Source organism: Eurypyga helias, unplaced genomic scaffold (genome assembly GCF_000690775.1).
Source record: "Eurypyga helias isolate BGI_N326 unplaced genomic scaffold, ASM69077v1 scaffold32082, whole genome shotgun sequence".
Taxonomy (NCBI): domain Eukaryota; kingdom Metazoa; phylum Chordata; class Aves; order Eurypygiformes; family Eurypygidae; genus Eurypyga; species Eurypyga helias.
This window is the reverse complement of record NW_010238378.1, coordinates 1-66,466: the sequence shown is the minus strand read 5'-3', so window position 1 is coordinate 66,466 and position 66,466 is coordinate 1. Positions and strand designations below refer to the sequence as shown.

General features: G+C 38.3%; 1 protein-coding gene across 1 annotated transcript; it reads right to left on the bottom strand.

Annotated features, from left to right (window-relative positions):
- Positions 1 to 13,312: 13,312 nt before the first annotated feature.
- Positions 13,313 to 60,091, bottom strand: LOC104506768 (sodium-dependent noradrenaline transporter). Its single transcript, XM_010147827.1, has 13 exons — positions 59,965 to 60,091; positions 55,987 to 56,224; positions 42,697 to 42,835; positions 41,752 to 41,886; positions 38,985 to 39,088; positions 36,380 to 36,504; positions 35,566 to 35,678; positions 32,408 to 32,536; positions 29,627 to 29,726; positions 20,946 to 21,046; positions 18,224 to 18,391; positions 15,691 to 15,762; positions 13,313 to 14,114 (listed from the first exon to the last, which is right to left on the bottom strand). Exons 1-13 carry the CDS (start codon positions 60,050 to 60,052, stop codon positions 14,091 to 14,093), a joined length of 1,536 nt encoding a protein of 511 aa, XP_010146129.1. The 5' UTR covers positions 60,053 to 60,091; the 3' UTR covers positions 13,313 to 14,090.
- Positions 60,092 to 66,466: the final 6,375 nt, after the last annotated feature.

The following is a 66,466-nucleotide window of genomic DNA, read 5'->3' as shown; positions in this document are numbered from 1 at the left end:
AGGAATGGTTGATCATTATTCTTTTTTTCTTTTTCTTTTTAGTTGCTTAATTGTATTTTAGCTTTGTATACAGTGACTTTTCCATGCTGCCTCTTTCTTGATGACAACAGCCTCATGTACTTAAAGGGTAATGTCATTTGGGTCTCAGAAACCATTGAGAAGTCTGGAAAATGTGAACTACTGAACTGGCATATTGCAAGGACAAAAACATCAAATCAGATGAGTAGAAAACAGCTCATTCTGTTCTTAGATAACAAAGAATATTATACATACCTTGGAGGAATATTAATATTTCAGGTCGAATTTTAAAATAAAATAGATTGAAAAGCAAAGAATAAAATAGTTCAAGGGATTCAGGGTCAGTTCAGTAGATGCATTCAATTATTTGCTCCGCAACATGCTTAACAAAAAGCAAAAGAGCAAAATAGTGATTTAAAGCTAAAGTTTGAAATTCCTAGACTTCTTAATTGTTTCAGACTAGAGCAAGGCTGAGGGCTTCTGGCCTTTCTAGGTAGATGCACTGGCACTCAATCATCACCAAGCTTCTCTTGCCCTTCATTTGGATGAGACAACTAGAAATTAAAAAGTAGTTTGTTGTTAAAAAAAAAAGTTCTTATACAGTCAGTTTTCAGCCCAATTTCCTATCCCAATAGGAATGGGACCATTGAAGCCCACTGAAACAAGAAGCCAACTTTAGTATTTACATAATGAATAAAATTAAATCAGCTCTTTTTAACATTCATACTCCATAGTTTTCAAATGCAGATCCTTATCTGTATTTTCTTAGATTATGGAATGTTTTATGAAAAACTAATGCTTCATGCTGTTTCAAAGGTATGACATTTACCTTTCTCTCCTACAAATGCTCTGTTACTAGTCTACACTAAATAAGCTACAAATGGTTTAAATTACATAGATGACGTGAGTCCTTTTGCGTAAAGAGGATTAGGAAACCCGTACATAGGTTGCATAGCTGGCAAACCTGAGGTGACAGGAAAGGCAAGGCAGTACCTGTAGCACAGTGCAGTGTGGCTAGGGGACACTAGCATCAGCTCACAGAGCTGATGTCAGTCAGGGTACCGTGGCCTTACTTCATTAATGATGCATGTTCATTTAGAGGTCTCTCTTCTCACTGCAAAATTCTTGGTGAACTGTGTTTCTCACCACACAGCCCTACAATGCCTTTGTCCCCTTCAGAATTTTCATTACTGATGGTGAAAACTTAGTGACAGCAGAATTAAAAATCAAGTTAAATCAATATACTCTTTACAATCAGGTTTAATTCACTTCAAGGTTTGAAAGCAAAAACTTTAGAGAAGCTGTCTGTGACCTCTTAGCAGAACATGGAAGACTTAATGTTCATGTCTCAGGACCAAAGTTCTAATGAAGACAGTAGGTGGCAGAAAAATCAATCCGTTCTAGGAACTAAAACCAGGACAAGATCCATTATCTTGCAGTCAGTGTCTGTTTCACCTCAGGCTCCAAAATTCTGGTCTGTGGTTCTGTTAATGTTTGTTCTGGAAAGAAGTCAGAAAATGAGATACATGCGTATTTGGTTGCAAGCAAATCACCCATATTTACTTCAAGCCTGGATGCAAGATAAGCTTCCTTTCTTGGGGAGGGAGGAATTAGCCTTATTAATTATATATTGAACAGACTTCTCTCTTTTGTCCCTTATATTGCACTTGGAGAAAGAAAATAAGCTTTCTGTGTAACTGGGACACTTGCACTCAGAATATCCTTTGAGTGAAGTGTTCCTAGAGAGCCACTTTAATTGTCTCTGTTTTGGTGACTCTTGCCCCATAAACAGAGTAGGCTTTATGTAGGGAATTTTTCACATCAGTCTCCCAGGATTGACTCATACATAGTGGTTAGTAGCCTTAATGAAATCTTTGATCTTTTGTTTTAGATTTTTCTGTTTTTTCCCCATATAAATTTAAGAATGAAGCATCACTTTTTTGGTGGTACTATTTACATTTTAAAGTGAATTTTCACTTTTATTTGTCAGTTCATGAAACAATTAATCTCTGAATTGCTGAAATACTTGATAAAGAGCTGTCCTGACTTAACCATTCATGTTTACTTCCAAAAATGCTTCAGGGTTTCAGGATAGGTTAGAAGTTGTTAGCTATAGAGTCAATCCTGCTGTTTGAAAATTTAAGCTATTTGTAGTTATTTCAGTTCTGTGAGAACTTCTCTAGAGTGTCTCTATTCTCTTGAAATCAAAAGAATATGTAACAACTGAGATATTCATAAGAAGGTGTGCTTTTCAAGTATTTCACTCCCATAAATGAGGAGAGGGCAGAGCAGCCTATGCCTGCAGCCTTGTAAAAGCTGGAGCAGTGGTTTTCAAAGTGGCTAGCACTGATCTAAAGTTGTTTGATGCATAGACTTCAAAACTGATTATTTTTGCCTTTCATCTATTTTTAATCTGTCTAAATAAAAGAAAAACTCTTATAGTACTTAAATGCTGAGTAGTTTGGGTTTAGTCTTTTCTGGTTTTTTTGTTTGTTTGTTTCTTTCTTTCACCTTTGGTTGTGATGCAAGGCAATCCAGCTGGAAATTCTGTTTGTTTATTTTATTGTATATTTACGGGTTTGTTTTGAAAAAATGTTTATTTTCCTATAGAAATGTTTGTTTTTAACTCTCCTTTTCTATATTTTCTGCTTTGTCTTCAGGAGTATGAATACACAATTATTTCTATCCAGGATGGAACACTTGCATATTTTAAACCTCAGCTTTTCTTATGTATTCCAAGTGTTTAGAATGGTAATGCATGGATATGAGAATTTCTCTGTATTTTTAAGACATTTAAAACTTAGTACTTAAGTCAGGAAAAAAAAATTCTAGGAAGATTATCCTGCCAAACTAATTCTGAAAATAATATTGCACAATAACTTATTTAGTCATGGCACCAGCTGTGTATATTGCTGTCACATTTCATCATGTTCTGTTTGTACATCTGCCCACAACTGATGTTTTCCAATCTGAAGTAGCAGATATCAACTTTATGCAGCTTTAGAATGTGTCTATTTATTTTGAATGTGCAAGTGAAAGATATGATGACTGTCCACTTCAGCAACTTATTTGTGTGTGTTTATGTAAATGATATTGTTCCTTTAACTGGCTCCAGATTTTAATTTTTGGCTGAGGTGGATAGTTAAAACTAATGAGCTTAATATAGGACCAGACGCTTGGTTTCTTGTCCTCTTACTATGAAATTAGATAGAACTGTGTTTCAGAATGCTGAACATCTTCTGATATCTAGAGTAATTCAGTAGAAAATACTCAATATTTGGGTGTACATGCTGCCTGGGCCTATAAACTTATGGTATATTGTTATTCCTCTGTTCTGAAGGATCTTCATGGACACTGACCTATTCTGCCTTGCCAAAGAATTTCTAATCTGGTGGCAAGAATATAAAGAATATTTTATGGGAAATGGTTAGACAAATTAAAGACCGTATTGATGTAAAAAGAAAACTGTAGTAGTCACTCTAAATGTGACTCTCCAAATTAAATTTCATCTTTTATATTCACAACACTTGAAATGCACAGGTGGATACGTGATCCAATTTTGCATGTCTCTCAACTTGCATCTAGAAGCATGATGAGAAACCACAGAACATAACTTGATGGCTGCAGCAGTACATTAGCTCAAGGGTTGTGAGTGGTCATTCTTTTCCTGGTCTGTTTCACACAGTGATTTTGCAAATCTGTCACGGGCCTTTTGAGAGAAATTCTCTCTTGCATCTTTGTCGAACTATGAGGGCAGGACCCATGAGGGGGATTGGCATCCCAAGGCATATTTCTTCGATTCTTGACTCTCAGACTGGAATCTGCAGCACTGAGTTAGGCAGTAAGCTTCCTGTATATATGCTGAGGGGGAGCACCTTCTTGTAGAGGAAGGTCTCTGAGAGGGGACTGTGAGCCAAGGCATGTTCAAGGGGTATCTTGCAAATCTGGACTTTTGCCTGGGGCTTTTATAAGTTGCATTAATGACAAGCTCTTATGAGAATGTTAGGAAGATGAAGGCACAAAGAGGCTCCTTGGTTGCTTTCAGGAGAGTACCAAAAGTGCCGAAAAATTCATAGGTGACTTTGAAAATAGTTCTGAAGAAAACAGGAGTAAGAGAAGCAAGCATATGGCTAGACTGGAATCAGGCAACAGCAGATAGTTTTGTTGGAAAGGATTGTTGAAGTTGCTTTTAGAACCAAGAAAAATGTAGACCCTTTCAAAGGCAAAGTGCTTTTGCTGCTTGAAAGTTTTAAAATCCTTAACTGAAAATACTGTTTTTCAATGCAGGTGTGAAAAAAAGCTAAGACAAACTTCTTTCCAAAATACAGGAGAGTTTATAGTAGGGTACAACTTAACGGGGGGTTTTGGTGTTTTAGTAAGTTTTACTGAGTGAAGAGTGCTAATATTTAGTTTGTGTATGCCATTGCTTTGCTCTAAGATCTTGTAAAACTTATTGGAGACATGCAGTATTATCACTGTTTTTACAGCTGAGGAAGCAGAGAGCCTTCCTGTTCTCTAGGAATAACTTTTGATTTATTGCTGGAATTACACATGGGTGGATTATGCAAGTGAGTGTTTCTGGTTCTCTCAATTAAAGCAGTAACATTTTTAGTTTTAAAAGAAAAGGCTAAACTGGTTTCTCTTTGAATTTGTTTTACAAAGTGAGTGTTTGTTAGTTGTAGTTAAAACTTTTAAACACATCCCATCTATTTTTCTCTCTCCATTCTCTTTGCTTTACAGGAGTGTAGGGTCTTGAATTTTTGGCAGCATAATTGAGTTTTGTTATAATGAAAGAAGAATCAGATGTATTCTGACTTTTCCATAGCCTTTGATTTTTCTTTTCAAGGATAAAATTTATGTTGTGCTTCTGCATTTTAAATTAATTTAGGTTATAAATATTAGCTAAGGCAAGAGGGCAAATTAAAATTTCAGTTTACTTGTACAAATCTGAGATGCTGAAGAATCTGAGATGCTCAAGCAGTTGTCTTTACTACTAGCAGCATTGGTACCTAATCTGCCTCTTCTCTTTTGGCTGTTGAACAAGGGTGTAACTTAAGGTCCTGCTTTTAGAGTAAATTAGGGGAATATCAGAAGAGAAGATGTAATTATCCAAAATCAGACAGGAAACTTGCTTTCTATAATACTTCCAGGAAGCCAAAATTCCTCCGCTATTTTAAACAAGCCCTGCCTAGTTTTACTTGCAACATAGTATCCTAATGCTGAGTTTAAAAGACTTACCAGTTGACTGAAGCTTGGTGAAAATGGTAAATGGGAGAAGGAAGAGTAGTGAAAAATGAAAATTTTGTAAGCAGGCTTTAAAAAATAGCAAAATAGATTAAAAGAATCTTCTGTGGAAAACAAAGTATTTTGAAATTAATTAACTTTGAATTATTTTAATACTAATTTGTAGTTTTAAGTGTTTTACATTGTTAGAAACTGACATACAAGATTTCATTATTCAGTTTTTCAGATGTATTAATAATTTAAACCATGGTTTTCTTACTTGCTTGAAGGCAGTAGAGCATACAAACAATTGAAGGCTGTATCTTAATACCACTGAGATGTGTTTATAAAAGGACTGAGCGAAGTAGATTGGTCTCTGTATGTGCCAAGTATGAAATTTTTATGTAGATAATTGAGATTGCCTAACAAAATGTACCTTTGGAATGAGTGCTTCACATGATTTTGTGATGTTCCATGTGGAAATATAAAAAAAGGGTTTACATTTTACAAAATGAAAATTAAATCATTGTTATCTATTCCTTTGTGTTGGATGACAGTAGTCTTTTCCTGGCTGATCCATAAATTAAGAATAATGCTCTTACGGCTATTACTACTTATGGCAAAGTTAACGAGACAAAAGGAATTGGTTGCAAAAGGAAAACAATGTAGCCTTGGGGAATTACAGCTTTTGTACTATGCATCTTGATTAATTTTCCTATAAGGTCTTGATTATTTCCTTTCAATCTGTGGTTGTGAAAACTTCATTGCATTACTGTAATGACATTCCTGGAAGGAGTTCAAATGTAGAAATTAATCTGTTCATTGCATCCACTGGACACCAGAGCTGTGAACTGTCTCATGAAGGTGGAGAGCTATAAAGGGTTCCTGATTTGGGGCTTTTGTTTCGAGTTGTCTGCTAGTCTTTAGAGTCAAGACTGGCTTCTAGAAGCCCTTTCAGCACTGCTGTCAGGCAGCTCTACTCCAGAAATGCCTGTCCTAGGAGGCAAGCCTGCCACTGCTGGGGACACCTCTGCAGAGCCAAGGACCAGCTGTGACTGTGAAGCTTTGGCTGGGAATAGTATTGACAACAAGCAAACCTTTCATTTCAGCTTTTAATTGACTGTCATAAGCAAATTCTTGTTACATAAGACTTTTCTTTATACTCTTTTTATGTGCATATTTACCAGATTTTATTTAAATAATTTTATACACAATATTGGAATAATCTGTTACATTAATGCACAGCTTAAAACATTTCTTATTTACACTGATCACAGAAAGACAGAGGAATGAGGACAAATACTTTACATTCACCATCTTTATCAGCATTTTGAGTACAGTTAAATGTCACACATCACACACATCCATATCCATAAGAAATGTAGTTGTTTCTAATTATACACATGGTCATGGAGGTGTCTCCCTCTCTCTCTCTCTCTCAAAAAAAAAAAAAAAAAAGGAAAAAAAATTGAAATGCCATTTCCCCCAGATAACCTTACCAAAAAAGGCAAATGGATCTGCAGATTGCACAATTAATGGAATCAGGCATGGCAATGTGGTGGCTGTGTTTGGACACTTTTGGTCACTGGGGCACTTTGGAGAGTATTTTTACTAGTGGTAAGTTTTGAACTCCAATAAAACTGCAATGTAATCTCTTGCTTTGGAAGTAGACCCACTGGACAATGAGACATTTGGTTTAATGTTAAGTTGTCTGACAACACAAAATTGCAGCCAAAGGATGCTCTGGATTTTTTTTTTTTTTTTTTTAGAATATAAATTAAAAACACATGACTTCTTTTTACGAGATTAAGGCAGCAATGGAGAATATTGTGCTACAATGTGCATTTAACTGTAGTTAATGTTTTTTTCTCCTTTATCACATTTTAACATTTATAATCAAAGGCCAACATATTATTGAACTAGACTGGCTGACTACAAAATCTTATAATGGAGAAATAGGTCTTGTGTGATAACCTTGTTACATCACAGTTGAATTTCTCGCCTTACAATATACACTTATATTCTATGAAAACTAAGAAAACTGGTAAAAATATTAAAATTTCCTATACAGAGGTACCCTTATCTAAGGTAAAGTCTAGTCACTGCTATAAAAAGGCATTAAAAATTAAGTAAAACACTGGTGTAAACCAAGTAAATGCTCACTATAAAGCTTTTATTTGTAAGGCAAATCTTCATCAGACCTATTAGAAGTTATTTTCAAAATGTACTATTTGGAGATTCTCCCTTTCTAACTGATACTACCCGTCGCAAACAAAAGCTGTGTCTTGCAGATAAGCTCACAGAGTGGCACATGAATTACAAATGCAGGTCACTTCAAGTCTGAGGCTTCTTGGTAGTGACCAAGAAACAACATGATGCCTTTAAAAGAGAGCCAGCTTAAGGCTTAGTAATTTTCTTAGTTTGCTGAATTTGTTCTGTTCCCTTATTACAGAAATTAAGCAACTTTTGTTCAGTGGTGGCCCAATGCTGCTGTCAGTGCTTAGACAAAAAAGGCCCACTGTTCTCAACATGGAAACTAACGGCAGTAATGGTTAATGCACATGATGGCTGCACTGCTGGACTGAGACTTCAGCCTCTCAGTTCCTCCCCTTTTTGTCTCCATCCCAACCACTTCCATACAGACACCTACGTGCTCTTCTAAAGAGAACAGTTTCACTGAATACAATCGTGACATCTGTGTCACTTAAAGTCTTCATTTTCTCAGTGTGCTTCTGCTAGATCAGTGATTGCAATTTGTCTAAACATCCTGTTTTACATGGCAAGGGAAAACATCAAACTCGGCACTTAACACAGGTATATTTCACTGTTATGTCTTTATCTGCCCTCTGGTTCTCTATAGTTGTCTGTGATGTAGGTAGATGCATCTATTCAGTCTTGGGCAGTGAACAGTGCTACTGTACAAACTGATCACCAGCTGAGGCTCTCAGTCCTATTTTGATTTAATTTTTATTATGAAAAATGAGCAAAAATCTGAAACTTTTTGACCTAGGAAAAATTTCTCTGCGCATGGCATGTCTTACAAGTCTTTTCATTCCCCAGTTAAGCAGGCAAACCCATGTAACTGTACATCTATTCACAGCTGAAGAACACTTGCGTGCCTGCTTGGTCAGTCAGAGTTGTCCTGGCTGATTGTCAGCAAAGCCGTCCTTTGAGAACATGGGAAGGGGGGGGGGGGGGGGGGGGGCAAATGCTTGATGAAATGTTTCAGTTGAAGTCTGAGTTACAACAGACTGAAATGGCCGATCAAAAATGTATTTTTCACAGCACAGAAACACTCAAACATGGATGTTTGAGATACAACTATTCCCTGTATATGATCCTCTTTGAAGTTCAGTAATGCAAGGCCACAGATGTAATAGGGCTTAACTGAAGGCTTAACTTCTGTAAATTAAGTTCTGAAAAGGTTTCATGACTGTTTTGCAGTATCCTGTAGTGTACCTTTTTCCTAAAGGAAGCCAGGATGTGCCTGGCTTTCTTATGTACCAGCTAATATTGGTTTAGTAAATGAAGATCTGCAATAATTCAAGTGTCTAAGCAGCTCACAGATTCAGTCCTGTATGGTGATTTCTGGCCAGCTCTGCTTTGCATAGTCCATATGCTACTTTCAGCTTTATATAGGCATGAACCTAGTGAGGGCACTTCAAGGTCCCATTTCTGAATTCTGTCATGTATTATAAACAGTTTCGCTTCATATGCTAACAGCACAACTTTCCACTGATTAGCTAGGTCAGCCCACAGTCACCAACAGGAACATGGGTATGAATCAGGGGAAGGTGAAGTGGAAAAGCTTTGTTTTCAGAAGATCTGTCTCCCTATACTATAGCTAAGACTCCAAAGTTGTTCAAGGGTTTAATCTGAAACATCACGTTGGCCTTTAATTTAAAGAGATTGAGTTCTTGCACATGATCTGATCTGTGGGCCATAAATATTCAGAGCACTGAGTAAATGAAGAGAATTAGAACAAACATATCCTATTTTACAGCTCTGAGTGGCTCAGAGCCCACACAATTTCTGCAGTTAGATTATATACTGTCATTTGTTGAGCTGTGGTAACTGCCTTATGTCTGAGTCTTTCAGGCACATTTTAAAATGTTTTAACAGGCCACTGTAAATAAAACATTCTCATCTCTTCAAATTGCTGATCTACGGTTTAAGTTTGGTTCTTAGGAAAGAAATTCCTAAATGTTTGCCAATGCCTAATTAAACTTAGTGAATCAGTCCAGGATATCTCTCCTATGAAGACAGGCTGAGGGATTTGGGGTTGTTCAGCCCAGAGAAGAGAAGGCTCCTGGGAGACTTTACTGTGGCCTTTTAGTACTTAATGAGGGCTTATAAGAAAGACAGGGACAAGATTCTTAGCATGGCCTGTTTACGTAGGACAAGGGGTAATGGTTTTAAACTGTAAGAGGGTAGATTAAGACTAGATTTAAGGGAGAAATGGTTTACAATGAGCGTGGTGAAGCACTGGCACAGGTTGCCCAGAGAGGTGGTAGACTCCCCATCCCTGGAAACATCCAAGGTCAGGTTGGATGGGGCTCTGAGAAACTTGATCTAGTTGAAGATAACCTGCGCATGGTAGGGGAGTTGGATTAGATGACCTTTAAAGGTCCTTCTAACCCAACCTTCTAACCCAAATCATTCTATGATTCTATGAACAAAAGCTATCTACTCCCATAAAGCAAGTATCTGCTAATTAATGCTTTATGAATCAGAAGAACTGCAGAAGAGACTAAAAGCAAGAGAACTTTCTACGTGGCCTCCTACAACCCAACAGTACAAAAGAAACCTAATTCATGTCAAAACAATAGTGTAAGAAGTGTATGTATATACAAAATGTTTGGATTTGACCTTTTTAAATAACAGCATCTAAATGGTATTTTGATGAGAAGAAATGACCAATTAAATGGAATTTCCTCTGGGAAAATTACATACAACATACATTGCACGTGCAGTTAGGGAACATGCACAATAGTTACAGCCAAGTATTTCTCCTACATTCTATATTTAAACTACCATGTTTGATCCTGGATTTCCTGCAAAATCCCTCAATATGGTAAGATGTCTTTCAAGTGTTGCCAGGGTATATGCCTCAGGACATGACAGAACACAAGAAGGGCTGACAAAAAACATAAGGTTCAGACAGGGACCAAACACTAAACAGCACAAGTGCTTTTGGACTGTTGCCCATGAAAGACCCACTGTTTCTACCAGAAATCTAAATCTCTGAAGTTTTAGTAATGTAGAACAGTACCCAGTATACGAAACATTACTCTGCTGAATGACAGCAGGAGGAGTACAAAGAAAACAGGATATCTTTCCTTGATGCTAACTAACTTTCTGTGGTGTGATGGCAAAAATATGGATCACAGGCAGGTGTCTCATTGGCAGGAAGGAAGGTCAGAAAAGAGATGACAATGTATGGCAGCTGCTTCATTTACCAGATTACAAAAGGCTTTTAAGAAAATGTTTTCTAGTACTGTCAAATGAGCTATTTAATTACTGGAACAGGTTGCCCAGAGAAGCAGTGAATGTGTTCAAGGCCAGGCTGGATGAGGCTTGGAGCAACCTGGTCTAGTGGAAGGTGTCCCTGCCCATGGCAGGGGGGTTGGAACTAGATGATCTTTAAGGTCCCTTCCAACTCAAACCATTTTATAATTTATTTAAGTCTTCCCACTGGCTTGTGAGCAAACAGCCAGCATAATCAGTAAGCAGATGATACTGCATTGTGAATAAGCTTGTATTAAAAATTTTCTTCTTTTGGAAGTGGGCTGTGTACTCCATCAGCATACACTTGCCATCCCACAGAGACATCTGGCAGAGCACCAGTCCTTAGAGCAGGTCTTTTCCCACAACATGTATAGCTGAGGGAACGAGTGACCTGCTTGAAAATTCAAGACCGATTTAAAGGAAGACTTGCAGTTAAACCACCTGGGTGATAAGGACCTGACTGGGTGGTTGAACCGAAGGGAGATTAGTAACTTGGTGGCATGTGATATTTTCCATATTGAAAATGTATTAGGCAGCTCAAAGCAGATGCCTAAGAGGAGCTGGGTGCCAGGGCTGTGGCTTCTTACTGGACTGGCTCTACCATATTACTGCATTGAGGAAAAAATATAACCAGGTCTTCACAAAGGTATTTGTCATTTGAATGGATGCTAGGTTGTGTCTAAGGGCATCATTTAGCATCCAAAAGGCATGAGGTAGTTGAGCATCTTATTCTGTGGAAAATTAAAGACATTGCTCTTCATCTCTGGGACAGAAGTCATATTATTTTGAGGGAAACTTCCTTTGGGCAACATCTTGAACTTTAAGCCTAGGTATGCAGTCATGCAATGTGTATTATCTTTCTTTTTCATTTGGGCTATTCCTGGTAATAAGATTCCTGCTTTCTCTGATTTGCCTATTGTGTTCTGTATAGATTGCAAGTTTGTTCTCTATCAAACCTCAGAACAAGATGGCAATAGTGCAATGGAGACCTGAGCTATAAATACTACACTAAATCTAAGAAATTATACAGTAATAGAAATAAAAATAATGTAGTAGGTAATTGCCTTGGGAGTTGGTATTAAAAATACCATCAAACCCTAACATGCTGGGTCAAGCTGATTTCATTGCCATGTTAAGACAGTCTTGATCCTACTTCAGAGCTGAGCGGTGGTGAAATGCAACTTTTCCTGCATGGGTTTTGCTATAGAGATGGTGGTGCTGGAGTGTGTGATAAGTGAACACTGGTGCAGGTTGTTAGCATTTCCATTCATGGGTGAATCAAACAATGTATAACGTGACAAGCTATTAAAGCTCCACATTAAAGAGCCCCCAAAAGTTTCAAATCTTGGTAATTATATCTATGTTAAGAAGCTTTTGAGCCGTGCCAAGCCAGTGACTGAAGCAGCTGTACTACTGAAAAGTAGCTTTATAACAATGAAAAGATTCTCATATCATGTAGCAAACAATAAAAATGGGATTAACTATGCAGTTGGTGGGATGGCTTTTTTGAAGCCCTCAACATATTTTCACTGTTTGGCCTCTTGTGTAATTACAGAACTAGAATGGCAACATTTGAAATTCCTTTATTATTGAAATAGGTTTTTAAGCCCTGTTATTAAATATATCAGCCATCAGCTGGGCTAGAAAATATTACTTTCTTTATAATTAGAAGAAAGTATCCTTTGGGTTTAAAACCCTGTTTAAATAAAAACTACTATTTGTCATAGACACTCTTTAAGAAAAGGATAATACTTGGTATGTTCCGAAGTTCTGATTATGTTGGAGGAGAAGTATAAATAAGGAATTTCCCTTCCATTATTTTAAGCAGAAATCAGTGTTAATTGGAAAAGGCCAAAATTACTTGGGACTTTTAAATTGGGCTATTTTAAAAAAGAAAAAAAAACCCTCAATCAAAATTGTATTATAAATAAAAAAGACCCATCCTTTTAAATGGTCTTTTTAAAAAGAGGAAGCATGACATACATTTAAAAGACAAACTGAATTGAATTTATAAAGGCAAAAAAGTTCAGAGGTAAGGTCCAAAGGTAAACTCTGGGCTGAATTCAGCTGAGAAGCTACTGCCTCTGAAAATTACTATAGATCTAGTGATAAATAAGTATAAGAAATAACTCAAAGCTACCAAATCTAGTGGTCACTGGGAAGATACTACAGTGATAAGTGACCACAGAATAAGAACAGCACCGAAATGCAGTTTGTTCTGTGTCTTCTACCTTGCATAATGCTACCAGACAGAAGAGCTGGAACAGGCTTAGAGAGCTGAGTATGCCTAAAATCTCCTTCTAAATTACTCAACACAATCTTACTATGGTTTGGTAGGTGAACCCAGGTTAGGTCATGATAACAGCATGTTCACAGCAGAACAATAAAGACACAGTTTGGTGTTTTGGTGCCTGTAGGTAGATTATGTAATTCTAAAAATCATTCTCTCTTCCTGTGTATTATACACTCTTTATTTGGAGGAAAATAGAATAAAAAGATGAAAGTCTGTCTATTTGAATGTAACTTTCATACTTAGCTGAAAACGCCTGTGGAGTATGGATCATATTATAAAGCTATTTTAATTGTTGATATAGGGGAATATATTTTTCATTAAGTACAGTGTGATATTAAACTGTATTCTGTACTTAGCTATAACAGGAATTCTGTTCCAGCTGCTCTTCAGCTTGTGTAATTAAACTAGACAGAAAATGGCATGGACATATGCAGACAGCAAAGACAACCTTCTTCAACAAGAGAAGAAACTAATAACAAACCACTGAAAATGAAGCACTGAGTCTTCACTTCAGAAGGATGCAAACTCATATCCCAAAGGATAGTATGGCATGAAAGCTAATGACATAAGTATATAGTTAAAGTTGCTCTTTCCTCATAACTGAGATGTACTCTTCCCTTAGATCTAAGAACATTCAGGTGTTGGTTTAAAATAGGTCGTGGCATGAATATCTGAAGTAAATATTACTGTCAGAAAAGTTTAATTCACTTCTTCACGATAAAAGAACATTTAACGTATGTTGATTGCTTTTTCTCTGCTCCCCTCTCCTCCACTTCTGCTAATAGCAAAACTCACAAGTTTTGGTCATGTAGGGATTTCATGGCACCAAAGGATATAAGAAAAATTAAACAGAGTCTTTAAAGATAGTTTGAAGCCAAGTAATAGAAGGGAGGCATTGAGAACAGAGAGCAGATGTCTTCCCTCAAAGAGTCAGTAGATAAGCTCTGAGCCAGCCTGGTCCAAGCATATTTGAAGGAGCTTTGAACTTGACTTTTCTGTATTCCCAGTTTAGCTTAATATATTGGCTTTTTCCTCAGCCTCTTGGTTGTCATATTGTTAGCCAGTGCTGAAGCTGTAAGGGGAACAGAAGTAGTTGTTTAATAACATTATTGATTCAAGTGATGATAGTGAGAGATGTTTTAAATACAGTATTTGACAAATTTACAGTTGCAGAGGTTTCAAAATAACGGATAGGTAAGTAAATTTCTGTGGACTCCAGTTTGCAGTGAGAAATGTGCTGAATATAAAGGCTATTTAGTCACCTTTCAGTTCAGTTTTAAAATTCACAATGGCTGAACATATATGAGAAGAAATTTTTGTACTTCTTTGGTTATGGTAGTCAGTGTTTTGTTTACCAACTTAAGCATCACAAACAAATCACTAACTGCTTTAGCAATAACAAAGTTATTCCTAGCTGTTCACTGAAGAGAGCAACAAATAAATATGCCCTAGTGTTTGACATAGGTATCATTAAGAATTTACTTCTGAGTACAATCTTTTCTAATTTAAGTAAAATTAATTTTCTTCCTTTTTGCCATTATAAATTTGGGTTTAGAAGACTGGTACTATGTAGGAATGGCTCTTTATAGCCCATTCACACAGGAATATCTGCCTCTGGAAAATTAAGTTATTACTTACAGCTGAACACTAAATCTTCAGACAACTGAGACAGGAATAGGGGGAAGAGAAGGCTGGAAGAGGTGCTGTGCTACTACATATTCTTGGTCACATCAAATAACTTGTGGTCATGAAACAGGAAGCCTTTTCTTCCTGCTTCCATTCTGCATCCATAAATCTACACTTGAATTCTTTCCTTTAAAATTCAAAATTATACTTCAAACAGTATTTTTCAGAGTAAGCAAAAGGCAAGTTTCTTTTTTTCAATACCAACATACAAACCACCTCTATAAAATCTGGGTCATGTTTTGAGGTGATGTGCATAATTCTAGTTGCTTTCAACTTTGAAGACAGAAAGTGGTCTGGCATGAATGCTGATAAGTGTAACAAGCTTCATATTTGCATTCTTTTTATCTTCTACAAAAAGAACTTTATTTCAATCAGCTCATTTTATTTGCTAAAAGGAAAGCAGTGTTTGGAATCCTATAGCATTTTTCCATGGCTGCTTAAGAAGTCTCCAGCAGTGTTTTCAATCAGCTGTAGGCCTGTGGGGAAACCCTAATCCACATAACCTAGCACATTATTTCATCACGGCCATTATGGCACTGGATGTTTGTTTTGCTCTTTACGGTGTGTTGTGGTCCAGAAGCGGAGTTTAGAAAACCTGACTCGATTGCTGTGCATTGTCTGAGGGAGAGGCTATGACCTGTTCAAATGCACTTTATAGTTTGGAAATACCTTCATCTCTTGGTGACATCTCACCAAATTCACATACAACCTAAAATACTGGATTGAAGTGATCTCTCAAATTGTGGGTTCTGCTTAGTCAAGGAAGGAGGGTGGGAAAAGCCTTCCAACTGAGTTCATGCGTATGGTACTTAGCCTCCCACATCTTGTCATGCTGTCAGAAAAAAAGAACCACAGACCTGAAAAGGTATCCACTATGAGTAGACGGTGCAAACCTGTAGCTGTTGCTGAAGACATGAAAGGGCTGGCATCAGAAGAGGAAGCATGGTGAAAAGAGTACAAACCTTAAACTGCCTGACATTTCCTTGGGCCACAAGTTGGTGCTCATTTTCAGGTGTGATGCAGTAAGCTAGTCTCTAAACCAGATGGGAAGAAGAGGAAAAAGTCAGCCAAATTAAGTGGGATTATGTCCGTAATCCCCAATCTATAATGGGGAAGTAGCATGAACTTTATTTAAAACGGTAACTTAAATCTTTAATATTGCTGCATCATGTGCCTTTAACTTAGTCACTGAAAGAACAAGCTTATTATAAGCCTCTTGGTATTAGCCTTTAATATAAGAAGCAACAGTAGAAAGTTTATGCAAATTCTAAATCCAAATATTTAGCAAGTGCATATGGAAAAGAACATCAGAACAGGTTGGTATCACAGGCCTTACATCCCCAAATTCACACTTTTTTGCTAATGCTGTAATGGGGTTGACTAGTCCCAGTAGGAGAGGAAGGAGGGACTATTTTCCAGCTCATCTCCCTTGTCTCCACTGTGCTGTGCCATTTGGGATCACATGTAGATTTTGGTTTATCATGAACTTCAAACCAACATAAGGAGTTCCCATTCCACTAAAAGCATACCTTTCCGCATACTTTTAAAAGCAACAATTTAGGGCATCCTATCTTATGCTAGTTATTTGGCTGTAATATGCTAGTCTTTTGCTGTATTTCTCATGGGGGAGCTGGAAAAGACAAACCGGAACTTGCTAACACTACAAGATGAACGAGCAAATGTGTGTTTGACCAAAGGCTTCTGCATCCCAGTATCAGTAACCTTGTGCAAGCTGGCAAAGCCTGTTGGGCCAGTACAGATTATTCTTTTTCACTTACGTGCTACTAGAAAATGGGTTTGTAAGCACCCAGGAATGGAACGAAGCAGAGGGCTCATAGAATTGGTGGAAACGAGAGCTAGAAATTGTATACAACACAGATTTTAAAGCTAGTGAAAATTGTACAGGTGCAGAGGAATTCCCACTTTGGGGTGCCCTTCTGAGGTGAACATTAAGTGAGGTGACTGAAATGTTTCAGAAACGAGGCATTTATCCCTTTTGGGGCTGGCAGGTCAATGCGAGGGGATTGCCCCCTATCTAGATAAAGGGTGAAATCCTATTTTCTTCTTAATTCTCTGTATGATTTGCCTAAGAGTATCGATACACCATTGTGTAACCCTAGCTGTAGGAAAGGAGACCTACAGAACCAGGGGTAAATCAGAGTCTAGATTAGGTAATAAAATTGACATCTGTGTGCAGGACAAAAATTGATGCTTTATAGTGGTGAGAAGCTTTCTTCTGAGCACCATTAGGGGTTTTAACACTATAGATAATTTACTATGACAGTGATGGTAAAATTAATATGACCAGTGAACCTTAATCCAGTGCCATTTTGAGCTGATAAATAAAGGGGGGGGGAGGGGGCGTGCGTGGGTGGGTGTGTGTGAACTGTAAGGAAATATGGATGCATTTTTTCCCCATAGAAACATATGTTACACAAACATATAAAAAGTTCAAATAACACTGTTAAGGTTGCAATGCTAAACTTCTTGCTGTTGGCCAAATTATTAGAATAAGATAGTCACAAATTGTTTCTCCCTCAGATTCTGCTATATTCAGTGCACAGACCAGGCCTATTATGCATGAAGTGGGTTTATGTAGTGTAAGATGCTGCTGTCTAGTACCCTGTTTCTTTTATTGAAGTAGTTACAAAGCAACGGGCTAGATGAAACCGTAAGTGGTGCCTATATCAGAATTTTCTTGATTTCCAGGTCTATTTCAACACTTTGGTCTATTGTGAATATTAAGTTTCTTAAAACATTTTGATATTAGTGATGAACACAATAGGAAGATCTGCATGAATTCTAGCCTTGGCAGAATGTTGAAATAATTCCAGTAAATATAGGATAAACATACCTATTTGACAGAGAAAACCAAATGTGAAGTGGCTGCTGTTAAAGACAAAATACTGGGCTAAATGGATTTATTGCTGTGAGCCAGTAAGGCATTTCTTCGGTCCTTGCTGGTTGCTCATCAAATGAACAAGGCCATCCTGAACACAGGGCTGCTTTGGGGGCACATCCCACCCTCCCAGCATGTGGATACATTTTAGAGACTCTTACAATGCTAAAGATAGGAGAGGTCTGAATTAACCTTTTACATATAACAGTTTACAACACTCCAGTATCCAGTGAATAAAGCATACCTTGGACTGAATTCTGTGTGAAGACCATACCTCCAAAACTGAATATGAAGATATTATAATTGTATGTTTTTTGTTAATAAGGAAAAATAATCTCATAAATCAGATTAATTACATGCATCAAAACTAATTTTTCAGAATTATAATAGTGCTTTCTGGAAAGCTAATTTCTACCTAGAAATTCAAACAGCATGCAGTAATCCTACCTCAAAACTCCAATCCATCTGACAGTTGGATCCAGAAGGTCACTCATAACTAATAAGTTTTGGGAGTAAGAGAAACGAACTCCCAACTTAGATCCAGCCATATAATTTCATAGCAACATTTAATAACATTTTGTTAGTGTTTTACTTACTTCTTTAAAGGTCCCACGCACATTCATAAATTTATAGATAATATAGGCAGGCACAAGTATCATTGAAGATAATGCTATTCCCCAGCCAATGCGATTTGCCCAGAGAGGGAAGGTGTAGTCATCGTAGGTCAAAGGTTTGAAATTTATTATGCTGACTATCACGACAAACTAGGGAAGAAAGAATAAAATGAACCAGAGTTTTGAGAAGAAGCAGCTTAGGGGAAAAGTAATTTCATGTATCTTATTAGGCAGTCACTCTAAGGCATGTTTCAACCCAGCTTTACCATTTCCCTTCATCCTATTTGTTCCTCTTACTGCTTAAACTGTTGAAATTCTTGATGCATTTACTAGTATTAACAGTTAATGTTAGCTACTCTGGACACACAGTATTTGATATTTTGGTGGAAAGATCAGGTGGTTGTCTACTGCTGCTCATTTAAACTAGTGTTACAGATAGAAAAAGGAGAAAACTCTCTGCAGGATCTGTTGTTTTTCCCTTCTTTGTTTCCCAGAGGCTTCATTTAGAAGTTTGGTACCCATCTTTCAGTGAGGATCACGATGCAGACTCCCCCTTGATACATTTACTGAAGAAAGGTCAAACAGTCATGAGGCCTGGAAAACAGTTGTGGAGTGTTTATTCTTTTTCTCTTTTTTTCCTGCTGGTGTTACCCTGCCCAGTACTAGATGCAAGAAGTGGTGTACCGCTCTATTTCCCTCCTGCTAAATCCAAATGGGTAGTGTAATATGCAGAGTTCCTTGATTTGGTTCTCTGGGCCTATACGTTCTGCTCCATACAGCAATTTCAAATTAGAGTATTTTGAGCCTATGTTTTCAAAGGCTACACAAGGAGAGTAATGGAGTGGGTTAGAGGAAGCTGATAGTGTGACCTCCAGTTAGAAAAATACTAATCCCATTTTGAGATTTTTCTTGGGATGATGTGCATAGCTGAAGACAGTATGGAGAAAAAGCTTCAAGAAGATATTTCCTACTACCAGTTACCTGACCAACCCCGACTTACCTTTATCTTCTAGAGAATTGTATTTAGCCTTAGGAACTGTGTTAATACATTACCAGTCCCAAACAGGCCACTTTGCACTAAGCACATGGGATTGTTAAAGCAAGAGTTGTACTGAATTTTGACAATTTTATAGCCTTTTCCAAATTATCCTAAACCCTAATCCCAACCCTAACTATACATATCAAAGAAACTGTATCTGTGGGGCTTTTATTTGTATTTACTATGCTTATGATCTCAGTCTCTTCTGGTAAGGCAATCTGTATGCTTCATACAGGTGATATAAAAATTCTATTTCTTAGTTCAAATGACCACATTTCTATATTTTGTAGTTTTAAGTTATGTAGACTAATGGTAGACTACTTTTTTTCATGCTAGTGATCGCCTTTATAGTTATCACTTATAAATGGCTAAGTTAAAGTATTTTGGTCAATTAAACATTATTTTTCTTTATTAATATATTGAGTAATGAACCCAAAAGATAGGCTGTAAGAAGGTTAATTATATTTACTTTTTGCCTATAAATCAAGATTATAATGTCCACGTTGTTTAGAAACTGAGAAAACGTACAGCTATAACAAAACTGCCCAGTGTCCCCTACCCAATGCCATATCATTTGCATGGGTTTTAAAGTAAATTGGTACCCAGTAATTAATTTACATTTTCTAAGTTTAGCACTGCCAGCTGGAAAGAAGTTGTGTGTTGTGATGGCAAGAAGACGCATTACCTACAGATTCATTCTGACCCTTTTGTTTATGGGCTTTGGTAGGAAGGTATTTGGGCATTTTCACCAAGAAATCTTAAGCTGCCTGAAGGTTAGACTGATATCACTTCAGCTTTCTCTAGCTAGCTTGCTAGAACTCTGCTCTTTGTAAAATGAAAATTTTCAGCAGTCTCCTAGTGTGCAAAAACTAAGGATGTTTGGTGCAGTATTTTTCTGTTCTACTTGAGTCAGTCAGTTAGAAGTGCTGCAGGATATAATTCCATACAAGATTCTCTATAAAACACTGTTTAAAAGGATAATTAATACATGCTTGGTGGGTATTTAGTGAGGAACTGGGGCCAAAAGCTTTTATATAAAAGAAAATGTGAATGTGAAGGCTGTCATACAAGCTACCCAGTGTAGCTTTGGAACACCAGTACTGCTTTAAGAATGCATGGCTTTGTTGCAACTAATAGTCTCCTAAATTCATAGCAAGGTCAAATTTCCATATTATTCATCCTGACATTTTGATTTACAAATATGCATAGGAAAAAATCCCAATATAAAACTCTAGTTTAGTTCTGAATCTAACCTTTACATAAAGCAACCAAATTCACACTCTGGGATGTTTTCCCCAAATGTAATGAAGCACTTGTATTTCACATCAAACAGCATACAACGTATATTTAATACATCTCTTCAGTGTTTTACATAGGTAAGTACTGGGTGTAGTTGCATATTAGTTATTCTCAGGTGTCATTCCACAGTTCGGGGATCTTGGTATCGTCCAATGAAAACTAAATTCTTGTTAATGCAATCTCTTATCCCAGGTCAGTTTACTTTCCCAACAGAATTATTTATGTTTACTATGTATATATGCTGGGGGTACAAGGAGAACACTGCCTAAGAATAGCAGTGGGTATCTTGCTTATGGTACCTATTGTACATTCTAGGAAGCAACATACTATCACTCTTTCTACAATGAAATAATTATCAACACTTACCAATAAAAAAGCAGGGCTAACAAATTTCCAGCACAATCTCCAGTAGAGGCCTGGCTTGAAGCCCATCATTTGTTGGATATCTTCACTGAATCTGTCTACACCTATAAGGGGTATGACCATCAGGGTGATGTAATGAGATGCTAGCATATCCAAACACATATGTTTTTTCAGAAAAAAGACAATAATGACTTCCAAATCATAAGACATATCAACATTGATCTCTTCAATGGCTATATGTGTCTGTGACATCACTGTATCCAAGACTTAGATGCCTGTGACCACTTCAGGTCTGTTGCAAATAGCATTACCATTGAAATGTGCATTTCACAAATATGTAGAATTTAAGTTGTGAATGGGACACAACAGTTGTGGACTATTGTAACCTAATTACTCAGTATTATTACAAATATACTGAAGGAAGACCCAGACCCTTATTCACACAAGCTGCTTACTGCTAATGAATTAGATTCATATGATTCTTAATTTATCGAAGGAGGCTTATTTATTCCATAGGTTACTTTCAGTGTTTCGCTAAATACCACGGATGTTCATTGTATCTATGACAAATGTCATTTCACCTTTTATCACCTTTCCAAGGAACTGGATGGGTGCTTCTTCTCTTCAGTGTAGTATGAACAAAACTACATGAGCTAGAAACAGGTGGCCTTTTTAGTGTCCTGTGTGTTTTTGAAAATTATAATACCAACTATAATTTTCTAAAACTGTTACCTCTGTATGCATCAAAATACCTAGTAATGTAGCTGCCGATACCTTAGAATATACATGATCTGTTCATGTGAATAAAAAGCAAGAGTAGTCAGAAATTTTACCTGCTGCAGTAATTAAGACAGCAGGGGATAACATGTAAATCATTAAATGAATACATAGATCAAAGATAAGTCCTGCTAACTGTACCAGGGATATAGAATATGGGTTTAGAAACATGGATAGCTTGATTGATTGATTATTATCAAAACCTTGATAGTAACATACAGTAGTTCAGTATAAGACTGTGTGCATTAGCATGCAAGAAGTAATGTACAAGATTTCTGCTCTCAGGAAAGCTACATGACAGTACTTCATTCAAAATCACTCAAACATTAGCTACTTGCAGTGGGACTTTCTGCACTGCAGAGTGGAGAAATAGAGGCAGCAGAAAAAAGTGTTTATTAAGTGACATAACAGCCAGAGGAGAGCTTGGTTCACAGTCTAATATTCCTTGAATCCGTCTAGTCTGAGGTTTTGTATGTCTGTGCTGATACATGTGTATGTCAGTTGAAGTAATAATAGCCATAAACCCAGCATAAATAGTTGCAGTAGAAATCTCTTCCCACGGCCAATGCAGAAAGGAAGATCTTGGACCTTGCTAACTCCCCTTCAGAAACACTATCTAGACAGCAACGTCAAAATCAGAATAGGTCATGCTGCGCAGGTCAAGGTGAAAACAAAAACATCTGTTGTCCTGGGTTTGTCAGGACATACCAAATTCTGTAAGAGTGAATAAGGAAGAAATGGCATTTCAGTCAGTGCTCTTAATTCCTTATGGGTTTTACACAAATAAGTAATTCTGAATTCTGTGTCTGAATACCTAAGGAAGCACTGCACAAGTATAATGGGCTTTCTGTGAGTGACATCAGCTGAGTATGTTGGGTAGTTCACAGGGGTATCAAGCTGTCTTTATGTGAGAAATGTACTTTTTTATACTCTAGTAATATTAATTCATATTAGCTTGCATGCTTTGGACTTTCTGGAAATATTCTAGTCTTTGGTGGGACTTTCCATCTTCATTATTTATTGGAACACTTTCTTTGCATTAAGGAATTTCCTGTAATTTACAATTCAAGGCAAACATGCATTTTACGGTGACTGTAAAATATCCGTTTGACTGGTAGCTTCTTCCCAGTTTTTTTAATTGATTCTATCCTGGTTGGACTTACAAATATGAGGTATCTTGCAAAAGTTTGATCTAAGCCCATTCTATTTTCCACACTGTTTTTTAGAATGGGATGACTATCACTGACATAAAAATGGGAAAAAATGTCCCTCTCTCTTTTTTTGTTTTTTAATAGAAAACAATCTCTGACTTTGTCTTAGAGACTTTGGCTCACAGAGAAGTAGTTCTCTCTAGTGCAATCTGTCGTGTCAGACTACTAGTTTGTAATTTATTATACTCGATGTGTTCAGGAAGTTTACTTCTAATCCTGAACCCTATTAGGTAAACGGCAGAAATGCAGCTTTTTGACATGAATAGAGAGGATGTATAGTTTACCATACTATAGTTTTTCTTCAGGTGGATCACTTCAGTAGGATTTATGTAATGTATTTAATATAAATAATTAGGACAGCTTGAGTTAGCCCTTTGCATGCAGCCAGGATGTAACATAAATACGAAGTCTGGACATTTGAGTGCAAACTTCTCTTTGATTTCCACCTCCACCAATATTATGTGCAAGTGAAGCAAAGTAGCCAAAAGGATCTGCAATGCTCTTTAAATTTAATCTAATTCTATTTACAGTGTCTCTGTGAACTTTAAAGTGACTGAATTTCAACCGCTATGAATACTGAGTGAAATTTATCATTGTGTAGAAGCTCAAAGACAAGGACTAGATATCTCCAAAAATTTTATTCATAGATTTCCAGACAGATGTATCCAGAGCTCAAATAGCGCTTTGTGTTCAATTTCTGCTGAAAATGGGGGATAAGTAGGCCATGCTCTCAAAGTGCTTTTTATACAGCATGATTTCAATACTGTATGTCCTCAAATGACTGTTCTAAGAATCAACCTGTAAAGTAGAATAAGGCTATAGCTACAGATGGTAGTACCTGTAGGGCTTGGGTTTTTTCCAGTTCTTGAAAGCATTTACCCAGTTTTTTTGTGATAAACTGAAATTGTGGGTGACTCGTTTGATTACAGGAAGGCACTGGTGTACCACAAACAAACCTCCAGATTACTTGCTGCAAACCTGGTGCTGAATATGGAAATTATCTCCTTGCATTTCCAGTGAATAACAAGTAACAGTCTTAAAATAAATGATCAGGTCCTGGTTAAATACACTGAACCTGAAGAGAATTTCAGTGTCATTTCTGGACTAATGAACACTGCAGCTCCCTGAAAATGTCTCCACTGGCAAAGAAAATTTAGCCTATTCTCTATGTACATGATATTGTCTTGTCAAGGGAAATAAATCAATATGCAAAAATGATAAGGAAGAAAGTGAAAGGTAGATTTGGCTATAAATGCAAGTCCCTCACACTAGAACAACATTCTTTTGTGTCAGAGTTCAGATAGCATGCAAGTCTACATGTGACCAGTACCTCCTGCACCTGCTGCTTTGTAGACCTACCTAAGTCGTTTTGGACTCGTCGTATAGGCTCAGCCAGTGGCTTCAGACCCACTCACTTACACAGAAGCCCTTGAGCAGGTCCTGGCCCTGAGGTGACACTGCTCAGTGGCTGTAGCTGAAAGATTTTGGGGCCATGATTCCAAAAAGTAGTGTCATAGCGTCATAGCTCTAACAATCATTTGGATCCCTACAAGCAATCTCTACATGTGTTCTTTTCTCCTCCTGTCTTGTTCAAGTATGTGATACAAAATATTCTTTTAAATTCTTGGAATATTTTTTTAATTTGGAAAGTAAAAATCAATAATAATGCCTTTAATGCCATATATATATAATTTAAATGAATCCAAGAAATCAAATTAACTACACTGAAATAATATAGTAGTAAGAAAAAAATGGTTTTTTAACCAATCTTAAAGTTATTTTGCACTTTTTTTTCCTGTGTATGTTACTTCACTGTGTTCTCTCCCATATTGAGTTTTATTTGTGTGGACATGCGTAACAGTGCATGAGCTCACACAGTTTGTATGCAAATGAAGAGTTGTAGTGAAACTGCTTCATTGATATATCCTATATTTTGGCCCTTGGGAATTACAGTAAGTCATAGACCATCAAATTATTCCTGTTGGAGGAGGTCTTGGGAGGTCTCTAGTTCAGCCTCTTGCTCAAATCCAGGTCAGCACAATTCACAACAGCTTTCTCATGACTTTGTTGAGTTGAGTGTTGAAAACCTCCAAGAACAAAGTCAGCAAGCACTATCTGGGCAAACTATTCCAATGAGTAATTATCCTCATACAGAAAATTATTTCTCCTTTCAGTCCGAGCATGGTCTTCTGTTCTCTCATTGTGCACCTCAGTGATACACCTGACTCTTTCTGATGACTTCCTCATAGGTATTGGAAAGTCGCTATCAGGTTCTCCCTTAGCCTCCTCCAGGCTAAATAAGCTCAGTTCTCCCAGTCTTTCTTCACAGACCACGTGCTCCAGCTCTTGAACATCTTGGTGGCCCACCACTGGATTCTCTTCAGTTTAATACCACCTTCTTTTACTGAGAAGGACACAGGATTCCAGGTGCAGTCTAACAAGTGCCAAGTAAAAGACAGCAATCACTTCCCTTAATCTCATGCTTATGCTACTGTTACAGTTCAGTATGGTGTTGGCCTTCACATGTTGGTAGGTCACTCTTGTGACTCGTTCAGCCTGCTGCCCACACCCCCGGGCAGCTCATCTTCAAGTGCAAGCAGCAGGTTTATTTGCCCAGCCAGCACCTATGCTAAGAAGTTGCCCCTGCTACCTTCATCTGTAAAAACCAGGGTCTCACCTGGACACTGCTTCTACTTCCTGACCCTGATGAGATGCTCAGATATTCCCCACAGTGCCACCCTTGCTGGCCTCTGCCCTGACCCACAAGCACTCAGCCAGCTTGCCATTCATTCACTACATTTGACTTGCTTTTCTGCACATAAAGTCGATACCTGCCCCCTGCTTCTGTCCTTAACAAGCATGTATCTATCAAATGAAGAATCCTGGTCATACAAGCCCTTGCCTAGGTGAAGATGAGGAGAGATGATTTTTTTTCACACAGTTCAGCGATCATTTGCATTGCCAAAATGAGAAAGAAGGTATAAAAAGAATATAAAAGCTATTGTGTGGCATTCATTTGCAAATCATACAGGGCACAGAATGACATATCCCTCGATTAGCCAGGCAGTGAAGTAACAACAACCATCCCTTTTTGTTCCTGAGTCTCCTTTCTAACTCTGGAGCAATACTGTTATCTGTTGGTGGTGACCCTCAGCTGGTGGCAGCAAGGGAGTAAGCCATATCAGCATCATTCTCAAAGAAGGGCAGCTGTGCTAGTCTAAAGGCAAGCAGAACAGTAGGGAACATGTCCCCACCATGGCAGTGCAGTAAGCTCTCCAAGTTGGTTTGCCTCACTTTTATTTCCATTCTATGGAAATGTGTGCTTTCATATTTTGTCTCATGCCTGGCACACATCTGTACAAAAGCATCTGTGAGCAAAGATGAGTACCAGCAGTCTGTACTTGGCTTCCCTTTTGCAAAATCAAACAGTCGGCCTTAGCTTTTTTCAACTAAATGCAGCTTTCAGTCTGAAATTTCAGTCTAAGGGAACTTTTTGGAAATGATTAAGGAAATTAAAAAAATGAGATTATAGGTGAAGATGAAGATTATTGCTAGGTCATACTGAGTTTATTCTAGCCATTCAGGGAGATGTTCACATTAAAATCTGGTTGAGTAGAGATTTTCCTGCAAGTGAAACTGAAGAGCAGTTTTGTGTCAGTGGGAGACATGTCTGGCTTTTCTTACAATATTCATCAGAGGGATGATATCAGCGTTGCACAAGAGGAAACATGTTAACAAGCTAGCAGTCATAAATACATCTGCATAGTGAAACAAACTAGCTGTCCCTTCTCTTACACATACAGGTGGCCTTTGCAAGAAGAAAATTCACTGTAAGTGGTCATAGGTATAATTTGAACTACATCTGCACCTTTTTGCTCTGTGCCAAAATGTCAATGCTTGCCTTCAGGCTGGCTTAATATTTGGCTGGGTCATTAAGGCAACTAGGGTGTATCAGAAAAAAAGAGGTAGACAAGACCATGCCAGATTTAATCAGTTTAAATAGCACCTGGGGCTGTAGTAAGTTCTTATAAAGCAACAGGTCATGCTCTGTCACTAAAAACATCTGTCATCTGCTTAAGACGAATAGATATTTCCCCAGTCACAGGGAGGCAGGAGGGAGAAAGGGAAGGATGATGAAGAACAGAAGGTGCAACAAATGTTTTACCAACCCTGGCTTGGTCTGTGAACCACGTACAAAGCTTAGCCATTGTAAAGTGCAGTAAATCCTATATTAATAGCAGCAGATAATAAATTGCCCTTACTAACTTAAGAATATATTTATGCCTGTGCTTTCAAGCTAAACTGTGATCAGTCTTCTGCATTCAGCTATTTTGCAGGGTTTAAAGACAGTTGTCTGTGAAATATAGTGCCTCCACTATTTTGAGATAGAACAGCATATGAGCTGCTACCTCCATGATGATGTTGGGTGACAGAATTAGTAATTTAAAGCTAAACCCTATTTCTTTAGTAGATGGAACAGCTTTACGCATGAATGTCATTCTTTCACCTCATTCACTCAACAATTTTCAGCTGTAAGAGAGTTTGAGCAGAAGAATATGGTGGCGCAGCATGGATAGATAAATAAGTGACTGAGTGGGGTAAGTGGCAGTAAGAATGATAATGTCTGAGAACCTTCTGAATCATACGTTAACTGAAAATACTATCTCTGAATAGAAATGAAGATGACTTTCAGGGGAAGAACAATGCCTGGGAATCAGGGCATCTTTCAATACAGACTTTGATGGAAAGATGATTTGCAGAGTGCTATGACACTGAAATTTGGCAATAACAGAGTGAGTTGTGACAAACCAGAAAGTATGACATGAGAATTAAGAGGAGATCAGGAAGAAAAAGGAGAGCCTAAGAAACTTGATTAATCTAGCAGCAAGCAATTTCAGATATAAGTGATGATTTGGACTGTTGCAGGGAGATGACTTGTATAAGACCTAAGATGCAGAATGCCATTGCTTTAGTTGGAGAAAAGGAGATATTCTTTTTGGAGTCCTTATAATTTTATTAGCCTTGTCTGTGACAAGATAAAGAACTGGTAGCATTTTCCCCAAAAGAAAGGAAAATAGCTTCCAGATTCTTCAGCAAGATATGCCTAATTCAGATTAAATTATGTCTTGTTTTTTTCTGCTTGGTTTGGTGATTTAACAGCATGTTGCTGCACATTGTAACTTTGGCTCTTCCAGAGGCAGCATCTTTTCCACTGAACAAGCTTGAGGCTACGAATTACCCTGTCTTCCTGTGTGATAGGGCAAGTTTTGAACCCTGGGGCAGTGCTAGAACTCCTCTAGGTTGGGATGTAGAGGAAAAGGGAAAAGTTTGAAACACTGACTTCAGATATTCAGATATAAAAAAGTAATCTATTAAATGCTAAGTTAAGGGTGGGGAGAACACCCACAGGCCAGATACTGTGTCATAACTTTATAATCAGCGGTTTAGCATGCTATATATGTAATCAAATATTTGAGTATTTCTACTGTAAGCAATATTCTGTTTAACTTTTTGTTTCACTTCTTCGAGAGTAGTAGTAGACAACTTTGTCACTTAGGGGAGATGTTTGGGGTTTTTTCCCTTGGTGAAATTAGACAACACAGGACTGTAGTTCTGTAGGCTAAGGACTGAGCTCGGGCAGACTCCTGCTTTGTTGCCAAAGTCAATGTTGTGGTGGTAAGCACAACTTCAGTTGGTTGGGTTTTTCTCAGTTAAGGTTATCCAAGTGAATTCATATGGGTTTAGAGCTGTGAATGTGACCATTTGCCATCATTGTGGTCATTTAGACAGTGGGAAAGAAAAAATGTTTTTCTTTCGTATGAAACTTGTGTATCAAGTGTCTTGCTTTTTATTTATGTTAGTTTAGGGAGGAGAAAAATATTAAAGACCAAATAAAACCAGGGAAGTTATTTAATAAGCTGGGCAGATCTTCTGAGCCTTGACTTGGATTGTGAGCCGTATTCTTTTCAGGGTACTGTGTCACATCACCGCAGTCTGGTTGGCACACCTAGTGCCAGAGATCAACTGAATACTCCTAAAGCCTGCCGTACTGGAGATAAAGCAAATTACTGCACCCTTTTTGTGGCATAAATTAGTATGAAATACTAGAAACAGTATTATTTCTGGTGTTTAGGATGTTGGTTATTCCATACCATGCTATGAAATGAGATACATTTTAAACCACTTAGTGTTTTACAGTTAAGTAGAACATTGTCTCAAACAAAAGGGACTAGTGCAGGAATTATTATAATTCTCTAAAGACAAACTACCCTTATTTGTATTGTGTGGAGGGATCTTGAGATTGGCCCTGGGGAAATCATGGAAAAGAGGAACAGTATGTGTCTATCTAGCCTAATCTACTTGCTGTGAAACTACCAGGTATAAACCTGCTACTGCAAGTCACCAGCTATGTTAACAGCTGCAAAATGCTGGCACAAATAGCAACGTTTCCATCCCCCGGCAGGCTGCTTCACAAGGCTGTTTTCTTTGGCTTTGTGCAGGGTTTCAATGCTTGGCCCACTGGACATCTGCATTCCTGTCACTATTCATAAATCAGACAAAAATCACTGTATGAAACCTGCTTGTCATGGTTTCATGTGTACAAGGCTGTGCTGTTCCCTTAAAACAATGTGTAAGCCTGTCATGAGCACTTGGAATTTTAGAAAAGCTTTTGCAGGTGCAAAATGAAGTGCTTACCATAAAACCAGGAAACTCCAATTGCCTCCATTAGAACAGCAAACAGTATAGAAGTCCCAGCTGCAAATGTGTCCAGAAGTGTGAGCACATAAATTCCACCCTAGCATTGGGGAGTTAAATGATGCAACAAAATGAAGTTACAAACAGAATCATCTCAGTAGTTTAGTATCTAGTTAACAGAAATCTGCTTTACTTGAAACATCTGAACCCACATGTTTTAACAGGGAGCTGATGCTGCAGACATGGGTTCGTACAGGCATACAAAATAGTGGAATCTGACTTGCAAATCTGTTAGAGACACTGTTTCACCTACATCCTCACTGAACTGGGAAACAGAAGCCTCAGCTTAGCATGACTAATGAGTACTCTTGGCGCTTTTTTTGCAGTGGAAGCTGAAGGCACTGGCAGTTTGGGGGGATGCTCAGTGGCTTGTAGGAAGGGCCTTTCTACAGCAGTTAATGAAGATCTTCCCAAATTATTGGCAGGAATGGAGTGCTACAAGAGTTTCCACAAGCCATTATCACTCAGTTTGTTCCTAAGGCAAATTATTCTGTAGTCCAGTGAATCTGCAGTCTTAGAGTGATGTCTCTGGTTCCCAGAGTGCCTGCAAGTGTCTCTTCCAATGTTCCTGCAAAGGGAGCAGTTGGGTGTTAAGTCTCTGTTACCAGCCCAGACGGAAGCAGCTCCCCCTGTTCAGTTTCCTTGCTGTGGCATTAGCAGGGCTTCGCTCAGTGGAGAGAGCAAACCAGATCATCCTCCTTCACAGCAACACGTTTCTGTTCTTCAGTCGTTCGTGACTGGAGAACTGTAAATACATTTTTCTAAAGTCTTGTTTCACTGGTATTATTTTTAGCTGCAATTTAACTACTTTTTACCTCATTTTACAATGTGGCATGGATTTGTGTAAATTACTGGTCGTTTTTCTTAGTTCAGGCTAACGAGGAATGGAGGGCCATGGTATGTTTACTTGTTACAAAATGAACCTGAATAAAGTGTTTCAGGACATTCTTTGTCACATGTGAACAGCTGAAATCTTTGCAGTTGTGGTAGATTTTCATTAAAATCTTTTTTTACGACCACACTTAATCTGACTATGCTTGTTGAGAAGAGGAGGAACAAAGGAATTATTTTCCATGTTTCTTTCAATGGTATAAACAGCACTTGTATTATTTGGATCTCTAGGTGAGATCTCTGCAATCAATCAGGTTTTTTCTTATAAAAAGATGGGTTTCTCAAACAGCTGTGCATATTTACAAAAATAGAGGGAACAGTACTTAGGCCTTGTCTAGGTTTTTAATTCTGTGGGGACTTCTCCGGAAACTGAATGAACTTTGGTTATTGTGTTAGAAAGAAAATGTTGCTTATTGAGTGACATTTGAGTCTGACCTCTTGTTTTTGCTCTACACCTGCTCTAAGTGAATGCCTTTTGCTATCAGACTTAGTAAAGTGAATGACAAATGTGGTTTTGTAAGAAACATGTTTTGAATACACGGTCTTAAAATTTCAGAGGACAAAATCAAACATTAATTTAATGTGATGGTATCACAAGGGTTTTTCTCTGTATTTTGTACACATTACAAATGTTCTTCAGTTATGCAAACCAATACATCTGGACAAGTCTGGGCAGTTTTGTGCATTCCAGCTGCTGGAGTGAACTTAAGTCTAAACAGGTGCCATTATTTAAAAGCCACAGCTAGGTTGTTATCTTGAACTGCTTTAGCTCACTTGAAGCAGTGGAATTGCACCCATTGGCACCTGTTCAGGTTTATAACCATCAAGTTTTTTCTGATCTTGTACTTCAGGAAATTTTATTCCAGTTGAAACTGAATAAGGAAGGAGCATGTTTGATTCTTTAGGTAACACTGGAGATAGCATGATATTAAAAGGATACACATTTTAAATGTTGTATGTATTTTTAGTGTCCCAAATATTTTCCAGTTTGAGGAAACCAGTGTAAAAATATTGGGGCATTCTCTTAATGTAAAAACAGCTCTCATTTTTAAAGTTATGCCATTTCAGTAATCTTAATAATGGATCTGGAAACTGTTACTAGGGAAGGAGAGTGGTTCAGCACATGTGCTTTCATGATGGCTACCTCAAGTTTCTGCTGTTTCCTGATACTTTTGGCATCTTTGCTTTGTCAAAAAAAAAGTTCTCTCCAACCTACAGCACTGTGTTTCTCATCCTTTCATTAGTTGTCAAAAGCCTGGGGAGACAAATCAATCAGGATGATGGTAGTGATAAATACAGGTTACTAGATGTTCAGGAGAAGTTACCTGTGGCTTTCTATGGTGTTAAGATTAAGAGATCAGGTCTAGATCCATGAAGGAACATTAAGAAACCCATGGGGGAGAGGAGATCATTATTCTAAACTCCTTCACAAGAAGTGAGTGCTGCTTATTTGCTTCAAGAAGAGAATAGCCAGATGACTAGGGGTCTGGCCACTTGAAATTCTTAGTTCCTCACACAGACATAAACACTCAACATAGTTCCATTTAATGTTATTTAAAAAAAACCTCAAACACACAAAACCAAACCAACAGTAGCACAGACAATTCTTTGGAACGAAGACTTGGGGGTTCAGTTGATAGCTAATGATCTTGTGCAAATAAGCAGAAAAGCTTCATGTAGATAAGACAAAAGTAATATTCTGACCATAATATTGTTTAAGAATTAAAATTTATAACAAAAATAGTCCCCTGAGCTTATTCACATTTCTGTCTGATGAGGTTAACTGCATTTTTAGGGTAGCTTCTTGATGGAGACTTGTGTTGTACTTACATTGGTGATACAAAAAAGGGCAAGTAGGAAAGTGCCAAAAGAAACCCCAAATGTGAAGAGCTTTCTATGCTGCTTCAGAATTTGGAAATCGTCTGCCAAGCCAGTGATGACTGCTTCCATTCCACCCATCTGAGGAAGGGAAGGCAAGAGCTCTGGTTAAACACTAGTGACTGCTACAAATACAAATTGAAGAATGTAAAGAAGCTTTTATAATCCATTCCCAACACTGTCTGATTTCTGACATTTCAGCTGTAAATCACTGGCATTTCTTGTGGTAGATAACTGAGTCAGGGAACTGGACATCACGTGCCATGGTTGTTGGCTCGATAGCCATATCCTCTGTGGGCACTATGCTGACTCACCAGGATAGTAAGTAGACAGTACTTCAGGAAAAATAATATACATTTTAATATACTTTGGGGGAAAAGCTGGTAGCTTGAGTAACCAAACTCCTTGAAAGATTTCTAATATAGACAGATACAAGAAGCACCAAGGAGAAATGTACTGAACAAAGACTCAGTTTAGCCACTGATTAATCAAATCCTGTTTGAAAAAATATCTTTACAGACCTGGAAGAATCACTACATAGGAACCTTGATCAAATTTTTTTTTTTTTTGTTGACAACATGAAAGAATTTTACTTTTATTTCTAGAAGTTAATGCTGAATATAAGCTATTGTTTTGCAGTATAGGTACCTTCTAAGTTTCCATTGAGATTTCTGGGCTTTATAGGTGGTTATAAATTTTAATTTCTTTCCATCAGTTAAAGCATTCTGCTTCCCACACCCCCACCTCCCCCACCCCAACTAGGGAAGTTGTGCAAATGAATTCTAGTCTCTTCTCATAATAAATAAATGTATTTCATATTTTGGGAAGGCTGGATTCCATGCTCTTTCTGATGCTGAAAATCATGGCTAGACTTGGAGTGCTCAGTGCAATACAGTAGTTGGTTAGCAGGTGCTGACATAGCCTGTCCCTTTTCTGTAATTTGGTGAAACCAACATCTCTGGTTGAAATCAGTAACTGAGAATTATCTCTCTAGAATTTGAATAATTCCTGTGGAGCCAAATTACTGGGGGCAGTGGACCTATTTTTTTTTAAAGGTAACTAGTGTTCACCACTGAAATGTCCCAAAACCTTGGGTAGGCTTGTATTTCCTAATGTCTGGACGGGCATCAGTGAGTGTCCTGCAGTTAAGATGGGTTAATACTTGATGTTCCCAGAAGTTGTTACCATGTTGGCACCTAAATGGTCTTGGAGAAGCTGAAAATGGAGAGAGAGAGCTTGGATTATTTTGGCTAAGGACCACTTCTTAATATAACACGATTTATTCCCTTGTTAATTCCTTATGCCTAGATAGGTACCCAGTCCAAAATATGTTTGCAAGCATTTGTTCTGTTTTCTGTCCTTCCCATTGGTGCTTGCTTATACTTGCATGATCAGATATCTATTTGCTTAAATATTTTGACAGTTCCCTTTTTGTACAGATGTCTCTATTTCTGTGCCAGTACAGGCTTATATGCATGAATAAAAGTATTCATATATAATTATTCCTCTTAGCTTTGCGATTATTTGTTTTATGGCATTAAAAACTTTAATTTTTCCTTCAGGAACTTGATCAGTCAAATGAGGGGGAATTGTTGAGAAGACCAATACAAAAAATACTGCATGGCCTGAGTTTTCTTAGGTCAGTGATGAAAAATCCTGGGCAAAACATGAACAAGAAAATCCCTCTGCTTTTAGAAAGAAAGAGTTAAACTTGCCCACAGTTTATCAGTTCATGGTATTTTAATTAACTCCACAAGAAAGAGCTTTCTCACCTTGCAGGATGTGTTCTGTAGTCTAAGGCCCTGTGTCTTTGTCCCTCCAATATTTCTTTACATTGCTTTAAATTTACTGCTGCTGTGAAGTTAACTGTGTTGGATCTAAACACTTTTCAGGGTGTATTTTCTTCTTAATTCTGCCCTGTTCTTGCTGGCCATTCATGCCCTTTCACTGTGCTAAACCCTCCCTTTCCATCCTTCATGTTTGCTTACAATTGAAAAATGGCCGAGCTAAAATCTCAGGTATAATCTTGCCTCAAACTTTTGAATAAGGATCCAGATCTTTAGTGTATAAAGACAACTTCATTGAGCCTGAGCTGGAATCCAAAAATCCAAACACTTGGGAAGCATTTAGTCCTGAACCTGACCTTTACAGCTCAGACCACACTCCACAAGAGCTCAGTCAGCTATTTGCCGATGATTATCAAAGCTTCCTGCTGCAACCTCATTTTTCTGTTTTGCTCTCCTTCATGTCACTTCATTCTTTCCCCTTCTTGTCCTTGAAAATAAATGAAGTTATCTGAAGTTGTAAACAATGGATACACTGGTTGCTGTTTCCAGCAAGAAAGTCCTAGATCAGCTCTGCACATTCAGAACTACAAAAGAGATTTTTATTCTTTACAATAGTAAGAAAACTCTTACCCTACTAAAAATAATGAATGCCTGTTCATGGTTCACTATTCCTTAAAAACCCTGTTTGTTTTTCCCAGATATTAACTTTTAAGCTAAATATAACAGGAAGTCTTGATGCCTCTTTGGCAAGAACAAAGCAGTACAAATGCTGTTAGGGGACTAGGGATATTTTCTGGGCTGACTTAAATTGTGACTAAATTTATTGGAAATTCTGTATCATTGCTTGTAGAAACAAATCAGATTACTTTTAGACATTGTCTGTCTTGAGCAGATTAATGAATTTCAGCACATGTAAAAATCTCTTCTAGAAACTGTATCTTACTGGAGCTTGTGTTTTGCAAAACCTTATTGCAGGTTTGTAGTAATAATAGTTCACAGTGGTGGTGTTGGGTCATACCTTTAAATAGTAATAATTGTTGATGAACAGCCCTTCTTTAAGGTCAACCCAGCAGTGAGTGAGTAATTATTTGCTGGCTTGTAAAAGATTTAATTTTTTCCCAAACCTTTTACATATTGTGTGTCTTTAAATATACTGCCAAGCGTAACACTATTCATATGTTGGCTGTGACTGTGAAAACAGAATTAGGGAATGTACAGAATGTTTATTTGGAATGCAATAAAGCCCCTGTTTAAGGTTGATGACTCTCCAGTTACAGAATAAATAGTAAAATATGTCAAGGCTAGAAGGTAAAAAATACTCACAGAACTGTCGATGCCAAGAGTAAGGAGCATGATGAAGAATACCACAGCCCAAAATGTAGATCCTGAAAGAGTTGAAATTGCCTCTGGATATAGGATGAAAACTAAACCAGCTCCTGGAATAGAGAAGGGAAAAAAAGAGTATTGCTAAATGATGTTTTTCAGCTCCACAAAAGGGTTCATTTAAATAAGATAATTTATTACTAAGTTGCCTTTTACATCAGTTCACATCACTCTCTGTTTAGCTGTTAAAGCAAAATTTGCATCTCATGACAGTTTTGTATTAAAAAAAATAATCTATCCCTTTTTTTTTCCCACTCCTAATAATCTTTTATGGGATTCACAACCTTACTAGCTATTTTTCAGCTGTGTAGTAGAGAAGGAACCCCATGGATGTGGACTCCACAGTTTGGCAGGAGAACTCACAGATGTGATGAAAGACATAAGAGCTGAAAGCATGGGTCACCTGTTACCAGTGAAAGGACTCTACAGCTAAGCTTACCAGAGCCATCCAAACCAGTACTCTGTGGCACTGTACAGTGACACTGTGCAGTGGTTAATGCCTTTTTGTTGCACAGGCTGAACTTGTGAGGGGCAGAATATTGGGGAGCATCGATTCAGTAGAGGTGAGCTGAATCAATACCGTTTAGAGTTCAATTTTCAGCAAGGCATTTACACACAGAGTTTTAGTTCCAAGTAGTTTAATTCAGGTCACTTCCATGAGATTTTCGCACATTTGTTTGAAACAAATATAAAGACATTTTCAGAAAAATATTGGACAAAAAGGGGTAAAACTAGTATAAAATTAACTTCCTACCTTCAGTGGCTACATCCTCAATTTTAACTTTGTGCTCATGAGCCATGTAGCCCAGTATGGAGAAAATTGCGAATCCTGAGATGAAGCTTGTGACACAGTTAATGGTACTGGTCAGCAAAGCATCCCTAATGAAAGAGAGAAGGACAGCCCAGTGAAAAAAAACACTTAAGAACTAGATGGGGATTGTCTTAAGAGTGATAGGAAGATTCTTGTAAAATAGAGACATACTTCTGCTTAATAATTTTATTTAAAACTGAGTTCTGTTCAAAAGAATCAACAGTTATATTAAATATTAAGATATTTGAGTAATGTCCTCATCCTAGCTGGTAGCTGTAACATAGCATGAGAGTGGCCTGGAGTGAAAGAGCCTTACTATTCATCAATTCAGGGTGCTTTCAGACAACCCCAGGAGTGCATTTTTAGCAAACTGTGCTGCCATTCAGATGGAGTGGGCAACCATCTTTAATCTGTAATGATGTCCTTTCACCTATAAAGTGGCCAGGCTTTTCTGAAAACAATACAACTCTTGTTTATCAGGTTCATACCATAGTGAATGTAGTTTAAAGGTTAACTATATTATACAGTGTGCTTCATACAGTAACGATTGTATAAAGCTGTGGGTTTTAATCAATCTGCAATAGTATTATGATAGAGGTATGAGTTTTCCTGGGTATTAATAACCCCTATTACCAAAACTAGCTGGAAGATAAGTAGACCCTACATGTTTAGATGGCTACCTAACCTGCATAGTGTCTGGTATGTAAACATTTGCTGCATATGAACTGTAGAACAGAGGAGATGGCTCTGTGAATATCAGTGATGTTTAATAAGCAGAAAGCAAATATAATTTCCTTTCAACAGTTACACTACCCAAAACCAAGTGCCATTCACAAAACTTTATTCTCTTCCTTATATTACTTTATTTTGATAACACTGAAGAGTTTCCGTCCTGCAATTCTTAAAGGGTTTTCCTGGGGGACGGCTGCAGGATCAAAAGGTAACAGGTTGGATTCATAAACTCATATTCTTTTCAGTTATTAAAGAAGAGAAGTGCTAGGTATTTGCCACTGATAAGATGGCAATAGTATGTATTGTTTCCCACAATTCAAACACATTCTCATGCAAATAAATGCTTCTTTTTGCTTAGTCAGTAACTGGATTAAGTGATGTTTATCTCCTTATAAACTGAGCTGATCTAGCTCTCAGTATTTAAATTGTAAAACTAGGTCATAATTTAAGTACATATTCTCATATTTTCTGGCCCTGAATTTCAGATTGTTATGCTACCTTACATTATTGACACTATTTCTTTCAAGGAAGGTGTGCTGAAGCGTAGATGGGACATTCCAGTGCTGAGTCATGGCCTTCATTTGGAAACAGTATGGTTTTCAATTTGTTCTGTTTCAAGAAAGCCTTTTGAACAAAATATGTGAGCACATTATATAGTTATTTGACCGAAAGAAGGATATTTGTAAGTGTTGTAAATGCTAGTGCACTGTTTGCTTTTACGGTTAGAACTAAACCACAGTATTTAATGAAACTACAGATTACTCTTACAGGGAAGGCAAGGCTTAGGAAGTAACATTGAACACAGATAGCAAGCTAAAAACTACATACTATGATTTAATATATAGTCTGTGGCGTTTTCTTAGTTTCAAGTGGATTTTTTCCATTTCAGAGCAAAATTAGAATACAGGAGAAAAATAATTATATAGACCTGCTATGAGATTAATGCAAAATTATTTGCTGAAGACGATAAATGTTATTTTGGAAGGCTGTTATAGCTAGCCTTCTAGCAGAAGGTTTTTCAAACCTGGCAGTGTTAATACTGCAGGTAATCAGCTGGCAACTTAAAGTCACTCTGGGTTAAATACAAAGCGCTCTGTTTTTAGTGGAAGTATTCCACAATTTTGGCTTTCAGTGTAATTAAGGCAGTTCAAATCTATGTATTTTCCTGTACCTTTTCACTTTATCCTTTTTTTGCCATCCTTCAGTTCACAATGTATTTATAATACATGCTCTTTCTGAATTTATATTTCATGGGATATTTTAAAGCAATGCTTGTTTCCATTCCAAAATGTAACAAAACTTCTAAATGTTGGTAGTTCTCAGAAGGTGCGGAGCAGTTCTGGTTCTGCTTCCATGGCAGCAATTCAGCAAAACACTTACAAACTGACGTGATTTTGAGTACATTCCAAAATTGGAGCTCAACATAAAATATCAGAAATATAATCCTAAAGCACAGAAACACTGCTGGAAACTGGAATCCTTCTGCTTTTGGTTCCTGGACCACTAAGGTCCTGTGTTCACTGTTGCTCTTAATGGTACTTTAGAAAGGCAAATACAAGCACAGTTTACACAGCTGTCTATAAAGTGCAAACCTAATCCCATTCTGGTTTGCTGTACAGCAGATATCTTGGCAGGTTCCTGTTCCTAAAGTTTCAGTAAGGAAGACAGTGTTTCAAGATTTGGGTTGGTTGCTATGCCCACACAAGACTGGCCATCACTAATAAATAACTGAAGATAAAAAGATAGATTAGTACTTATTCCAGCTGCATTTAGAGTAAAATAGTACCATTCTGAAGCAGTAAATAGGCTGTCTTACCTGTAACAGTTGTTGTCAAACTTATTGTAACTGGCAAATGCAATTAAAACGCCAAACCCGGCTCCTAAGGAGTAAAATATCTGAGTAGCTGCATCAATCCATACCTGCATAATGACACCAACATTGTCAGTGTCAGTTCAGACTAAAAGATACATCAGGGAAATGCAAGAGTGTACAAGACAACTGGCTTTTGAAAAATGATCAGCACTCATGTTTAGGGGAGTGTAAATGTTTCTTAGCCCCCATGAGATGTCCCAGGGAGCACAGGCATGGTCTGGAATTGCCTAACCTGAAATGGTAAGGGCTGAAACAGCGGGCAAGTTCTCAGTGCGCGCACACTGCTACCATGGTGGGGTGTACCACTTGGATCTGTACTTCTGAGCTTTTACAGAGTACTGAAAAGATCACATGATGTTTCTCCCGGGTGACAGAAATACACTTCCAATAGTTTTTGTTCCAAGTTAGTTTGGAATGTACAACCAGAAAACTAAAAATACTTAATGGGTCAAGAGTTACAGGACATTTTCTTTCCCATAAGAGAGCTTTCTTTATGGGTCTGTTATGTACTTTATACGATGCTTTATTGTTTCAGAAGCTGAAGCATGACTGACATGCTGTGAACACAACTGTGCGGGTTAGCTGTCACCTTTCCCAATTAGCTGGAGATGGAGTTATTCCTGTGGTAGTAATTAATTTCAGTTTAGACATAACCTGATCTTTTTAAGAGCTCTCCACTAGGGAAAGCATGTTTTTAATGCTGTAACATTTTCTAAAGTGGCTCTCCAGCCCAACGTCCATTCAAGATGTGCAGACAGTGGTCAGGAACCATGTCACAGTGCTGGTCTCCTGAATCAGAAGCCTGAAAATTGTCTACCCTGGTTAATAAGGGTTTCAATTATTCAGTTCTTACACAGAGATATTTAAACAAGCATCTTCAATAAGGGTGATAAAGTCAATGGAGCAAATAATACTCAAGGTTTCATTGCTTTAACTTAACACGGAGATGTTTAGTGTTTGATTAAATCTGGCAAGTGCTCAAGGCTACGAAAAGCATTGGATTTCATCTCCATCCATCTATACAAAATCAGATCCAATGTATCTGTTCAGCAGCAGCTTTCTAACAGATCTAAGCAGTTTATGAGCTCCATCTGCTTTGGGATTTTAATGCTAAGCATTAACATTTGGCCCAGTGGAAAGAGAGTGAGTGCCTTATCCCATCCGAACATGATATATGAAAGCACTTGAAGTGATCTTTATTCTTTTTCTATTATAGAATAGCACTCTTTTTTTTTTTTTTTCTGAAAAATTTAGTCTAAGAAACAAGTAACTTTAGGGTCACCCAAATAGCAGCCGCAGAAATATATTAAGCCAAGAAAGAGTAGTGCACAGAATATCCTTCCAAAAGCAGAAGGCAGCTATGATTATAGAGGCCTAGACTCTGAGTTAATGCAAGCTGGCACAGCTCCATAGACATCTAGTTGAACCTGTGATGTTTTTCTCCCAACAGCACTTAAAATATATAAGAAAAACATAAGCACCTCCTTTGTTCATCCTTGCATCTTTGTATTTATGTATGTGACTCCTGAGGTGGCTACTGTCTTGATGACAAAGGTGGATGAAAGTCCCATATTTGAAGTTCAGTTTGTTTATTCCAAAATGGAGTGAGATGGGATCTGGCTTCTGATGATAACTTCTGTTGTTGAAGAAATGCCAGTTTCCAAATTTAGTATTACAAACCCAAGGAAGGATTGTATCGCTAAAAGTATATATAATAGGTCTGTATTCTAACACTGAAGGTCTTTGTCTGCCTTTATAATCAGGAAAAATCAAGGTAGGATACATAGGAAACGTACAGTCTGACTATGTACAGTCATTTTTGAAAGATGCAAATTTTCAAGACAGTTAATTTCCTTCTAGTCAAACCGTGTCCTCACTTTTCAGTTTTGTAACCATCTGAATGGCCTCGTAATGCTTCCACAGAGATACCACTATCTTATAAAGGATTTACAGTATTTTTAGAATACCATGGTGATAAGATCTACCTGTAGTCACCAGATCATTGTTCTTTGTAGGTCTGAAATGCTGGTGATTTCATGACTTAATGACTATACTTAGAGATCTTGCTTTACAACACATGAAATAATTCTTAATTCCAAGGGACTCCACAAATTGACTTGGTTTGGATATATTTATTGAGAATGTCTTGCAGTGTTGTTAAAAGATACAGGGAAATGTACATTACTTTCAATAGTGAGATAAGAACATCATACTATTTAAAATCTCATTTGTATGAAAGACCATGACAGGGTGAATTAGTCCTGACTTAGTATTTTTAGCAAGGTTTTCATAGGCTAGGATTTTGTTTACCAGGTTAATATTTTAACCTACTGATTCAAAAAGCAGAATTTTCTTCTTGATGGAAGTCTTAGCCTTCCAAGAAGTAAATTTTTACATGAATCAATTTTCATGTATAAAGACCACAGTTTACAGAGTGCACCGTCAAAGCATGGACTTTAAAGGACCGCCACACCCGGAACTGCCCTCATACAGGGTTTTTTTGGTCAGAACAGTTTGGGTTCAGGCTGAGATAGTCCAGTTATGGAGAGTGTTGGAATGTTAGACTATCAGGGACAGTGGACTAGTGCTTATGCAAAAGCAGAAGTGTGGCTATATGACTTCAGAAATTAGCTCTAATATATTCAGTTTTAATAACAGGGACAACAGGTTTAATAATAATAAGGGAATGAGAGACGAAGAATACACTTACTGTGGCTTCTTTTAATCTTCTGAAATCTATGTGCAGGTATGCATTTATTCCATTATAGGCTCCAGGCAGGGTTATTCCATGTATTAACAAGACAAATAATACAACATAAGGTAAAGTTGCTGTTATCCAAACAACCTGCAGACAACAGAGATCCCAAAGGTTAATCAGCTATTACAGAATATTCAAGAGTGTGTAAAAATACAGCTGACACTTTCTTGGGTTTGTCCATTCAGTTTGATGGAGAAGCTCCTTATTGGACGTTTTGGGGGAAAAGGCTGTTATGTATCACGAGTCTTTATGTATGTATGTTTACAGATACCAGTAGGAGACAGTTTTGACAAACAGAAGCCTTGGAGTGCTTATACATTACTAGTGTGTGTTCAACTGCTGATTAGCTGTTCAGCTACACATTTGTTCATTAATCAAGTGCAGTCCTTGCCTGATGTTAGGTGATACTTTCACAAAAATGTACAAAAAGCTCTCAGATATATCCAACCCCAGATTTTCTGTTGAGGTGTTTTCTGAGGAATGTCAAAGAGTAATTCCAAATTACTTTCATCACACACTTCTCTTGTCATGACATTTTGTATAATAAAACCAAGGCATCTCAAACCTTCAAAACATTAGTGCATTTGGCTAAGGACGGTAGGCACATTTAAGGCAATTTAAAGACTTTCAATGTATTTTCTGTGTAAGACCACTAACACTGAATTGAAAATAATATGCTAATAAAATTTCCAGTTGGAACATCAGACAAGCAAAACTTGTAAATAAAATAAAGGCTGAATCTGGATTTCCACTGTACATATAAGAAGGCCTCTCACATGTTTTGATCACTAAGGATCCCTCAGCAGCAGTGATTTAGTCTCTTGCTTTCTAAAAATAGAAGACTTCTTAAAGGAGACAAAGAACATAGGTGAGAGAGAAGGACAATATTAGCTCTACCTTTCCTGAAGTCTTCACGCCTTTCCAGAGACTAAAGAAAAGAATGATTACCACCACCAAGAGGCAGAGGGAAAGTTGCCAGCGAGGCAAGCCAAGGTCATGGATTCCACGGCTTTCATGCAGGTGCAGAACTCCTCGCCTACATACCAGATACACAGAAACAAAGCGAGTCACTGGGGAGGAAAGGAGTTTACATTTCTCGTCCTATGGGCAGCAGAAATGGATGCTGCACTGCAGTAGTAGCTGCCCTACTGACATGACTAGCAGTTAGTGAAATGTCTTGTGAAGCCATGTATTGTTCTGCTTCCCACAATGCCTTTATGTTCTCACCATAGTGCCACAATGATAGCCCTCTCTCCTCTCCGTCACTTGGAAGGGTTTGGGGATTTTGGAGAAGTCATTTGTTGATCCCTGCTTGAATAGTGAACAGATGCCCAGACAATCTCCATCCTTGGAGATTTTACAAGTTAGCCAGCAAAGGCCTTGTGCAGACTGATTTACTCCTGAAGTTAGCCTTGCTTTGGGTAAAGAGTTGTATTAGACGACCTTCAGCGATCTCTTTCAAACAAAATTATTTTGTGATTCTAGATAAGCAAACAGCTGGCTCCCTGCAATTTTGGCAGTTCCAAAGTTACTTTCAATTCCTTTTGAACAGGCTATCATGAGGCTGCAAAAAAGGGGTTGGATAGGCAAAGCAACAGTAAATTTAAAGTGGGTATAGTGCTCCATGGTGTTCACTGAGATAGTGGGGTGACAGCAGGAGAAATTCTCTTGCTTACCAGGGCAGGCTAATTCTTTGCAGATCTACACAATGAAATGAAGTGTAGAAAAGAGTGTTTATTGCCATGACTGGTGATATCTATGATTAGAGTTGTCAAAACACACTGTGTGCAACAGGCACAAGGATATGGGAGAGATTTTATAGTGGATCTTCCTTGCTTTAGGTCTGTTCTATTGAAGAGACATCTTGCTGCTTTTTCAAATCTAAACAATGCAGAAATATTTTGCTTTACTGAAAGCTGTCTTTGGAAAGAGGAATGGCATTGCAGCTGGAGCTCTGCACTAGAGGAGAACTGCAGAGAGAATCCTGGTTCTGATATGAATCTACAGGATGCTGGGCCAGGGATTCAATTTCTTAGTGTTTCAATTTCTTAGTGCCCATCCAGATAAAATGGTCACGACCTTACTTGTCTCCTCCCCTTTCTCCATCACCTTTTATTTGCTATGCACTGCTTGGGTAAAACAGAAAGTTGATCTCTGTTGGCTTCTCTTAGCAGTATGATAGTACAAACAAATCAGATCAAAGCAGCCCTTTTTACTGGAGGACCTTGACATGTTTTATGAAGATAACTACATTTTAGGGAAATTGCAGTACTGAGTGATTTGCCCTGCATGACTGCAGACACATTAGAAAATAAAGCCTGAGGAGTACAATTCCAGGCTTACTGGCTGCCTGCATATGATCTCTTTCTAGGTAGATGGTGCTTCAGAATTAGCTTAAGCACTTGTTTTGCCAAGTCAGAGATGAGCGTGGTAGTTGATTGAGCTTCAAGCTAGTGGAAACCTATGTCAACTTAAATGGGGAAAACTGAAAAATGTTTCTGTACTACTTGAAGTGTAGAAATATGCTGGGAAAATTAAGGTCCATTAGAGTGATCCATCTAGTAATATGAAAGACTTGCAAACAACTCCCTTTTGCTTCCTAGAGCATCAAGATAGGATGAGCGAAGAATTGTAATCGCTCTGCTTCTGTAGTTGTTCATGTTTAATAAGAAATGCTGTATTTCTGAGTTGTTTCTATCATTTATCCCAGGTTGGATAAAAGACACTTCTATAAATCACCCTCCTAAATTAAGCAGACGCTCCATTTCTGTTACGTTGTAGGGTTAATTACAAGTGAAGCATTGAAAGGGTTGTGACCATGCGTTTGTGGCATATACTCAAGAATGTTTCTATTTAGAAAGTATGAGGTGAGTTTAACTCTTATTATACAACAATATAGCTAGATAACAGTATAGCTGTTACCTGTGGAAACAGTAAAACGTAGAGGCAGAATTCTTGATATCTAAAAACCTATTAGCTTTAACTAAATGCAAGTAAATACGTAGTTCTCATTCAACTTTTGCTTAGAGTGTGAATGAAAGCTACTTGTATTTCTGCTATTGAAATATAATTTGCCAGAGGATCCACAGGTGTAAGTGAATGCTGGGCAGGGCTGCCTGATTCCATTCTAAACTTACCAACTTGGGCAGCGATAAGTGGGGCTGAGAAAAGCTTCATAGGCCCTGGATCAGAACATTTGTCCAGGTTCTTGGGAGGTTTTGGCAATCTGTGCTATCACAGTTACACTATCACTATCAGAGCTGGATAAAGTCCTTTGGATCATGATGTACAGACATCTGCTCAGAAATACTGAACCTGAACTTGCATTCTTTGTGCCCATTTAACATTTTATTCTTCTTGCCCAAATATCTTTCTGGATCTGTAAAGAAGTCTACTTCCTTGTGTGTTTGCTTTCCAAGAAGCAGCTAGCAATGTGTCTTACTGCTTGGAGCACTTGCCAGAACTGCCATTTCAAATGTGGGAGTCCCAGGATTTTCAGGAGAATCTCCAGTCCAAGAGTTCTGTTCCCTTAATCAGGATAAAGGATCATAAAATAGAAAGAGGAAAATACTTTTGTAACCAGCCAAAACAGCTGTGTAACTGGGCAGCTAAGCAAGGTGATCATAGACAGCTGCTGTTTCTGAGCTGTAATTCTGGCGGGTTTTGCTTCCTTTTCCTTTTTATTTTTGTTTGTTTTTCGTTATGAACTCAGAAGATGAGTCATAGAAGCTTTCTAAAAGATGGCCTTTTTGAGTGTTGCTGGCAAGTAGTTCATGAATGTTTGCCTGTTAGAAGCTACATTTCTGTTCAAGCAGCAATAAAAGATAGAGTGCTAGACTGTGATTTAGGTTAAGTTGTGCTGACATCTGAAGAGACGGAGGAGAGAAGCAGTGGCCAAAGTATGAGATGGACTAAACCTTCTTGACGTGAAGCATATAGCTCTGTAAGGTTCTTTGAAAAACAGTCATTTTTTGGAGAAGTGCAAATTTTAACAAAACTTTGCATTCATCATGTTCATCCAGGTTAGCATACTTCAGTGATGCTATAGACAATCCAGTTAGCTCAGTTATGCCACACTTCACATCAAGAAATACTTATTTCAGGAGCAGCTAAGGCTGTTTGTAGCCTGTCTCTGTTAAGGCTGGGTGATAGATCCCTGAGCGGCTCCTTTAGATTATACTCTGTCACTTCCCTTATACTGGGAAGTCCCTTATACTTCCCTTTCCTGGCTACAGAGGAAAATATGAAGTAAGAGGTACTGCAAGTTTCCCCATTCAGGAAGCTCTGAGGTTGAAAGACCTGAATTTTCAGCCCTTATAATGCCATAATGCAATGTGGCCAACATCCATTCCCGAGCTGAGGTTGCCTTCACTAGCTGCAGTGTTGTCCCAATTCACAATATTATAACGACATGTACAAGTCATAGACAAAATGGCATAAACTGATCTCTCTTAAATCCCTAAGTGAGGGAACCAGAGGCCATACAGCACCAACTAGTATCAGCCTTTGTTGTCTGTCAACTTCTTTAAATTATGTCCAAAGCTACTGAGAATGCCTTAAGTAAAAGCTTCTGAAAGTGATTCTTGTTTCATAAGTATAGAGATATTTGTCCAATTCTGCTAACAAAATTAACTCTCATAATTCACAACTCTGAGTCAAAGAGAAAGGAAAAATCAGAGTAAGACAACTAGAAATAGTATTTTGCCTGCATATTGTTGTAATTGAGAAAAAAATTAAAGTAGATTAGAAATACGTGCAAAAAGGAGAAGGAAATGTTATGGGGGAAAGATTCAGAATAAACATTAACAGATGGAGCTGACAGAAAGTGGAACAGGGACCTTTTCTATTTTTCTGAGCAAAATAGAAGAGGAGCTAATAAATTGTTTAAGCTTTCTGATATTCTAGTCAGAGCTCTAGCAATATTTAGTTAGTACAACATCAAGAATCTAGAGATTAACTTTTTTTTCTTGTCAGGGATTTGTGTAAAGGAGCCTGTTTTATGCTAAGACTGCTTTCCATATAAGAGGGTGTAAATTACATTCACAATAACTTGGAGAGTGTACTTCACTGTAAATACGGGTCCCAAGCGTCTTTCTATGTGAAGGGGTTTCAGATTGAAGCTGCATTCAGAGATTCTGGGTTCTCTCTTTGGGAGATTTCTTCTGGTCCTCTCCTTCCCTGTGCTCTCTCATTCAGCTAAAGGGAAATAGTCCACCTCCGCTGAAATCAGCAAACAGCAATTAATTTTCTGTTATCACTGTTTTCTGTTTTGTCTTTGTGCAACACTTGTGTCCTCTTTAATTTCCTACTACAGACACATTACTGGGGAAGCTGGGGGGCAGCTGCTCAGTGGGACCCAGTAAATGAAGGAGCCATAGTTCTAATAATAGGTAACATTGGAACCCATAAATTCTTCCCAGTGTCTTCATGTTCCCATCTATAAAATAAGGGTTATTATAAACCTTTGCTTTGTCTCTACTCTGAGCAATTCACAACACACCCTTTATGGAAGTGGTGTTTGTTTGAATATAAACAGAGAATCAAACCAAAGGAAAAAGAAATGCCAAGGGTCATGATCTGAAAATTACTTTATCTTGTCCACTCTAAAACATTTAATCCATAGCCAGAAAACAGGAGGCAGGAGTTCTAGGTGTAGAAGTCTCCTTGACTTTTTTGTCAGCCTGGTTCTTTCTACGGAGCTTTTTGTATTATTCCCCCCTAGGCAGATTTACATGGTTGTATTTTGGGAACTAGAGGTTTTGTAGAAAGAGATGAAGTTAAAGGCCCTGGACCAGGCCTCATTTTTCCAATCCCAAATCAATTATAATTTATGTTTCAATCCAAATATGATTACATAGTTCCGTAGGCTCATTCTTTGTCTTTTTATTAATGGCAAAAGTTATTTTCCTAAATTTGATGTGATCAATAGAAGGGTGTCTAAACAATTTTTAGATGTGTTGGATCAGGATTTGTTCAGATTGCAAAAATGTCATCAACTTGTCAGCAAATGAGTATGTTAACTAAAACAAATGTATTTGTTAGTTAACATATTAAGTACTTTTAAAAACTTAAGCACTTCTAAGAACTTCCAAGAGCTTCTAAAAGTTAGTAGTCGCTTTTATGGGATCAAACCCAAATGGCTTGCATAGAGTATCAGCAAATTGGCTAAGATATAAATAGACATAGTCCTAGTCTCCTGAGCTCTGTTCCCTATTCTGGCAGTTAGACTAGTTTTTTATGCTTTAAAACTTAATGCAAATTGTAGATTGAAGATGCTAAAGGTACTGCCAGTATATACAGTGTGCAATCTATAGAAATAAAATTACCTACGCAATTTAGAAGGCAATTTGAAGCATGATAATTGTGCTCAATTAGAAGGTTCTTCTACATACATCTCTTGTGTTTTATATTTGGACAACCATAGTTCAGTCATCATTGCTGCCAGTTTCCATCAGAGCATGAAACACGGTTGGTTTGTTTATCTGTGGAAGGTTAGTCTAGCTGCATTAAGCAGGTGAGGATTGAGTTCACCTCACAGTTTGCCGAGCTCCAGGTATTTTTACTCCAGGTACAGCACTGCTGAAATTCAGCTTCCATGGCCCACAAGGTGTGTATCGACAGCTGTGGTACTAACCCTGCAGACCTGAGTTGGCTCCAGGCGGACTGAACACCAGTCTCCTCCCTGTAATTCTGGGGCTGGGAGTGCAGTGCAGATAGGAGAGTGGCTCCACATGAAGCCAATGAAGTGCAACAGGGTTAGCCTGGCTCGGACCCAGCTCTGCCATACATCCAGCTGCTCTCTGAGCTGCTTGGGTGCCTCCAGCTGCTTTGTGAAGAGTTCTGAAGGTGGCATCACTGCAGTGCAGAAGGAACCTGGCTCCAGGACACCTCTCTCCTACAGCCAAGAACACAGAGCAGTGCAGAGCCATCTGATGTGCAGTGCCACATGTGCACTACATACTGTTCCCCTGTACTTCAGAGGCATGCCAGGGGCTCTGCAGCAGTCAGCTGGGGTCAGCTGGAGCAACCCACTCCAGCTCTGTTGGATACTTCATTGTGTTTTGCCAACACCTTTGTTGTCCTGGTTTTTCTGTTTCTCGAGATATTTCAGCTCCCTCTTGTGTTGCAGAATGGAGCTGTGTAATGGACTTCAAGCTAGACTTTGAGAATCACTTACAGAAAGATAATTTACCAGTGACACCTTGGCTGGCATATAATAATTATTTGTACTGAATGAAATGGTGTTTCTTTTTGAATCATGATAATCCTGAAATTATATATGGCCACTAGGACTAAACTATTCATTCACTGAGAGCATTTATCTCAACTCACTGAAGTCTTTACCCAGCTTAATTCTCCCATTAACCTAATAATTCTGACCTCCCCTGCTATTTGTGCCACATTTCAGCACATTCAACTCTGCACAGCATGCTGGAAAAAAAAGATTTTCAAAATCTGCTTTTAAACCCATTATGTTAAGATTTGCAGGTAGAATGGAAATGCTTGAATTTCACCCCTCCACAGATCTAATGAATACTGAAGTCGTGAAAAAAGTTTATTGTTTGAGAATACATGGCAAAGCAGTTAGAACACGTGCTCCCAGCTGCTCCAGCCCCTAGTCAGTAGGTTAAATGGGACTTCAGTCAGCTTTCTCAAAGGGCCATGCACTGCCCTAGATGGGAGGGTCATAAAAGAAGAGCCCCAGCCTCTCCAAAGAAGCTCTTGAGCTTTACTGATTTCAGTAGAGCTGCATGGAAATACACAAAGTTGCCAGAAGAAAGTGAACCACAGGAGTAGGTCCAACTGCCACAAACTGAGGACCGCTGACACGTTTAAACAAATGAATGATTTGATGTTGTAATGTCAACAAATTGTAATGCTGGGTCCTTTACATAGTGAGGTGGTTTGTAGCCTTTTCTTGTATTAATGCTTAGATGTGACACTTTGGATGAGCAAATGCTTCTCCTATTGAAGTAACACATAAAACAGTAGTGGTGATACTGTGTCAGCACCGTGGTGTGGAGAACATTTGATGAGAAACAGGTGAATACAAATAAATGGGTGCTTGGTTGTGTGTGACACCTTTATTGACTTTGCCTTGAGCCATACGTGCAGGTGGAGATGTTCCAGAGAGAAAGGCTCTGCTTCTGTTCACCAGGAGTTCAAATGCGAGGTGATACAGGGGAGATGCTGCAGTACTGACTGTGGCTGCTGCAATTATTGCTGAGCCTGGCACCGCTGCCAAGCTACATAGGATGCTGCATGTGAAGATAAGCAATTCAGATTACTCCTGCATGCAGCACAAAGCAAGCCAATTACAGGCACCATAATGCGTAGCTCCTGACATCTGCAATATCTCATAACCCCCCACTGCAAATTTAAGTTGGCAAAGGGGTCATTATTCCAGTCTTCTGGACTTGCTACACAGGGTGTGTTGTGGTTTAGGAATCATTTCCCCAAAGCTGTCCAAAGCCTAAGAACGTGTACACTCTTACGTGGATTGACTTGCACTGTACTTGCATCTAATTTCTTTTCTCTTTGTGTAAGTAAGTAAATTGTCACCAAATGTGAGGATGTGAACATACGTGAAAAGTAAGTTTCAAAGCTGCGCATGTAAATATTTGTGGAATAGCTGTTTTTATTTTATGCACGTAAATACTTGTACTAGAAATTTCTGTGCACTGAGTCAGAGAGAAAGGTTGAGTTACTCAGTTAAGCACAAAAACATCAACATAGTCCAAAAGTAAACAAATACGCAACTTGTAGGGATGCAAATACGTGAGTCTCAGGCTGTGGATATGTAAACAATGCACCCAAACACTTCCTAAATGCGCCTGTGCAGTTAATAGAGAATCGATATCTAAAGCAGTTCGCTTACTGCTGTTTCAGCAATGTGGCCATAAATTTCCCACATAAAATATTCAATAAAGTACCTGATTCTAAGTCCACTGAAGTCAGAGGAGATCTGTTTCATTCAGGGGTGTAGGTACAGTGCCTGGCTAGAATTACTGTTAGTGTTTGATTATGTGATCTCTACAAGGTAAACATGATTGCTACCTAACTTCAAACCTGTCAGAAACATCTCACAACTTTACTTTCAGTTAAGATGCAAAAGGGGAGTAACTCTAGATGTTATAGAGGTTCTTAATTTCTCATTGCTTAAAAACTCTCTAATTAGTTTATAGAGTATGGATGTTGCATGAAGACACTTCTTAAAGAAGCGTCAGATGTATTTAGCAGAGGTTTGTTGCCCAGGAAAGTGACATATCACTGAGAACTGCTGATCACGTTTAGCATGAGGTTAGAGTCTTTTCTTACCATATGTGATTAACAGAATATAGGTATATCTGCCCTCATTAGTTCTTGTTGTCTGATTCAGTTTTTATATGCATTTATAAGCAGAATTTCTGATGCTTGCTTTTGAACTGGTGCTTTCTCTCTTTTGGGAGAGGTTGTTACACAACTGTTTTATGGGGATAGGTTCCTGCTTCTTTTGGAGCACATATTGTTGATCACTCCATTTGATGTGATACTGGACTATATGGACCCCTTGGTCTGTGGTGGTATTTCCTGTGAAGACTTGTACCCCAAAGCACAAAACTACTGCTCTGTCAAAGCAACCTTTCCTCTATAGGGTGAGGGTTTCTTAGTTCACACGCTCCTCATAAATTTATGTAGACTACTGTGACTGAACATTGTCTTTATTCCTTGTTCTTAAGTAGCTTTTTGCAATTGCTCACAGCTGGGCAGACTTGTGAATTTACTTTACTGAAACTAGCACAAAAATTTCCCTGTAAAGAAGTGTTTTATTTCTTATGCAGGGAGAATGGATTACAGTCCTGAGAAAAAGTTTTGTCAAAGGAAAACAGCCGTAGCTCAATACATTTGTTGACAATTTCACTGTTCTGTTTAAAAAATTGCCAGGATTTGTTCCTACAACAGATCAAGATTTTTTACAGGCACAGTATCTCGTGAGAAGAATAGTGCTTTTGTTCCTCCAAACTGGTATTTTTTGATTCTCAGCGTAAATGAAAGCAAGATGGTAGCAAACGTTTCCCAGACACAAGAATGGAGAGAACAAATATAAAGTATGCTTGTATTCAGATAAAGTCCTTAAATAGGAGTGATACGGAGTAGATAGGGGAACTGATTTTTTCAGTGATGCACTTGTGTTCTTCCAAAAAGAATGTTTATAATGAATTATTTTAACATATATTGAAAGAATAGAAGGTCCTTTGCATTTTGCGTGTTTAATTCCAAACCACGGAAGAAGGAAGTAATTAAAGTAATGTGTGTCTCCAAAGAAATGTGGAACTGAGATTTTATTTCTAACCAGATTTCTGTCATGACTGACTATTACTAGCAGAAGGGCACCAGTTGTTATCAGATTTTGGAGTGCTTGTTTTGCTAAGTTTGCAGTGTACAAATAGTTTCTAATTGATTTTAACCATCTCTAATGAAGTACAGTGGAGGTCCCATTCCTTCCTGTTGTAAGCAACTGTCCCATTGACGTCAGTGGACCTTGGCCTGAATTAAGCCTGAACGACTGAAACCAGACTGAATAAAATGAAACACTCCAGAAAGCCTAAGTGTAGAATCACTTCAACCTGAATTATTGCCCAATTCTTAAGGCTTGAAAACAAAAGCCGAATATGTTTGTCAAAGTCTGCCTGTCAGTGTCTTGGCATGAAAATTGCAATGAAGTGATTTATTCCAAGTCTGAGGTTTAGAGGGTTTATCCCTGCTCTCCCTCCCTGCTAAATACTGGAGAGCTGAAAGATTTGGCCGAGGTTCTTAGTAAGTTTTCCCTTCTTTCACTCAATGTAAGTGGTAAGAATCAACATATTTCTGTTGAATTTAGAGGTGCCCTTCTTGAAGTATATGTCACAGTACTCCCACATCTTCCTACAGTTTATTCCTGTGCTGATGGAGATTGAGGCAGCTTTGGCAACTGCATGGTTTTAGGAAATCATCTACTCTAAATTCATGGTTGGGCCAGCTTGCTGTGAAGGAGTCATGTCCCAAAGAGAAGAACTGTTTCTCTTAAGTGTAACCACACCAGTTTTCTGCTTGTGGCCTGTTTGGAAGTACGCCTTTTCAGTCATTCTCCAACTGCAAAATAGACATTTGGTGTTTCTGGCTTCCCTGCTTCCAGGTCAGCCTGCCCACCAAAAGACAAAAGTTTGCTTATGTTCTTGATGTAAATATACAACCCAGAGAACCAAGTTCAAGCTGTACCATTTCCCATGTAGTGCTGAGGCTGAGGACTTAAGTGCTTGGGTGCATTTAGCATCCTTAACAAGAATTCCATAAGCTGCAGCGCATCCCAGTAACACAGAGCAGCAAGTTCTTGTTATGCTAGTTGTTGTGGTTGACAACATGGTCCCAGATACTCCAAATTGTATGGTCTCCCATATGCCAAGGTAGTACTGAGGAGAATAATGGAATTTGTTTTCACCTCCACTAACAAAATCCCTTTCTATGATATTTTTACAGTGGGCATCAGTGCTATTGCTGATTTCATTACCTGTGTTAATAATGCTAATTATCATACCCAGTTGTGTTAATGCAGAGGCTGGGCTTCCATAGGTATCCCGCTGATGTTTGAGTGGCATAGTTTGATTTCCCTCTGGTATAAAAGTAGCTGGTCTATTTTCTTGTTTCTCTGTATAACTGGTCAAAACTCTGAATCTGAAATCTGCCATATTAAATCTATTGCCCAAAAAGTAGTTGATGATATGAATCAAATGATCAGAGAATTTGGAAAATGGTGTCTTCATGGTGCTGTTACTTAAAAACTCTTAATCATCCACAGTATTTGGAAGGAAGGATCAATTAGCTATTGAGTTGACAATTTAGGATTTCTGGCTATAAGGAAAAGACTGACCTGACAACAACCATTCCATCAGGAACTGTCATTCTCCTCTGGCAAACATTTGTTGATTAAGAAGTGACTAATGGCTATCTACCAGGAAGAAATAGGTGTGATTCCAACACAAACGCTTAACTCAAGTTCAGTGGTTGTTCAAACAGTAGTGCAACACGATATAAGAACACCCAATATTCTTAAAGGAGTATTCAGCCTTTACCTGAAGGGTTTTTCAGAGGGAATGTAGCCAGTCAAGACCCTTACTTCAATTATTACTTAACATACTGCATCAAAAATGGCATCACTTCTATTTCCTGGCCCTGTTGCACATAATGTGAAACCTTATAATCAGAAGATTCAGCTCTCCCTGTTGTAAAAAGACTAGGGGAATGAGTGAGGTTATTTGATATAAGAGAAGAAATGCTGTTTTCTGAATTGGGCTGTCTTTATTAGGTTGGATCTGAATACACTAAAATTTGGCAGAAGTTTGGGTCCACACCTGAGCTCTACAGCTGGACTTGGTGAGCTAATCTGAATACTGGACAAGTGAACATAATGCCCCTTGTGATTCCCTGGTTTTACAGCTGAGGAAGCAGATGCTACAGATTGTGTTACTTGAACGGTTATTATTCTCATTTTTGCAATGAAATCCAGTTGCTAATAAGTACAGGGCCTAGGGACTTAATTACGGCCCCAAAATTTAGGGATCAAAGCGTAATGAAATGTCAATTCCCTTTTTATTCTTACCTTCTGAAAACTGTACCTTGCATCTATTTCATGGTGAAGAAAGAAATTAATACTTCAAGTTTCAATGTACAGACAGAATCACAAACTGAGCCCTTCCCCAGACCAGTAGAATGAAATCAAAACATTGTGAATAGATTCTACCACAACCTCACCCACTACAAAGTCAAAATCACACCCCAAGCTTGCATAGAACCACTTCAAATCATAAAGGCGCAAAACAAGAATATAGGGAATGCATTCTGCTATTCAAAGGCTTAAGTGTAAGAAAATGGTAAAGAAAACCTTTTTAAAATTCTTATCAAATGAAAGTTTTGTAATAATGCAGTTCTTTGTTTCAAGATGCTGAATGTGTGATTTCTTACAGTTGACTACAAAGTCAGGTTCTTTAACAGACTACATGTGTATACAGCCTTTTGCCGTAAATGATCATTTGCAGCTGAGTTATGAACACACCATATATTGTCTTTATAAGGGCAGCAGATTTCCTAGCTGTCGTTATTTGCCATTGTAGTGAGTTCCTTTGAACTCAACCTCCCTTATTGTTATCAAAGCACTGAGTTTATTTTACCCAAACCCCTGCCAACAGTTTGTGTATCACTACTGATCCTTCACTGTCTTCAGAGGGGCATAGCAGCGGCAAATGTTTCAGAGCTATAAACACAGACCTCAAGACCCCTACTGCAGCGGGCATGGTGTAACACACGCTAGGTTATTTATGGTAACAGTGGTGTCCCTTTGTTCCTACAGGGCTGGACTCGCTGATCAGGAGGTGTGCGCCCTGATATCCTTCTATTCCCAACAAAAGTATTAGTTGGCTATTCAAAGTAATTCAATAGTTGATTCAATTAGCCGGATGCCCACCCTTCTTTCTTTATCCTAATCAAATCCCATTATCTCCTAGAGGTCCATAATGCAATGATTTACACACAGATTGATATCTTTGGTTTATAGCTCAGTTGTTAATTTACATGCCTTTTTGAGTTTGATTCCAAGTGCTTATTTGAGAGTGCCTTGGCTATCTTGGCCCATATTGCAGAATGGTCTTTTGCTTAGGAATTAGAAAGAGCACATCTTTCTACAACTGTGCCATTTTCCTGCTGCTCAGTGCTTCAGCTCACTTCATTGAACTATGGAAGCAGTTGAGCAAACAGACCTCTGCTCTGAGACATTTTGCAAGTAGAGAAACAGGCCAAGCCTGTAGAATAAATGGTTATTTTTAAAGCCTTAAAGTCAGCTCGTTTGGCATGCAGTTGTCTTTGTCAGAATATTGCTGTGTTTCTTGCTCTGGTAAAGTTGGTGCAAGCAAAAGTGGTACATGAGGGAAGATCTGTGTCTTTTCTCCAATTCTGCTTTACTGAGTGGCAAGTATTGCATTTGTAGAGAAGAAACCAAAGCTCAGAGAGACAAGAGTCTTAATCACACAGGAATGCAGATCAACATCACAACTGCAATTTAACCTGAGTCTTCTGATGCTTATTCCAGAGGCTGGGTGCTAAGCTATTTCACCTTCCAGAGGAAACACTCGTAGACATAGAATTTTGAATAAATAGCAAAGTCAAGTCAACACTTACTCATAAAATTCAGCTGCAGGAGTGAGCTTGTACTTCGAGTATTTGGTACCATTGCCAAGCACTGATGCATTGAAGAGTTTGGGATCTGTACAGTTTGGGCTGTTCCAACTGTTGTCGCAGTTTGTCCAGGGGAGCTCAAATGTGAATGATGAAAATAGATAATACAGAGACCAAGCTATGATAACGTTGTAGTAGAAACCCACGTAAAGAGCTATGAGTATCACTGCATAGCCTACACCTAAAGACAAAGGAAAACTAGATTATACATTGCATTTTACATGCAGCAATATATTCAAACACTGTAGTTAAACTCAGCCATACATGGTTGCAAATTAATTTTAGATCTTTAGACCAATAAAAGGAATTTTTGACGCTTACATACACACATGTGGGCAGTGTCACTGACCTTAAAACAAAGAATTACTTTAATGATTTTGGAGAAAGACTGGCTTTTAACAAATCCAGCTGTTTGACAGAAAAAGAAATTAAGCAGTGCAATGTCAAAATTTGCTGCTGTACAACTCCATTGGTGATTTGTTTTCAATGCAGAAGATTGCAAGCCCATGTTAGGAGTGAAACTCACTCATAATGTCAGAGTCCTTGGCAACTTGCCTTGGAAAAGTAAAGCTCAACACTGAAGTTTCCCTATGCCTCACGTTCCCACCCTGAGCAAATTTGGAACAGACAGTGATCCCTCTCCTGTTTCTTTCCCATTGTTACTCTCCAGACTGCCTTCCATCAGCATGTAGCTAGGTCCAAAACATGCATGAAGCAGTCTGTGCTGTTCCACTGAGGTGCTCCAAGTGGTTCTTGGGCAAGCCAGTAAATCTTGGTGAATATCAAGCTTGTGGCTAAACTGTTTGTGGACCTTCATACCATTTTATTACCTCCCCAAGATTACAGAATCCCCACTGCAAACACTCTCTTTCTGACTCTGAACATTTGGTTTGTATTTCTGTGTACTGTGAAGTGTGCTTGACAGGTCTCTTTAGAGAGAGACATAGACTGCATGTTCTGCTCATGAAAATGGGCATTTTCCAATGGTTTGGGAGGAAGCTTTGGTACTAATGTCAGAGCAGAACAAAAGTTTGGAATTTGCCAGAACTGTTCAGGAAGCTTGCTTTGCCTTGGCTTCTGTCATTCTTCCTTTACTATGTGCACAGCTTTGCTCTCTGAACCCTACCCCAAAGTTGCATGTATTGCATACAACAGGTAGAGACTACAGCTGGTTTATGGCTGTCATCACTGTACTGTCACAGCACCTAAGTGTAAACCTGTACTTCTGATTTTCTTCAGTTTACTGTTCTGGAGATACTGCATTGGAGACCTAGCAGTTGGAGATTATTAGGCTTTCATATTTCTTGATAAAGCAAGAAAGTAGCACAAAATTTGAGTATTAATCCTTCATTTAACTTTTGCATAAGGAACAGATGCTGACCCTGAGGGAGTTGGCAGTTCAAAGACTACTGCATATACCAAAGTTACTCTTTGCTCTTCAGGAGGCTTTTAATGCGTAGACCAGTCTGTTCATCCCTAACACTGGGGAAAAGACTGTGAAAGTAAAGATGAAACTGTATCTTCAAATCCTTGGTGCTTAAATGAATCCAGTACACTAACACTCCAACTCTAGTGATACATTATGATCAATAGAATGGAGAGGAAGGAGCAAATTACCCAAGGGAATCATTCTTAAATATTAATGTGAATGTTAAAATACTAAGTACGAATAATATATGTTGCACTGAAATGGAATGATTCTGTTTAGAATGAGGTTCCTGCAATTCCTCTGGTTCAGAAGGACAATGATAGGTACTTAATATAAGGATTCAAAAATACTGGATCGCATATATGTCACTCCTCTGAAGTCATAAAAATGTTCAGGGATGAATTTGCTCTCCTGTATCTAGGTCTGGCTTTTCTTAAAAGTAATGCTACATCACCCACACTCTAAAACAGATGCTGGCAAATACAGAGATGAAAACAGACTATGTTGCAAAGGTAATAGGATATATTTCTAATTGCATAAGTTATGAAATCATCTCATTAGAATTGGAGTCCTTAGAGTTCATAGCAATAATATTCATAGTTAAAATTAGTACTATAGCTGTTCATTTAGAGAATCTGTTATAAATTGGTGTACACTGTGTACTTATTATTTGAGTTATCCCAGAACCAACTCAAAAGCATCAGCAGTAAAATGTGTTTTTATGTTTTCAGAAGATTTGGTCAAAACTTTAAAAGAGCTGAGATTATACTAGTGCAGAGGTGCAAACACAACTCAATGCTTATTACTTTTTGAGAATCAAATAACTTATGCTATTCTATATCCTAGTAATAAGACCACTTAAGATCAACAGTAATGTATGCTTAGTCCACCTTGAAAATGTCAGCTTAAAAACACAGTTGGAATGTCAACAAGACTATACATGAAATAAGTGCTGTTTTCCCTTCTCATCATCTTTTCAATCCTGAAGTCAACAGATAGAGTAGGTCTGAACACAGTGGCATTTGGCTCCAACACTTAGAGATCCTTATGGTCTAATTTTTGCAGTTAGGTTTTCAAAATCCTTGTTGACATCCAAAGGTATTAACTGATATGGCAGGAATTTTGATTGAGCAAGGGTCTTCAAGTTCTTGAGTACTGGGATGAATTTTGTCTACCATGAAGGGATTATAGAAAGGCTAGGTAAATCTATATGAATAATTTTTAAAATTTGGGGCATGTATGTTATTAGCTCACCTGTTTATTTTTTATTCTATCTCCAATTTTGCTGTGAGTTTTGGGTTTGACTGATAAAAAAAAACACAAACTGAAGTTTTCCTGTTCTGCAGCACTAGACTCCATGAAGAGGAAAGCTGTATTTTAAGAAAGACGACTAACATTTACTCAGTGTAACCTATATCCAAGCACTGGATCTGTCAAGTTTGGATTGTTATTGTTAAGCTTCTCAGCTTTTGTCAGTCACAGGATGAACATGATCTGAATTTTAAGCTTCTAAGATCAGCTGAACTTGACTGGTTTCATTTCAGATAGCTCTGTGTTGAAAGGGCTTTTATGTAAGATTTTAGATACACTCTGGTATGGATATAAGGGACCTTACAATTTTTGCTGGTAAGCAATGCTCAAGGAAATTCTTGAGGCTCTTTAACAAGTATTTGTTGCATGTACAAGAAAGCATATGGCTTCTTTCACCCAGGGAGATCTTTTTTATCAATGCCAAACATCCTGATCAGTATCCAAACTCTGAACCTCGACTATTTATTCCTTGCAGAATGATTGCAGCTCAGTGCATGACACAACACTCCACGGTCTTATATTCAGCGATGCTGGAGAGTTAACCCTTGTGCAAAACATGCAATAGTAATGACAGTGTTCAGGTTTGCATTGCTAGATTTTAAATCACTTTACAAAGTCTATCAGAGTCATTGCTCCCATTTCATAGGCAGGGAAACTGAGGTACAGAGCCACAGATAACTTGATTACAAGTTTAGTGGCTGAACTCGTCTTCACAACTGCCTTTTAGTGTTCTAGCCACTGTGGAACAGTGACTTGGGCCCTGAGGACGTGCCACACAATGAACTGAAGAGAGTCAGTGGGTCACTGGGGGAGACAGGGCTGAGGTGACCTGAATGGGATGTGATATTTCCAAATCTTTGCATTACCAACCCCTTCCTCCACCTAGAGATACCCAGTTCCTCCTACTCCCCCAAGTGCAAGGGAAAGGGAGGACAGGGCTGAACTGCTCCTGATCATTGCTCTCTGTTGCACTCCTCAGCAATCACCTTGGAGATGATTTCTGTGGCTTTTCCAATTTTCTGCCCCACCTGTGATAACAAAAAGACTTCTGACTTCAGGGTTAGGGAAAGGTCAGCAAATATCACGCTGTATGTGGAAAGATAAGAGACCTTTCCTTTGTTTGTGATCACAAGTGTGTGGCACCCTTGCGGTGCGATTTAAGAGAGCAAAGGGACACTTACCTTTGAAAACTGGACAGATTTTCCACACAGTGGCGGCCCCTTCTCGGTTATACTGTCCCAATGCTAATTCCATATAGAACAGGGGCATTCCAGCAATGATTAAGAAGAGGATATAGGGAATAAGAAAAGCACCTGGAAAGAGAATAATTAGACATTGTAGTCTGTGTTTTGGTTACATTTTCTTTCTCTACTGCTTACTTATACTGGCTTAAGACAAAGACACTGCTTTTGGGAAGTAGAAAGGAAGTATCAGGAAGGAAGAACCCATGTTCTCTTATCCCTTTCCTGTATCTTTTTTAAGGTCTCAGAGACAGAACTCCTGAAAAGATCTGTAGACCACAGCTCCTATTTCCCCCTTAATGTTTCCCCTCTGCTTTTTGGCTCCAAAGAGGAAAAACACATGAAAATTAATCCCTAACTGAAGAAGAAATTATGCCAAACACACATGCAGGGATAAAAGGGAAATGGACTACAAAAAATCTGTTACCTTTTTTAGTGTAGTATGTTCAAAAGGGATCGTGGAGGTCAGCAACAGAGGAAAAAAAGTCATGTGAGTTCCTGTGAGTGCAGTTTAAATCAGACTGTGTAAAGTGTCTGCAGGAATCTCTGCCTTGAATATCAGTTACTACTGGTCAGCCATATGGAATTTGGGCTTCCATGGCATATTTTGGTTTTTGCTATAATAAATTCCCTTATTCTTATGAAATCCCTTTCCAACCTAGCCATCCTCATCGCCATTAGTATGGAGTATGTACTAGGTTTTGCTGCTAGGCTCAAGTACAGCATCTCTGTTGCAGCAGGACAGTGTCGGGGCTGCTTTCACCTTCCTGCAATGCATAACTTCACTTGATTGAGGATTCTCCAGTGAGTTTATGCTACAGAAGCAGTCCCCTATGGAAAAACCCTGATGTGTCAGTGCTACTATCATAGAACGTATTGCCAACTGAAATGCATAGGGATCATGTAGCGTAGAAACTATCTGAAAATTTCTTAGCTATTTTATATGATCCAGATCAAAGAAAGAAGATTCCCCCAGGCCATGGCTACATAAGATACAATAAAACAATTATAGTTGGTGTCATGTTCAATAACAGAATGCTCTGTCAGTTCCTCTGCTTTGTGGTACCTCTAATGTGTAGCTTCTGTTTTATTGCATAGCTTACTTGCTCCAGAATAGTTCAATTCATGTAAAATTTGTCTGTATTAAAAATTATTAGATAGCTTTGATAAATAAGGAGCTGACGGATCAACTATGTATTTTGCATTACTGGCTGCTGTCCTTAGAGTTATGTATGAAAAAGAAACAAAATTGTGAATATCATGGTTAAATTGTTCAGCAGAAGAAAAAAGAAAACCAGCAGCAGCTATTTCTCCCAATAGCAGTAATAGGAACTTTTGCAAACCTTTAGAATCTGCTGTACTGGTTTAATAATTTGAAAACTTCCCTTCTAAAAGGAAGTAGGTTTGCATTGCTTCTAAAAAACTTACAGAGGATATGTGTAGTCTATAGAAGTAGGAAAGCTAAAAGAATGACTGAAGCTGTCTAAAACATGCCAGTAAGCAGAATGAATTGTGTGTTTAAAAAGTACTTCTGGAACTACTGCTTTGCTTTTGAAAGGCTGAAGAGTTGTTCCTTTACCTTTTGTGTTTGCTTTTCACAGATATTACTACTGTAAGCTGCCTAGCATGACTGTTCAGAGAGGGAATTTTGAGTATATACTGGAGAATAAGAATGGAAAAACAAACTCTGTTCTCTTAGTCATACTCCAAATCTAAAAGTAGCATGCCATAAAATAACGATAAGGACAATGTATTCAGCAGTCATAAGTTTAGGCATTTGAAAGTTGAAATCTTGCAATGAAACAGAGGCAAGATATATCAACAGAAACAAAGAATAGCTTAGAGCTTTGAGAATGGATCCTAAAAGCTGAAATATATTGGTTGTATCACTTTGGGGTCAAGAATCTGCTTATTCACAATGTTTATATGGAGTGTAGTCTGAATGTAACCTGCATTCACCTAAGCTACTGCAGTACCAGAGATACTTGTTTTAATAATATTTCAATGGTGTTCATAAGCTGCTTTCTACGATTGTCATGTTGAACTGTTATGTTTTGGAATATTGTAGAGAAAAAAGTATTTGTATTCAACAAATCCTTGATACCCTGGAGCTGAAACATACTCAGCTAAATCAACCTGGGATACTACATATTGTTTTCACTCTATCTAGTATCTAGAAAAACTATTTTAGGTGGTTTTACTGTCAGATTTCTTGTGTCAGCCTTTGAAGTGCCATACCTGTCTTGCTTCAATAGTATGCAGTGTGCGGAGCTGACTCACAAACCTAGCTTGTTTGGGAGATAAGGAGTTCGCAAAGTACTCTTTGATTAACTTTAATATCAAGAGACTGTGGAAAACATGATGCCACAAACTGAACAGGGAATACTGTGTTTGAGATAATTAATCCTGGAGATGTGTAGTGGACATAACATATTAGATGCTTGTTTGAAATACATGTTTTTTAAGTATGACTAATAGCATGATGAACTGTGAAGTGTACTGTACTTAGGCATACTTGCTTAAGCATCATCTATTTGGCTGCAAGTCATTCCAGGCTTTAGTTAAAGGAGGTTTCTTTCTTTTTTTCCTTCCCCCGCCCTGCCCCCGCAAGGGATTAATAAGGTGTGGTGTAATTTTCAGCAAAGAGCAGTCACACAGTATGGCAGGGTTTCATAGCTGCGTTACTTTTCACGTAGCTACATGATTGAAGTATTTTGAAATTGAGATAAATATCAAAGTAAAGGTGCTTAGTCACCTTAACTTGACTTAATGTTGTGGAGACTTCTGGAAACGTATTGTTTAGCAGCTTCCAGTTAGGTAAAAAATACCAAGAAGCCAGATATATAGTAAATATCTTGATATTTGCTCTTCTCTTCCTAGCCAATATCCAGAATCAAACTTCATGGTGTTCACTGAACCCTTTCTGAGATCCTGGCCACTTCAAAGGAAAATAAACGATTGTCAAAGTATCATTCAAATTGACGCAAACTAGAACAGTACGAAAATGCTTATAAACAGCGTATGTGTGATATATGATCAGCCTCACTCTGTGATTGCACAGGGGCTCCATCACAGGACTGGTTTGTGTACAGTATCTCATGACCAAGAGGTGTTTGGAAGGTTTCACACCATCCTCCATGTGTGAACCTCCTGTGGGCCAGGGAGGAGGCAAACCCGCATGTTGGTGGGTCTCTTCCTTTAGGCCCACTGGTGTGAATTTGAGCATCACACCAGACTTCTGTGGGGAAGCAGCCTCCCTGGTCTGTGAAGCTAAAATGTGTTCAAAAGGGTGAGACAGTGCCAGCTGTGTCATTCCCACCTGTGCCACCGGCCACAGAAACTGCTGTGCTTTAGTGGCATGAATCCATGGGGCCAGTCAGATTTCTACAGCCTAGACAGCTGAACTCTTAGGGAGCACACAGTTTGGCTAATGTTTCAGAGTAGCCTGCCAAGTTCTACCTACCTCAGAGAGCTGAGGGAATGCAATCTGTGGGATTGGTGCATTGGCGGTAACATACTGATAGCACTCAAGGGGATTCCACTCCCCCACTGTGTGATGGGATGGGGCTGAGCACGCAGCTGCATCCCACAGGGCAATACTGGTCTCAGCAATCCCTAGTGGTTCCCAGTTTTGCTTTACAGCTAAAAATGTGAAGTAATTAACATCTGTAACACAGCCCTGGCATAAGAGCTATGCTTGACCTGCCTCTGAGTCACAAGCAGCTCAAAAGCCATAGGTTGGGGTTGGACTGTTGCGAATTGCTACATCTCTCTGCTGATCTCAGGAGTTCCATAAACATCCCTTCAGTGTACACATGGAGTTAAGACAGCCTTGTGTCTTATGCAAAACTAGATTAGGTCAAACCCTCAGCTTGCACAGAATCATCTGTGTGAAACTTCAAGCGGAAACTTACACAGCAGGTTTTGTAAAAAAACAATTACATTTAATTAATGAAGGACAAAATACAAGACAGACTTTGCATTCCTGTGTTCAGTGCCAAAGCAACTTCTTCATTTTGGTATAACAGAATCCACACAAAGACTGTCTCCTCCCTCTGTTCTTCAGCATTCACTGCATCCTGGGGTGTGGGAAGCAAAGAGGAATACAGCTCTAAATACTCCCCTCAATCCTACAAGGGGGTCTCACCGCACTTTGAAATACCAGAAAGGAAGGAGCATTAATTTACTAATGACAGAAAAAAAAGATCATTTAAACAGCTGCGGTCATTCTAAAAGGATTTGTTGATGCACGTACAAGAAGCAGTCCAGGACAGGGGTAGTGGAAACAACTTTGAAGTATTTGTGCTCGTTAGCCTTCTGCTTTGTTACCATGGTTATTCTAGTCAAAATGTTAACTGGCGGGGATGTCTGCTAAAACAACAAACTTTGAGCAAATATTGCAGTATATTTTCAGATAGGAGTGTTTCCAGTGTTTCTGCAGGAAAAGAGTCTAAAACCAAAGATTTTCCAATTGGTGAATTAAAATACAAGCTGATCTCTGTATCTGATCAACACTGCTTGTTTTTCTCCTACAGAATAAATAGTACTTCAGACAATATCAGCAAACAGTTGATAGAATGCAGTAGGTTTGCTTGGACATTGAGGAAAATGGGTGGAAACTCTAATCTGTGCAGATCCTAATGAATGAAAAACGAAGTCCCAGTGCAGAGAACTTGAAATCTAGATTGTGCAAGATCACCATAGGTAGAAAACTAGGTAATCGGAAAGGCAGGTGTTTCTTAGTACATGAACATTAGTCCTGGCTCTTCATCAGACTAGCTACCAGCTGGCTTGCACAGCCAGAGAGAGCACCTCGAAGGAGGCGAGCTTGGACCTGGTTCTGACTCCCAGGAAGAAAGGGTGGAAGGGTAGATCTTTACCAACCTGAGATTAAAAGCAATAAGGGTTTGCATGGTACAGCCAAGAGAAGTCAGATACAAACGAGCATGATGTAACCTCAGTGTCAAAGCCAAGGTGAGCATTTTAACAGCAGCTGTATGATGATGTTGAGCTCAGCCAGCAATAGATTATAGTAGTCAAAAATAACACTTTTCTGTAAAACAGATCGCATGACATACTATAAAAACTTCAGCAGCACTTTGCACATATAAAATCTTCCGAGTATGCAATAAAATCTTCCAAGAATGCAACCTTTTTTATGGAAAGTATTTCTGAATCATAAAAACCAGTGGAGCTATACCATGGTGAGTGACATGTTTCTTCTGAAGCCCTTATATTTAGCTACTCCCTCTAACAAACCACTGCTAGATTTGAAGCTATTTATATTTCTACTGTCAATTTGGGCTCAGAGATTTCAGTTTTTCCAGAATTCCAATTTTAATAGTGTTCCTTTCACTCAAAAGAAAGTGAAAACAAATAGTTTCCAGAAATGGTTCAGTGCTGTTCATCGGCTGATGCCAGCTGAAGCCTGCATTTTTTATCTTGAGTTGTTAACCTGCTACTGCCTTGAAATCACTTGAAGTGACTTAAAGTGCAGTGTATTTATAAGCTGGTCACTGGCTTCTAACAGAAAGGGTTACCCAAGCCCTTCCATGCATACCCAGCCATCTCTTCGGCTTTTTGTTACAAGAGTAATGAGCTAAAGAAACCCATTAGTATCTATTTTGAACAAATTAATGAGAGTTAAATATACCCAGCCACTCAGAGCAGCATGATTCATTCATAAATAACACCCAAGCCATTGGCTAAGGTCCTATTTACATAAATTAATGAAATTATCACATTTACAACAGTGTGTAGTTTAAAAATAATCACAGGAACATGCAAGAACAGAACCCTGGTCTATGTTGTTTGATAGGGAATCAGAGAATAAATATAGAAGCAAGGTAGGTTTGGGAGAATATAGATCATGTCGGGCCAAGATGGCCAGTGTGGCAGTGGGAGCTCCAGAGCTTTGTAGGGCATGCCTGCTGTTGACCTTCACAACACTCTCGCTGCTGTTAGCTTAGGAAATTAAGCCATTCCCATCTTCTGCTGTCAGTGTGACCATAGAAGGTCCAAAAATCTGCTTTAGAAGGTTGCAGTGATAGTTTCTGGTTTTACATCGTTCCTGCTTATAGCAGAGGTACTATTTGAGCTGGGCTGTTCATTTCTAAAGAAATTAATTACCATTAAGGTGAATTTTGCCAGTAGTTTGGTAAGTAAATAAATGGAGTTTGTACCAGCGTGAAGGTCTAGCTACTAACGTTCCTGTTTCAAATACATCTTATTGATTTTGAGCCTTTTTTTTTTTTTAACTACCTGGCTAGTTTAAACAAGAAATGAGAGAAGTGAGCTGGAACATGGAGCCAGCTTGTAGACTGTTTTGTTATGTGATTTATGAAATCCCTTTTACTAATGTTCAATAGGACAGGGTTTGTAGGAGAGGTAGTATCCTTTCCTGGAACAGCTAACACTGTTGGTGTGCTGGATTCAGCCAGGA

What these genes read in the sequence shown, in the direction of transcription:
- LOC104506768 (XM_010147827.1), bottom strand. Translation starts at nt 60,052, where the DNA reads ATGCCCCTGTTCTATATGGAATTAGCATTGGGACAGTATAACCGAGAA. An exon ending in GAAGATTAAAAGAAGCCACA is followed by an intron (nt 39,089 to 41,751) that starts GTAAGTGTATTC and finishes GTCATTATGCAG; the next exon opens with GTATGGATTGATGCAGCTAC. An exon ending in TTTGACAACAACTGTTACAG is followed by an intron (nt 36,505 to 38,984) that starts GTAAGACAGCCT and finishes CTCTTTCATTAG; the next exon opens with GGATGCTTTGCTGACCAGTA.